The sequence below is a fragment of the Oryza glaberrima genome, chromosome 10 (assembly GCF_000147395.1).
Source record: "Oryza glaberrima chromosome 10, OglaRS2, whole genome shotgun sequence".
NCBI lineage: Eukaryota > Viridiplantae > Streptophyta > Magnoliopsida > Poales > Poaceae > Oryza > Oryza glaberrima.
The window spans coordinates 11414835-11484809 of NC_068335.1; the positions used below are offsets into that span (position 1 = coordinate 11414835).

At 42.9% G+C, this 69975-nt stretch overlaps 6 protein-coding genes, 1 long non-coding RNA gene, 1 other non-coding gene and 1 pseudogene across 11 annotated transcripts; 4 read left to right on the plus strand and 5 right to left on the minus strand.

Moving 5' to 3' along the window:
• Nucleotides 1-1573: 1573 nt before the first annotated feature.
• Nucleotides 1574-2033, minus strand: LOC127785834 (dof zinc finger protein 2-like; annotated as a pseudogene).
• A 16715-nt stretch (nt 2034-18748) lies between these two features.
• Nucleotides 18749-24760, minus strand: LOC127785835 (uncharacterized). Its single transcript, XM_052313210.1, has 4 exons — nt 23221-24760; nt 22395-22900; nt 19480-19620; nt 18749-19223 (listed from the first exon to the last, which is right to left on the minus strand). Exons 1-4 carry the CDS (start codon nt 23902-23904, stop codon nt 18749-18751), a joined length of 1806 nt encoding a protein of 601 aa, XP_052169170.1. The 5' UTR covers nt 23905-24760.
• Nucleotides 24761-28854: 4094 nt separating this feature from the next.
• On the minus strand, nt 28855-32915 carry LOC127785723 (uncharacterized). 4 transcript variants are annotated; one of them, XR_008019858.1, is made up of 5 exons: nt 32490-32915; nt 30292-32187; nt 29489-29656; nt 29250-29283; nt 28855-29155 (listed from the first exon to the last, which is right to left on the minus strand). It is a non-coding gene; the product is annotated as an uncharacterized LOC127785723 (long non-coding RNA). The 4 variants fall into 4 exon arrangements; XR_008019859.1 differs by having other exon boundaries at nt 29489-32187; nt 32511-32915; XR_008019857.1 differs by having other exon boundaries at nt 29489-32187.
• A 3256-nt stretch (nt 32916-36171) lies between these two features.
• Nucleotides 36172-37719, plus strand: LOC127785836 (AAA-ATPase At5g17760-like). Its single transcript, XM_052313211.1, has 2 exons — nt 36172-36960; nt 37081-37719. The coding sequence occupies exons 1-2, from the start codon at nt 36172-36174 to the stop codon at nt 37462-37464; spliced, it is 1173 nt and encodes a 390-aa protein (XP_052169171.1). The 3' UTR covers nt 37465-37719.
• Nucleotides 37720-39103: 1384 nt separating this feature from the next.
• TRNAD-GUC (transfer RNA aspartic acid (anticodon GUC)) lies at nt 39104-39175 on the minus strand. Its single transcript has one exon. It is a non-coding gene; the product is annotated as a tRNA-Asp (tRNA).
• A 1496-nt stretch (nt 39176-40671) lies between these two features.
• On the plus strand, nt 40672-42846 carry LOC127785837 (uncharacterized). The gene is made up of 3 exons (XM_052313212.1): nt 40672-41814; nt 41909-41977; nt 42275-42846. Exons 1-3 carry the CDS (start codon nt 40672-40674, stop codon nt 42425-42427), a joined length of 1365 nt encoding a protein of 454 aa, XP_052169172.1. The 3' UTR covers nt 42428-42846.
• Nucleotides 42847-45316: 2470 nt separating this feature from the next.
• LOC127786155 (uncharacterized) lies at nt 45317-48031 on the plus strand. Its single transcript, XM_052313485.1, has 3 exons — nt 45317-45507; nt 46446-47098; nt 47665-48031. The coding sequence occupies exons 1-3, from the start codon at nt 45476-45478 to the stop codon at nt 47769-47771; spliced, it is 792 nt and encodes a 263-aa protein (XP_052169445.1). The 5' UTR covers nt 45317-45475; the 3' UTR covers nt 47772-48031.
• A 1540-nt stretch (nt 48032-49571) lies between these two features.
• LOC127752737 (uncharacterized) lies at nt 49572-60501 on the minus strand. Its single transcript, XM_052278140.1, has 16 exons — nt 60158-60501; nt 59034-59185; nt 56604-56851; nt 56346-56504; nt 55874-55938; nt 54745-54841; nt 54550-54646; nt 54401-54481; nt 53945-53999; nt 51947-52460; nt 51811-51884; nt 51377-51419; nt 51238-51262; nt 51055-51159; nt 50219-50484; nt 49572-50145 (listed from the first exon to the last, which is right to left on the minus strand). Exons 1-16 carry the CDS (start codon nt 60166-60168, stop codon nt 49852-49854), a joined length of 2286 nt encoding a protein of 761 aa, XP_052134100.1. The 5' UTR covers nt 60169-60501; the 3' UTR covers nt 49572-49851.
• A 6312-nt stretch (nt 60502-66813) lies between these two features.
• On the plus strand, nt 66814-69741 carry LOC127785838 (uncharacterized). The gene is made up of 5 exons (XM_052313213.1): nt 66814-66885; nt 68202-68344; nt 68545-68806; nt 68884-69085; nt 69506-69741. The coding sequence occupies exons 1-5, from the start codon at nt 66814-66816 to the stop codon at nt 69739-69741; spliced, it is 915 nt and encodes a 304-aa protein (XP_052169173.1).
• Nucleotides 69742-69975: the final 234 nt, after the last annotated feature.

The following is a 69975-nucleotide window of genomic DNA, read 5'->3' on the forward strand; positions in this document are numbered from 1 at the left end:
ACAAAACACTCTGAAGTTAACTCCAAACTCTAGTCCCATACTCTTCAATCCCATCTTATCTCCAGAAGACCAGCGACAATCAGTTCGCATCGTGGCATTGTCATTGTCAACCCCTGCCATTGTGCCCCCATCGGCTCCTCTGCAGCTTGCACGGCAGCCCTGGCACCTTTGCACTCCACTCATCGGGAGCGATGGTGCACAGCAGAGCATGGCTACGTAAACCGAGCAACGGTGATGATGGAGTCAAAGCATACTAGGAATGACAACACGTGCTCCACGACTCATGTCGTCATGCTTGTTGGGCTCACTTCCCTCCCCCCCCCCCCCCCCCCCCCCCCCCAATCGTCACCCAATGCGCCGCTATCCCCCGGCGTCATCATACAATGCACTTCTCTTGTTGCTCTCGCTGGCCAGCACACTCCTCTCGTCGTGTCCATTACCGTCTCATTCCATGCCCCTATCCGTGTTCGCCTAAGAGGAGGAAGACAAGGTGGAAGAGATGAAGGAACACTGGCTCGCAAGCTAAAACAAGCTAGATTGAAAAGGGGAACGTGGGCCTCACCGCATTGACATCGGATTGGGATGGCCTTAGGCTTCGTCGAAGCGGCTGAATCAGTGAGCTAATTTGTTTGACGTAAAACGAGAATGATCATCAGCATATGATTAATTAAGTATTACTAACAATTATATATTTTAAAATAAATTTATTTGATTTTTAAAAAAAGAGAGTAAAGTACACGGCCAGTCCTTAAAGTTGGAGCGAGGTGTCACTTAGGTCCATGATCTAGGTAAATCGTCATTTAGGTCCGCGATCTTGTTTAAGTAAATCATTTAGGTCCAAAGCACCTCTGACCGGGTTGACTGGCTTACGTGGCCATCCACGGTGGCAGCATATTTGCATTTTAGCCCCCCCCCATCTTGGCTCCCCCTTGTCTCTATCTGATTTCTCTATCTCCACATGCTGCTAGCTGCTGACCACCACGCGTGCATGCATGAGCCATGCATGGCGGCGGCGGGCAAGCAGCTCACAGCACCTTACCAAGAATCGCCGCCGCCATTGCTGCTTCCGTTGCCGAGCATGCTGCTATTCCAGAACCCTTGGGTCTCATGGCCACCGATGACGCCGCCTCCGCCACCTTGGTTCTTGCCGTGGTTGTACTGATGATCGCCACTGCTGTTTGCGTCGCTAGCTGTGGCGCTCGCCACTTTAGGTCCTCGAACAGGAACAACAACCTGCCCCGCCGCGCTCTCTTGCAAGCCAGCGCTGCACGCGCTGAATACCCTGGAGCTGCCGCCTGCACCCGCCGTGCGTGTCCTGGGAGAAACCGAGCTCAGTCTGAGCTTGTTGCTGATGCTGCTATGGCGGTGGCGGCATGCGGGACTCGCCAAGATGGAACCCCACAGCTGCATACTCCGCCGGCATCCATAGCGGCCCCAGCTGAGGCAAAGGAACGTAGTAACCGATGCTCCTCAGCAACTCCATCACCGAGAACACGCGCCCACGCTGCCGCCTGCACCCGCCGTGCATGTCCTGGGAGAAACCGAGCTCAGTCTGAGCTTGTTGCTGATGCTGCTATGGCGGTGGCGGCATGCGGGACTCGCCAAGATGGAACCCCACAGCTGCATACTCCGTCGGCATCCCTAGCGGCCCCATCTGAGGCAGAGGAACGTAGTAACCGATGCTCCTCAGCAACTCCATCACCGAGAAAACGCGCCCATGCTGCCCCTGCCATCGGCGCCGTTCGCCGCCGCCAGGTTGCCTCCGGGGTTGCACATGGCGTTGCTCTTCAAGCTCAGGAATGCCGTGAACTCCGGCGACTGCAGGGCATGGCCGTGGTGACGCGGGAACGCCAGGTTGAGGTCCTGCGCGCCCTCATGCATCAGCTTCGGGTTCTTAGCCGCCAGCCCCATGGGGACTGAGCCGGACACCACCGTGGAGGTGGAGGCCTACGTGGCCGCCGACGACACCATGAGGACGACGAGCACTTGTTCTCCCGTGCTGTTGCCGCCGTACGCACCTCCCTCCTCCTCATCGTTGTCGTCCTCGGGGCCGCCGCCACGTCTCCACTGCCACCCCAATCGACGCTGCAATCGCTAACCCTAGAAATCACACAGGAGGAGGATTTTGGGGAGAATGGTTGGATCGGAAATGGGGGAGCCAAGATGTGGGGGGGCTAAAATGCAAATATGCTGCCTCCGTGGACGGCCACGTAAGCCAGTCAACCTGGTTCAGAGGTGCTTTGGACCTAAATGATTCACTTAAACAAGATCGCGGACTCGAATGACGATTTTCCTAGATCATGGATCTAAGTGAAACCTTGCTTCAACTTTAAGGACCAGCCGTGTGTTTTACTCTAAAAGGAAATTTCTATATATATATATATATATATATATATATATATATATATATATATATATATTATTTTTCACGAAAAACTCAATTTAGCAGTTTGATAAGCGTGTTCATGATAAATGAGGAAATATTCTAGCTCAATGGTTCTTTGTAACTCACCTTTATCCCATTCAGAAACAAGCATGCGTTTTTTTCATCGGATGGGTTAGGTCGAACCCATTTCTAAAGTGTTTAGTTTGAGGATATGTGAGATGGGTTGATCTCCAAAGGGGAATATTCCCCTTATATTCGTGTTAGCTTCACACCTCAAAATCTAAGGGTCCAATTCAACCCACCTCCTCTCTCTCCCTCGAAAAAATGGAACCAATCCATTCTTAATGCCAAACAGTAAAACTATCCCATTAAAAAATACGGATGATTTTAACCCATTTCACCTGATCTCTAAACTAAATGCACACAAGTGTTCTCTTTCAAGGATGGATCACGTGAAGCTATGAAGAGATAGAGCTCTAGCCAATGGATGATTTTAACCCATTTCACCTTATCTCTAAATTAAAGCATTGCTAGTTCTCTATTATTTTTGGACATATTGACGATCGAAATTGGTCTATAACGACCGTCAATAGTATGCAGGTGATTACTTGTGCCAATTGAGAGAAAACACTAGTAAGAAAGCACAACTCCAACCAATCAGAGGAGAGTAAACGAATTAAAGGGCCCACACAAGGAGAACAGCCTAAACTTGAGGACGCACCAAGCAGTGACCCTGACAGAAAACGGCGCGAACAGGATCGGCTGAACCCTGGCTGGCTCCCCTCGTCCTCAGCTTCCACGTGGCGACGATTACTGATCTTCTGAAGTAAGTGGCATAAGTCCCAAGGTAGGAAACCGCCATGTAATGTTGGTTGTGGATAGGTGGAGGTTTGAGAAGAGCTGGAGGGAGAATATTCCCTTAGCATCTCCACTCTCTCAAGTCACTTCCACACCATAAATAGGCCTCCACTCCTCACTCTCAAACACACACTAAGGTAGAAATCAATGCCACATTCCAAAGGTGAAGCTCTCTGCAATCACACAGATACCGTTGTAGCTTTCACCCAAGAGTATTCCAGGGTATCATATCCGCAGGGAACGTGTGTGAACTAGTTTTCTATCTAAATTGCCCAAGGACACAAGATAAATGGTTGGTGACGATATGAGAGGAATTCCAATGGCTTACTTATCTTAGTTTAAGTTAAAGTAAAATTCTATCAATTGCTTCGGGCACCGGCTTACCCCTGATCTGCCAAGGAGACTCTGGCCTACAACTTTATGATGTACTCGAACGTGGAGGATTACGAAGGATGGACATGGCTATCAGCACCAGTCATCTACCTCTACAACCCGTGGGGCACACAAAAAACAATGGTAATCTTTAGCCTAGACACCACATCTATGCTATTAATTACTACCTTAATCTCAGTACAAAGTTAAGATTAATGTACTCTACCGAAGCAGCGCGATGAACCCACAACGATGAGAATATATCTTACTTAAATAAGAAGAGTGAATACCATAACGAATACTTATACTAGAAAAAATGTCCGTGCGTTGCAACGGGTAAGATGTTTTTTAATCCTTTCTTTGGCCCAACCTGCAGGTGGAGCCGTGGGTCTCCATATTCTACCTCCATGAGATGGTGCCATGCACATATGATGTTTGAGCTGATTCTCCCCCATCAAATCTGGCCAAATCTTTTTCGATCTCCTAAAATTGGTTTAGGGCTTTTGATCTACTCCATCTTCTCTTTCCATTTTTCCAAAATTGGAGCGAACAAAACTCGGGATGAAAACGGTTGAGGAAGCTTGCTGGCCGGCCATCATCGACGACAGTTAAATGGAGATTAAATCCGCCCAAGCCGAATTGTAGGGGAAAATCATGGGAAAATGATGAGGGATGAGTGGAGAATCGATTTTTGTAATCAATTGGAGGAGGAAACGCATGGAGAGGCAGATCGACATGGCGACGGAGCTAGGGTTCGGCCTAGCGAAGGAAAAACACGGATAGGTGACAGCCAACGTGATTAATTTATGTAGGACTAACAATGCACTTCTTCTTGTTGCTGGGTGTAACAATTTTGTTCAGTTTTAATATTTCTAATTAATGTAATTTAAATTAGCTGGACTTATAAATTTTTTACCCATTAGTTGAAAGGGTAAGTTAACCCGAGGTAACCAAACTCTAATATATGCCACCAACCAAACAAGATTTTCCCTCATGTGCATTCATCCAACCACTATACCATTGCATCCAAGATCAACTGATCTAACCAGCCAAACAACATCAATTGTATACACTTATCCATGACATGGTAAGCCAGGATGATCCATACAGGCTATGCTAGACTAGTGCAGATAAACAAACACACCTTAGTGGTTCATTCCTTGTGTATACATAAAGGTATATAGTTTAAGGAAACATAGTAGCCAAGGGAACCTATTAGGCTGCTAACTAAGGGAAGAAAAATCTGCTAACTAAGGGAAGAAAATCTTTTATAGTTAAAGAAAAAAAATACTGCTAGCTTACCACCTAACCCTCTAGACTAACTCACAAACTATAGTAAGGATTATACTAACAAATTATTCTTTTGTGGAAAATAATATATATTTTTTTATGTAGCTAGCTAGTTAGAAATTCTCCTCGAATATTTTGTCAATGCAATCTGAAGACGCATATGGTTATGATCTTCAATCACTTTTAAGACCTACATTAATATCTTGTATTGAAGATGTCACTTCTCGCGTTGTAGATTAGCATCTAACTGAAGACATAGATTCTCAATATTGAATAAGGTCTTTCTAGGATAGGATATTTCCAACTAGAATCAAGTCCCAACTAGAATCAAGTCCCTGAGATCACCTTCAGGTATGTGCCACTTAGCATGGTAATCTCCACCACAAACACATTAGTTATATCAATATTAACATATATACCTAAAAGAGTGAATTAATTTTAAGACCAAGGACAATCATATGCAGTGATTGTACATGTACTGAGTGGATAATATAAATGGATAAAATGTTGTTTTTTAATTGTTTCGAAGAGGTGCATCTTCAATGTCATCAGAAAACTCGAGCATCCACAGTGACAAAAGGATGTAATGCTGCCTAGCTTATTATCCTCAACTATTGTCATCGACGAACTCGATGTTGATGATGCAAGACTCGTGAGCATATCTCTATTTTATAGCCCACAGATTTTTAAAATCAATAAAAAACATAAAGTACGATAGGTTGATATATTAGAAACTAAATTGCATGTAAATTCTAATACTCTACGAATACACAAAACAACATAATCTTACATGTGGATTGATTCATCTAATATAAATGTTTTGTGTGAAAAAAGAGTTAATTCAAAACCAACAATAGCCTAAATAGTAAATACATAATGCACATACTCTCGACTTTTTATAGTTGTATACACATGACCTCCACTAGGTCGGTCCCCACTTATGCTTAAGATGAAAGACATCAAGTGAAAAATGTTTTGTTGGTACATGCCACAGCAAATACTTGAAGGTTGCAAAAATGTCAGAATATTAGAAGGAGAGGATTTCATACCCATGCAAGACTTTAAATTACGAGAAAGTAAATTGCACAAAAGAACTTCAATTCATCTCAATTACAAAAGAGTGGAACATAAACACTCAAAGATGCACCTTAACTTAATTAGTTTGAATTTAAACTCTCACACAATGAGGCCCAAATGGCTCTCACACAAGGGACACCTCAAACCCAAGGTTTGGTGCACTATTTATAGGCTAAGTTGATTGAACACCCCCTCTGGAAATCTCTAAACAACCCTTGGAACATAGCCACATCAATAGCCACACTGATTCCTGAGCACCGCCACACGCCGTCACAGAAGATCCTAGGCGCAATCCCTTGTCCATGTTGTGCTGCCCAACCGGGAACAGCCACGCGTCCCGCGCCGTCTCCTAGCCTCAGAACTTATCTGCATCCTCCTACTTTGCACCAATAGCCAATTGACATGTTGTTGCCTCGATCCCTTGCGTCGTATGGCTCCAGCATGAGTGCGTCCATAGGCGAGGCGAGACGCCTCTCCCGCACCCCCACTTTGTCGTGCGCCCATCAATCTGAGGCGCTGTTGACGGTCGTTATAGACAAATTTTGACTGTCAATATACCCAGAATAAAGGAGAATTAGGAATGCTTGCATGCATATTTGTTTAAGAATAATCTATTTCCGACAATTTTCTATCGCCACAACCATCATTGGCAGCCTATTTAAGGACCTCACTCTCTCCATTCCAAAGTGCACCAAGAAGGATCAAATCCAAGAAGCTCTCTAGTTTATTTACATTGTTCTAGTGCTAGTGGAGTAGGATAGAATAGTTTCTTTAGTTCTTCAAGTCTTTAGGAGATTTTGGGTATGTCTCTAGTAGCTTTTCCTTCTTTTGTAAGACACTCATTAATGAAATATTCTTCTTTATATAGTTTCGGTCTTATACTTCACTCATATTATTATTCAGCTGCCGACGTTAATTAGTTCATATTTATCTTGTAATAATTATGTAGCTAGCTTACTTGAAATATGCAACGGTGTTGGTTTAATGTTCATTTATATGATTGCTCTGTGTCATTTGCAAAGATGTAGAGTAGTATTTAGTAATGTAAGTGCTGTGCTTTTATTATTAGATACCATTAAATGGTGTTATATGCCATGGGTCTATAGAGGTAGGCCACTGATGGGAGACTAGGACTTTCCCAAAAAGGAAAAACAATGCAGTGCCGTTTCAGGAAAAGAACGGAAACGGTCCTGCGAACTGACATGGATACAGTTCGTCATGCAAAACAAAATCGTGGACTGAGAGGGGAGTGAATTGGGCACAATTCATGACCAAAGGCAAAGGAAGAAAACTATTAGCTTGACACTTTTAACTTAGCAACATTGCCTCCGGTGATCTGATATTTAATCTCCGGTGACCTAAGTCCTGTTAGTGATTTTCGGAGCAAAGAGAATTCGAAAAAAAAATTATCCCTGACAATTCCAATTATTAAATGTATTATTAGCTAGGGTTTTCTCCTGGTTAACCAAAGCAAATTCTTGAGGCCATTTATTAGTGATTTAGAATCTAAGGAAAGGGAAAACTCCGGGCGTGACAATAGTTTAGCAATATGTCCTCTTTAGATTAATATTGTGGCCAAGGAAAATATAGAGGTGTTTTAACAAATGTTAGTGTTTCTTGAATATCTACGCTTGCTATCTACATTTTACTTCCACTAAGGCAACTATGGATGATTTTTGTTTTGGAATTATATGTGATGACCATTTCGTGCAAGTGAAATAGATTTAAACTTCGTGTTTTGCAGAGCACATGAACTTCTACTGGACACATGGAAGGAGCTAGTTGTATACACCTCATTGGTGATCATGTAAATGCTATTTTCAATTGATGGCCATGACGAGTATGTTTGAAGTATTGTTGGTGAAGACGTCGAGTCCTTTTTATACGATTACTGTAGCTAATGTGGGAAACGTGCATTGCACGTACACAAATTACTAGTATTTGTTAAGCTGGCAATATGCATGTATATGATAAGGCAAACTAATACTGGTTGGTAGGTTTCATCGCATGCTCACTTTGCAAAAGTCCGTAACTTTACGGGCCCCTTTGATTCAAAGGATTGGCAAAAGGTTTCATAGGATTCAAATTCATATGAAATGTTTCTTACAAGTCTCTTTAATTCATAGGAAAAAAAGAAGGAAACTATAAATGTATTAATATGCTTCACTTTCATAGAAAAATAGCAAGAAGTATGACCTATTTGTAAATTTCTTTTCTTTTTGTATGGAACTATATATCAAAGAGGCCATGTCCTATTTTTTGGTTATTTATAGTCCCATAGGATTAACGGAATTGCTATTCGTCTTGCGACAGATTTGTGGCTCCTGCTGATCTTTCGTTTTTTGCGAACCCGCTTCACAATATGTGCATTGCATATATGTTATGGTGATATACTGATATATAGCTCCCGCCTTCTCGTTCAAGCAACCATTTAGAAATTTCAGATAGCTTTAGTATGTCTTTTATATGTCAGATGCCAGCTTTTTGCAAAGCAAAAATGCCTCACACTCCAAATAAGATTTCGTCATCTGATGAATCTGGTGTTGACTACTGCAATTCTAATTCCAACCGTGAACCGTGCAACTACACTGTAAGTGGTCTGTAACTACCATTTAAATGATATGTAACTACATAAAAAAGTGGTATGTAACTGTTGTGTAATTGGTCTGTAACTGCACTACGGCTGTGTTCGGATGTCCACTTTTCGAACCCCTCTCCCTCGTTTTTCGCGCGCACACTTTTTAAACTGTTTAAACGGTGTGTTTTTTACAAAAAGTTTCGATACGAAAGTTGCTTAAAAAAATCAAATTAATCTATTTTTTTTAAAAAAATAGCAAATACATAATTAATCACGTGCTAATGGATCGTTCCGTTTTCCGTGCGCGGTGTTTGGGTTGGGATCTGCCTCCTGCGAACACAGCCTACAAGTGCCCCGCAACTATCCTATAGCTGTGTTCATTTGTGCCGATTGAAAGTCTATCCCTCTGGCACGGAAAACGGAATAGCTTATTATCGCATAATTAATTAAGTATTAACTAAAACTAACTTGAAAAATGAATTATGATTTTTTAAGCAATTTTTCAATAGAATTTTTTTTAAAAAAAACACATTGTTTAGTAGTTTAAAAAGCGTGCATGTAAAACGAGGGAGTGAGGTTGGGAACCTCACAGCTTATAACTAGTATTAACTACATTGTAAGTGATCTATAACTACTATATAATTGGTGTAAATATAGTGTAAGAGCACTGTAACTAGTTTATAACTTGAACTTTAACTACGGTGACCTGTGCATGGTTCTTTTTTTTTTCTTTTTTTTATGGTCGAGCAACTTGCTATCTGTGTGTTATATGGGAGGATAAGTTGCTATCCAAGTAAGTTGCGTCTTCTTCGCGAAAAAAAAAACGAAATGGAAGTAAATTATGCCTCACATTTTATACAAATTTGGAAATTCTTAGAGCAAAACATGACTCCATGGCCCAATGGACAAGGCGCTGGTCTACGGAACCAGAGGTTCTTGGTTTGATCCCAGTCGAGTCGTCTCTTTTTTTTTTATTTTTTTCTAACAAAGTAGAATTCGGCTTTGTGCCAAGTTGGCCATGTTTGTTTTCATATTGCTATATACAGTATTTTTTTTTCCTTCAAGGTGGTATTTGTGTATTCAGAAATTCTTGTCCTTGTTCAGCAACTTAACAAAAAGTTTGTACGGTCTAATCTATTTTATTTTCTTTTTAGAGGAGAATAATCAATAAAAAAATATGCAAATATTAGAGAAGAATCTAATATCAAATAATTAGAATGGTGGATGGTCTAATCTATTTTATTTTAAATATGCGAATATTAGGAAAGAATCTAATATCAAATAATTAGAAGGGTGGGGCCTTGAAACCAGGTCGTTCTCACCGCCTTGTGGAGCTAGCCAGAAGATACGTGGGCGTTTCTCGAATAATCAATCAATTATCTCACAAATCCCAACCAAGACATGAATAACCTCTTTAAAGATAAAACAAAACACGTCAAACACACTACAACGCTACAGTGGCAAATTAACTTGCAAATTACATAGAAATGCTACACCCAGCCCCATTCAAAGCTAGGCATACTCTTGAATAATAATTAATACAAACCGAGGAACTGAAATTCATCGATCAGTCGAAATCATCCCCCTCATCTCCATATGGACAATACAATACCCCATTCAAGGGAGTCCAAATGTTCTTGTAACCCGCAACGTAATCTTTAGTGTTAGGGTACAAAAGCGCATAATTAACCATGGCAAATGCCAAACTCATCGTTATCAAGTAAGATGGGGCAGCACACGCGCAAGCCACGCTCGTCCTGGATGCCGGCATCGACCTCCGTGAAGAAGATCTCAGCGACTAGCGTGGTCGGGGAGAGGACACGGAAGTTGTAGTGGTGGTAGGTTGTTGCAAACTCGTCGGTGCTTATCCTTATATATATCTCTGTCGAATCCGAAGTCTAAGTTACCATGGACACTTCTAAATTGCTAGAAAATTAGAGTCATGTGAAAACAAAAGGAATAAAAATCTTTGAGAGCGTGCATTTCTGGAAGATTCCATGTTGCATATTCCAAATACTCTTTTCCCTTTTGCACTATTTCATTTGCAACACTTTAACAATAACAACAAATTCCCATCAAGTTCCCAACTAAAGTCAACAAAAGAATATCAAAACGAAAAAAAAATAAATAGCCCTTCTGCTTCCTTTTGAATTGCTTGAGAATATGTCTAGAAAATTACTAATAACTTGGAATGATCACATCTAATAAATCACAAACATATAGTGAGAACTTTTATCCACTTCTCCATGTTTGAGAGAATGCAAGAAACAAAATGAGTCCAATACTGAATATATTTGAAAAGAAATTAGATTCTCTACCTTCTATACACCACTTATTAATCTATAGAAAATTATACTAGTTCTTTCATATGAAAAAAAATTAGAATATGTTTCATATCAAAATATTATGAATTCTGATCCTTAGGGATAATAAGAAAATATCGATATGTCATAGGTTAAATAGAAAACTAAATGGCCTTCACCAATTATTTTATATTATGCAAAATTGTTGTATTCTAAAGGAGAATATGAATTGTGGAAGAATGCCAGTAGGTCCAATAGGAATACGTAAGGTGCCGCCAATCGATCCAATCCTGAGGTTATACTCATGAGAGCTAGCCAAGGGAATTTTGTGTTTTTTCAGTTAAAGAAATATATTATTACATATTAATTTAGAAATTAATAACCCATCAAGTGGTCCTTCTAAGTATCGGTAGAAATTCAATGGGATATAAACTAACTCCATGAAAAAAGTTCTTAACTTTTGTGTATGGTAAACATGACATAAATAATATACATTGACTAATTAAAAAAGTACTTAACAAACATCTTATAAAATAAGAAATATAATAAGAAAGTACAGAAGGTATGATATTTATAGTTTGAAAGAAAAAAATAAATATAACTTTTTAAGAACAAAAAATGACACATAAGTATGAGCTATTTGCCGAAATTAAACAAAACATATATTATTTTAGAATTTTTATAAGGATGACAATAATCTATCTATCTATTATATACTAAAAGTTCACTAAGCTTCCTTAAAACGCTCTCAAGCTGCCATGTGGCTTCCTAAAAAATTCTCTCAAGTTGTCATGTGGCGCGAATAAAATCTATCCCTTGATTTTTACTTAATTCGGTGGGTCCAATATTATAAACTAGTAGGTGATTCCCAGCGCTTTATTGCGGAAATTACTAAGTAACTTCTATTTTTTTAATAATCAAGCTAAAAGTAAAAAAGTATATTAGTTATTAACAACAAATAAAACTGATTTGTCAAACTATGTTAAGAGAGAAATAATTTAGTAGACTTTGTATGAAATTGTAGATGAAATATGATGTCCCGCACTTTGATTATATAGATGAATATATGTTAAGTATTATAAAAATGATGGATATATATGTTAAAAATATTGTGAAAAAGAATGTGAAGGAAGATGATTGGATATTGATTTGTAGAATTCAATGAATTATAGATGATGTTGCATGCTTGTATAAGTTTATATGTAATTATTGCTAGTGGATGATAAGTGGCATGTTTATATATATGTTGTGTTTTAGAATTAGTGGGTTATAACTTTATATAGTAAGATAGTAAGATAGGTTTAGATTTTGATTAAATCTAAAACAAACCAGAGATACAACGTCAAAGTTTGTCTTTGTTCAATCGTATACGTCCATAGCAGCGCAACGGTTGGATTAATTACCACTACTACATGATATATTTTTCTGGACGCCGCCCACTTTTTCTATGTAGTCCATAAGTGGAACCGCACGAAAAAATAGGGGGATCGGCACCGGGTTGTCCCTCGCACGAGAAAACACATTTTCCCGTGCGGGCGTCTTAATCCGACCGCATGGGATAATCCTCATTATCCCGTGCGGTCGACTTAAGAGCACCAAACGGAAAAATCGATTTTTGCGTGCAGGCATATTAAGTAGAACGCACGCGAAAATACATCTCCTTGTTACTCACTTCAAAATTTTCACACCTCCTCTCCCTCTTACTCACTTTAAAATTTTCACACATCTCCCTTTGACTCATTTCAAAATTTTCACACCTTCTCTCCCTTCCTTTTTATTTTCACTGCTCTCTCTCTCACTTTCCTCCTCTCTATGTCTCACTTTCACTCCTCTCTCTCTCTCATTTTCTCTTCTCCTCTCCTCTCCTCAGGAGGCGCGCAGCCGGCTGGCGACGAGGCGAGGCGGCGAGCGGGCGTGGCGGCGAGCGGCAAAGCAGCAACCGGGTGGGCGGAACGATGCGGCGACCAGGCGACCGGGCGTGGCGACGGCGAGGGGTGGCTGTCCCCCTCCCGGATCCGGCGGCGGCAGCCGTCCCCCGCCCGGATATGGCGGCGGTGGCGGCTGGCGCGACTGTAGGCTGAGTTGGCGGCGGTTGCAGGGAAGATGTTGGCGGCGATGGCGGCGAACGGTCACCCCGTGGTAGCGGCGGTGTCCACGATGTTGCTCATGCCCGAAGTTGACGTCGCACCGGACGTGAGGGAGGAGGAGGAGGAGGAGGAGGAGACGGCAGTTGCAGCAGCGACTAGCGGCTGGAGCGGGAATGCGTGGCTGCGGCGCGCGTGGGGCAGGACTAGCTGCAGGTCATCGACGACGTCGCGCACCACGGCGGCGATGGCCTAGCCGCCGACCTGCCGGTGGCGAGGAAAGACTCGCCGCAGCGGCCGGTTGCGTGCGGGCGGGCGGCGATTTTCGTATTTTTTTTTGTATTTTTGTTTTTTTTTCCGTGTGGGCGGTATAATTTGACCGTACAGGATAATCGATTATCCCGTGCGGTCCACTTAACCCGAACGCACGGGAAAATGATTATCCCGTGCGGTTGGGACGGCCACACGCAAAAATATTGATTTTTCCATACGCTTGGGTATAGACGGGCAAATCCTCCGCATAGGAAAATCATTTTGACCGTACGGAAAAATGCTTTTCGTAGTAGTGTACGTTGTTCACAAAATCACCTAGAGTTCCTCTTTTTCTCTAACAGTAAATCTATTTCCTTGTCACCATAGCTGACATGGCTGGTTGCATTGTTGGGGAAATCTCATCTCTACTCATATTTTTCACGAGACTCAAACACCAGCATTAGCACCTAGCTTGTATGCGCTTTTCAAATTGATTAATCTTTGGTTGGAAGGAGACCTGCTTGGTTAGCTTCGCTGACCTTAAATATATATAATCTTCTCTCGCCTGTGAGCAATTGCTCTTTGATTTCCTAGAAAATCCCTTCTATAATCCTGAAATTTTAGCTAATCCTTTCTATGCCCCTAAATTTAATTTGCTTACTTCTTTGTATATCCCAAAATTTAATTTTGATCCCTTTCATACCCCTCCCGTCAGTTGACCGTTAGTTGACCGTTTAATTTCTATAAAGATGATCATTTTACACTTTAGATGAACATAGAAATTCATGAATTACATTATTCAAAATGTGAAAGTTTGTCGCATAAGACTATTATAGTGTCTAAGGGCGAGACTATGTGTGAGGGTGAGGTAACAGGAGAAATAAGATGAAACAAATGAAAAGCACGGTAGACAAGTTGCTAATAACAACCGCAGAAGCAAGCAAGCAGGGAAACTAAACCATGGTCAAATACAAAGGGGCTCACGTTGGAGAAGAAAGGTAGGACTATAGCAGTTATGAGTTTCTTCACATAGTATTTGTGATATATAAGCTACACTAAGGTAGCAGTGTGTAGTTGGTTTAAAAGTTATATTTGTTAATGTTAAATTCAAATTTTAGGACTCATCTTGACTAGGTATTTTAAAGAAACAATCTCTAGGATTTATATATCTATTGTCTTTATTTACTCATATGTAATAGACATCATTAACCAACTAGAAGGAGAAGTAGCTTAATGGTACAAATAAAAAATATTTATTATCAATAATAATATTTTATCAACTTAAAATGGAAAAAAAACCTTATTTTGAATTTAGAGTTAGACATGTCTTTTAAAAAAAACTAAGTTAACCCTCTTTGTACATAATGAAAAAGATTACAATTAATTTCTTATAGGAATGAATTCAATATTATATAGTTTGAAGTTAAAAAATGGCTTGAAAAAAAATTACCAAGCAACGTTGACGAAGAAAATTTGTGGAGTAGTACTTTTGAAGCTTAGCAAGTGTTATCAGTTTCATATTCATTCCTTATTAGTTTCTCAAACACAACTTACGATACATATCCGCGCAAATACACGGGCTACTTCCTAGTCTTTATAAAACTCATAATATAACAACTCTGAATAATGCAGTCACGCTAAGGCTGTGTTCTCTAGGGGAGGATTGGAACATGCAAAGTGTACACGGAAAACGGAAGAGTCCATTAGCGTGTAATTAATTAAGTATTAGCTATTTTTTTTCAAAAATGGATCAATATGATTTTTTAAACTTTCGTATAGAAACTTTTTTCAAAAAAACGCACCGTTTAGCCGTTTGAAAAGTGTGCGCGTGAAAAACAAGAAGGGAGCGTTGGGAACTTGCTCTTACAAACACAGCCTAAGAGCAAGGCTAATAATACAGTCAGCTGCTTACTGTATAGATCTTTATAGACTATCTCTCAGCTCACTCGTATAGTGGTTAGCTCTTCATTATAAATATATGGTCCACATGTCTGTCTCACATATTTTCTTGATTCTTGTGCCTAAGCCGGCTGTAAGCTTATAGCCCGCTTCTCATCTCTCTCCTCTCCTCTCTGATCCACATCAGCATTCAGCCTTCTTATAGCCCTCTATTATACTTGTTCTACGGGTGTGTTCTCTGCAGGGTGTTCCCTACCGGAACAGTGCGCACGAAAAACGGAACAGTCCATTAGCGCGTGATTAATTAAGTATTAGTTGATTTTTTTTCAAAAATGGATCAATATGATTTTGTTAAGCAACTTTCATATAGAAACTTTTTTCAAAAAACACACCATTAGTAGTTTGAAAAGCTTGTTGGGAAACTTGGGGTAAGAACACACGAGAATCCTAATTCTCGCGCGCGCACTCCTGGCCCACACGGCCCACGCGGCGCGCACGCGATTTTTTTTCGCTAACCTACCGCCATTTTCTTTTTTTTCGTTTTCTTTTTTCCGTGATTTTTTTCGCTTTCCTTTTTTTTTTGCGTTTTTTTCCTGATTACTTTTTAATCTTCCAGCAGCAAGTGTTTTCAATTTTTTTGTTGAAAGTTTTTAAATCTCGAGTTGAAAATATTTAAATCTCGAGTTGAAAGTTTTCAATCCCGAGTTGAAAGTTTTCAAATCCAAGTTGAAAGTTTTCAAAATCTCGAGTTGCTCTCAAGTTGAAAGTTTTCAAATCCAAGTTGAAAGTTTTAAAATCCCAGTTGAAACTTTTCAAAATCTTGAGTTGAATGTTTCCAAATCTCAAGTTGAAAGTTTTCAAATCTTGAGTTGAAAGCTTTCAAACCCTAGTTGAAATTTTTTCAAATTTGAGATGAGAAGTTGAAAGTTTTTAAATTTTGACTTCAAAAATTCAAATTTTGAGTTGAAAAGTTTTTAAATCTAGATTGAAAGTTTTCAAAATTTGACTTCACGTGTAGATCTATTTTCAATCTGTTACTTAAAAAAATTAGGATACGGCAAATTACCGAGAAATCAAAACTAGTTATGGTGCTAAAATTACGGTGTTAATCGTGGGCTATCGCACGAGGGTTGGGCCGCGTGCGCGTTGCCGGCGCGCACGCGCCAACTAGGAATCCGCGAGCAGCGATGGGAATGGTCGATTTGTTCCCGTGGGGAATTTACTGTCGAGTCTAAAGTTTGTCCGTAAACCGAAATATCAGGTATAATCCATCCCTCAACTTACAATACCGTGCTACTCAAGGTATCAAACAATATTATGCCAAGTTTTAGACAACTTTCAGTTGACATGACGAGTTGAGTCAACATGGGACCCACACATGCCCCACATGTTAGTGACCAAATTTTTACTTCCTTCTCTCTCCACCTCTTTTCCGCTCTTCCTATCTCCTTCAAGGCGGCTCGCAGCGAGCGGCGTCAAGAGGCGTGGTGGGAGGGCGGAGAGGGACAGCGGCCGCCGGTGAGAGGCTGTGACGTGGTGATGGCAGTTAGACTGGAGTCACGCGGCCAGCTTGGGGCGACGGAGGGGGGGTCCACAGCGACCTACTCTCGTGCCAGTCCCCACCTCTATTGCCTCTAGATCTAACACTGCAATTTTGATATCGCGCTCCTTCGTCGTCGATGTTTGTGCCCTAGAGAGAGGATCTGACAGCCGGCGGCACCCTTGTTGACCTACTCCAACCACTGATGACACCCTCGTTGACCTACTCCGACCACCGACAACACCCATGTCAATGTACTCTAGCACCGATGGAACCCTCGTCGATGTACTCCAACCATCGGCAGCCCCATCCACTGCTCCACCCCATTGCCTACCCTATCACCCAAGCTGGCTGAGCAACTCCTCTCCGACGGTCATCACCATACTATGTAGGTAGTGCAGCCTCCCGGCAGCGGCCACCGCCCTCTCCGTGCCTTTCCATGTGGGGGGTCTGAGAGAAGAGGGAGAGGAAGATAGGAGGGAGAAGAGTTGGCCGCCGACATGTGGGACCCACATGGGTCCCACTCGCAACGTTAGCGAAACCCGGCCACTATACTAGCAAGGGACCAAAGTTGACACGGTATCATGAGTTAGGGGATGGGCTATATATACTTGGTGTTTCGGTTTAGGGACGAATTTCAAAAATGTTAAATTAAGGGACCTATATAAACTGAACTTACTCCTTAGCTTAGATCCAATGGGTGCATGTATGGGAGAAGAGAAGTCCTGCAAAAAAATGCACAAGAGCTTTACACTATTACAAAAACACCCATAGGTGTCGGCCACAAAGGTGCTAGTTAGCTAAAAACCGGCACCTATAACGGTTAATTGGTGTCAGTTTTAGTTGGGATGGTCATTGATGCTGGTTTTTCATAAAAACCGGCACTAAAAATACTCCCGCCAACGGTCCGAAAATAGCATAGGTGGTGCCGTGCAAAAAAACTGGCCGGCACCTATATGAAAGGTGGCGATTATTTAACCGAGCCAACACCTACAGTGCTATATAGGTGTCGGTTCTTGACATAGAACCGGCACCTATAATATTATAGGTGCCGGTTATAACAATATAGGTGTCGGTTCTAGGTGCACAACCGGCACCTATAGTGCCATATAGGTGTCAGTTCTTGGTGTATATTATAGGTGCAACCAATGACTTTGATAATAGGTGCCGACCAAAGGGTGTCGGGCTTGAAACCGGCACCTATAGGGCCTTAAAAACCGGCAATTTTAATATAGAAACATCCTTATAAATAAAACGTTGAATCCACTGATCTGAATTCAAATAGAAATTGAATATATATTTCTTTGGTGTATAAACTTTCCATATATATAAGAAAAGAATCGGAATATCCGAATCGACATGTCTTTTAATTTTCATGAATATTGCATAAAACAGACTAATCATCCAGAACATCATCCATTCCAAATACATAACCAAATGGCAACCACCTACGCTGGATCTACAGAATCACGTACGAGGACAACTTCGTCGTGTTTTCATCGGCGAGAAGGAAAACTATAGCTCACGAAATTTGAAACTACAACATGGCCAATGACAAGGTGTTTTAAACTGCTGCAAGCTCATGACATTCGTTATCTCCATGGTAGAATAATACAAAAAAATAATCTTACTCTAAAAAGTATGAAGTTTGATAACTCATGGTATCTTGATATATTCTTTTTTACCCTCATGGCATGAGGGTAAAAAAGAATATCTCAAGATAAACAACACATCTCCATGAGGATAAAAAAGAATCTCTCAAGATAAACAACACACAAAAAACACACCACAACATGAAATTAATAAGTTACTACCTCCATATTTTAATGTATGACGCCGTTGACTTTTTATCCAACGTTTGACCATTCGTCTTATTTAAAAAATTTATGTAATTATTATTTATTTTATTGTGACTTGATTCATCATCGAATGTTCTTTAAGCAGGACATAAATATTTTCATATTTGCAAAATTTTTTGAATAAAACGAATGGTCAAACGTTGGTCGAAAAGTCAACGGCGTCATACATTAAAATACGGAGGGATACATACTTACATCACAATCTAGGGAAGTGCTACACTTTGAACTAGTTAGCTTCTACTTAGTTGAATCATTTATTTTTACACAGCTCATCAACCAATAGCTCAAATGATGAAAGCCAATCCTTCTTCTCATCGTCTTCATATGGACCATACCAAAGGTCCTTGCAACCCGAAATGTAGTCTTGAGTGTTAGGGTGCAGGAGGCCACTGTTGAAGATACTCTCATTGGCCATGTTGTAGTTGTAGGAGTTGAGGGCGATGTTTACGTTGTTGATGCGGTGGTCGTCGTCGTTGTCGTCCTTGATGGTTATTTGTTTCTCCGGTTGCGGTGCAGTGCTAGTGGCTGGCTGGTCGCCGGTAACCTGCAGGGACGGTGGCTGGTAGGCGAAGCGCCATGCGTTCGGGGTGTGGCGGTAGGCGCCACCAGCTTCTACCTTGTTGGCAAGCATGGCGTGATTCTCCTCGAAGACATTGTTCTTCTTGCCTTGACAAAGACGACACTCGTAGTACTCCGTAGATGAGGAGGGCCTAGAATTCATGGCGCTGGACGGAGGCATGCAATTACAAGCTTAGATCAGGGGATGGATGGATGGATGGATGGAACGAGGCGGCTGGCCTGGAGGGAGGTGGCCGAGTTATATGGGCGTGCGTGGTGGTGGCGCGGCGGGATCGGAGTTGGGATCCGAATCGGAATCGGAAGCCAGGAAGGAACTAATTCTTCTCTCCGATTCGGTCGCCGTCGGGCTCGAACGTACGTACGCTCGTCGGGCGCGCCGCATCCTCACGAGATCGCACGCACATGCACGCAGCTCGGGAGCCGATGGCCAGCCTCAACACCGACACGTCCACGTCCACCACGTCGAATATATATCCATGGCTCCATGGCCCATGCAAGCAGACGCGCGCGGCGGTGGCGCTGTACATGCCGCAGGAGTGCAAACTGCTGCAAAGGCAAGAGCAAGTTCGTCCTGGAGCACTAGGCCATGTGGGAGAAGTGTAGAAGATTTTAGTGATTAATGTAGGATTTTGGGGGGAGATTAGCACCAAGGCTAGGAGAGAAGAAAGAAGGAGATGGGAGATGTTGGGGAATTTCTCAGGATGGTTCTACACCCATCCCTTTCTCTATTCTATCTATATTATACTACATTTTACATTATAATCCTTGTACACATATATAATTATATCCACCAACACTCCCCCTCAAGATGGGGCATATACATTGTAAAGACCCATCTTGCTACAAAAAACTGAGAAAGATCTCTCAGGTAACCCTTTTGTAAGAATATCAGCAACTTGACTTGTTGAGCTCACATGTGGCATGCATATTATCCCTCTATCCAACTTCTCTTTGATAAAGTGACGATCAATCTCTACATGCTTAGTCCGATCATGTTGCACGGGATTATTTGCAATGTCTATGCAGCTGCTTTATTGTCACAATATAACATCAAAGGAGTATTCTTAAAGAGCCCCAACTCAGCAAGAAGAATCTGCAACCACAATACTTCACATACACCATGTGCCATGGCTCGAAATTCAGCTTCGCAAGTGGATCTTGCAACAACTGTTTGCTTCTTGCTACGCCATGAGACTAGATTACCTCCAACAAATGTGCAATACCCAGATGTTAATCGTCTATCATCTAATGAGCCAGCCCAGTCAGCATCAGTATAGCACTCAACTTGAAGACTTCCATTAGGAGTATATAAAAGACCTCTCCCAGGACATCCCTTTAAGTAGCGTAGGATCCTAGTCACAGCATCCATATGCGATGATCTTGGATCGTGCATGAACTGACTAACTACGCTCACAGCAAATGCAATGTCTGGTCTAGTATGAGATAGGTATATGAGCTTACCAACCAATCTTTGATAGCATTCACGATCAACAGGCCTTCCTGTGTTACCGACTAAACGATGGTTTTGCTCAATTGGTGTAGCTGCAGGACGGCAACCAAGCATACCCGCTTCATGAAGCAAGTCAAGGACATATTTCCTTTGGGACAGAAATATACCTTTAGGTCCTCTAGATACTTCAATGCCAAGAAAATATCTCAATCGCCCAAGATCTTTAACTTCAAATTCTTTCGCAAGATGACTCTTCAGGCGAGTGATTTCTTCGATATCATCTCCAGTGATCACGATGTCATCCATATATACTATGAGAATAGAGATTTTATTCATGCCACGCTTAAAGAACAACGTGTGGTCTGCATTGCTTTGACTATAGCCCATTTTAAGCATGGCCTGTCGAAACCTATCAAACCAAGCCCGAGGTGATTGCTTTAATCCATACAAGGAACGATGTAGGCGGAGTACCTTCCCAATAGTCTGATTTGTCTCAAAGCCTGGAGGGATTTCCATATAAACCTCCTCTTGGAGATCACCATGAAGGAAAGCATTTTTCACATCCATCTTATATATTTCCCAATCTAGATTCACGGCACAAGATATAAGTGTCCTTATAGAATTCATCTTTGCCACTGGGGCAAATGTCTCCTCATAATCAATTCCATAGGTTTGAGTATATCCTTTTGCCACAAGGCGTGCTTTATATCTATCCACCTTACCGTCAGGAGTATGTTTAATTGTGAAAACCCACTTACAACCTACAGGTTGCTTACCTGGTGGTAGATCCACAAGCTCCCAAGTCTTGTTCTTCTCCAAGGCTCTCATCTCCTCAAGCATTGCTTCCTTCCACTTAGGATCTTCCTTAGCCATTTTCCAATTAGTGGGTATGGATATAGAATCGAGAGAGGAAATAAAACTCTGGAAGGAGGGGCTACAATGTATGTAAGAAATGAAGTTGGCAATGTTATGTTTATAACCAACATAATCTTTAAGATGTGTTGGGATGTTTGAGGATCTAGTTGGTTTTCTCAAGGCAATAGGTAGATCATTTTCTTGCGGTATAGGGATAGATGGTTGGTTCGTGCTAACAGGAGCTACATGACTGAGAGTATTGGAGATGGTACCTGGATCAACATGCATGGGGGACTCTATAATTTGTGAAGGCGATGATGAATTTCCCATCACATCTTGCATGTCTCCATGACAAGAATTATTGTTATTTTCACCACAATCATTATTTGTTTGCTCCCCCTGACTAGGAACACTAGACACAGAGGAGCCACCTGAAGTAGGAACAAGAATAGAGCCCATACGGATGCCTCCATTGTTACTCTCCCCCTCTTGTTTCTCTTCAGGTGGGGCTAGAGTAATTCCAGTTTCATTGGTTGGGCTATAATAAGATTCATTTTCCCGAAACGTGACATCCATACTTACAAAGAAGCGACGCTCTAAGGGACACCAACATCTATACCCCTTTTGAGTAGGAGAGTACCCCATAAAAACACACTTGATAGCACGAGGGTCAAGTTTACCAACAGAATTCCTATAATCATGAACAAAGCACACACACCCAAAGACTTTTGGAGGAACAACAAAATCATTTGATTTTAGAAGACACTGAGCTGGAGTCTTATGATTGAGAACACGAAGTGGCATACGATTTATCAAATATGTTGCAGTTTTTACTGCTTCCCCCCAAAGAAACTTTGGAATGTTCATTGTAAACATAAGCGAACGAGCGACCTCAAGCAAATGTCTATTCTTACGTTCTGCAACACCATTTTGTGCTGGAGTGTTAACACAGGTAGTTTGATGTAAAATGCCATTGGAAGCAAGAAACTCCTCAAACTCCTGATTAACATACTCAGAACCATTGTCAGAACGTAATGTTTTAACAGTTTCCCCAAATTGCTTCCGAATAAGAGCACATAAGTCTTTAAAAACAGAAAACACATCACTTTTATGTTTGAGCAAGTAAAGCCAAGTATAGCGACTAAAACAGTCGATAAAGGTTACAAACCATCTATGACCAGAAATAGAGTGAACCTCACAAGGTCCCCAAACATCAGAATGTATTATCTCAAAAGGTTTATTACTCCTTAAACCCCTACTAGGATAGGTACCCCTTGTATGCTTAGCCAACTCACATGCATCGCATACAAGAGAATCCTTAGAACATGATTCAAAAAGTGTAGGATATATACGAGATAAAGCAGCAAAAGATAGATGACCAAGCCTGCGGTGATGTAACATTAGTTCTTGAGTAGGTGACATGCAAGTCGCAAGGGCAACTTCATCACTTCCTTCATCAAGATAATAGAGTCCATCATGCATGCTCCCAGTCCCAAGAAGCCTCCCTGTCCGTAACTCCTGAAAAGCACAGTAGGTAGGATCAAACCAAGCTCTACAATTAAGAGACTTGGTAATAGAGCTAACAGACAAAAGATTAACAGGAAAATTTGGAACATGCAGAACCGGTGACAAGGACAAGGTCTTGGTGCATCGGATGGATCCACGTCCTGTGATTGGAACTGTGGATCCATCAGCTACACGCACCTTGTCTATACCTGAGCATGGTGTATAGGAAGTGAACATATTAAAGGCTCCTGTCATGTGGTTAGTAGCTCCAGTGTCAATAATCCAAGGTTTACTTTGGGTTGTGGATATATGGGCTTGATGTTTTTCTATACCTTGAGTAGTAGCGTTAAATCCAGAACTAGCTTTGGAAGAGCCTTGAGAAGAAGCATAGCCTTCAGAGAGTTTGAGCTGGATGTAAACTCCTCAAGAGCATGCACATCTACCATTGGTACCGCACCTGTAGATGAACTGTGATTAGCACGATTCCACTTTGAGCCTTGAACTCCCCCTGTTTGTGGCCTTCCCTTTTGCCACCCATGTGGATAACCATGTAGCCTAAAACACTTCTCCTTGATATGTCCACTCATCTTGCAATGATCGCAAAATAATTTCTCTCTATCTTGATCTTTTTGAAAATTACTGATGTGACGAGTTTGCATAGATAGAGCAGCATGTTCATGGTCATTTCTTTTGCCCTCTTCCTTAGAATTTGCTAGCCTTGTTTCCTCCTCCATCACATTAGAGATAATATCCTCCAAACATGGCCACTCAGGCTTAGCAAAAATGAGTCGTCGACAAAAGTCAAAATCTGGGTGTAAGCCATCTAGAAAAAGCTTGCCTACAAATGGTTCAAACCATTTATGATGAATAGCAAGATCCTTCCCATCAACTGGTTCAAAAGGATGATAGTAGTGCAAATCCCTGTATAATTTCTTCATCTCTCCTGCATACTCATTAACAGATCTTGAGCCCTGTTTCAAATTAGTCAACTCTTGCATGATTCGAGTAGCTTGCATCTTGCTTGATTTTCCTGCAAATTAGTTCTCTAGAGCTGACCACACCTCTGCAACTGTATTCATTGTTTCAATTTGCTCTCTAACTGAGGGCTCCATGCTACTCATGAGCCAAACAAGCACTCTATCATTAGTCTGCTTATTAACATTATCACCCTTCTCCTTTTCATTCTCATCATGGACAAGCAAATTATCATACCCATGTGAGCTCAGAATTAATTTTGCATGTCGAGCCCAACTAATATAATTCCCTGGTCCAGCTAGCTTCACAGGATTTGGCTCAAGCGTAAACTTGAATATATCTGGGCTGGTCTTAATTTGTTGCTGCTCCAAAATCTTGTTAAAAATTTCACACAATGTGCCAATACTAGAATCTGTCTTTTCTGCATTATCACCCATAGTTGATTCCTCCTGTTGGCTGCCAAGTAATTAAGCACAGGGAGAGAGATTGCAATTTCTTGGGCAACCAACAGAAACACCGAAGTTGCTGGTGGCACAGTAATGCACTTTAGCAAGGGGCTTGTGAGCAGCGATCAACAACAAAACAAGATCGAGCACAGATAGCAGGCAGCAACAAAAGGGAATAGAAATGCACACGAGCTGCAGTACACACGCACCCAAGGCTGCTCAGCTCTGCTTCAAGTCGCCTGTCTGAGGAGATGCAGAAGAACACGGCCTAAACAACATAATGGCGCTCCAGCAGCGGTAAGAAATCAAATCAAATCACGGCAAGATCACACAGGATCAACCCGCTCTGATACCATGTAGAAGATTTTAGTGATTAATGTAGGATTTTGGGGGGAGATTAGCACCAAGGCTAGGAGAGAAGAAAGAAGGAGACGGGAGATGTTGGGGAATTTCTCAGGATGGTTCTACACCCATCCCTTTCTCTATTCTATCTATATTTATACTACATTTTACATTATAGTCCTTGTACACATATATAATTATATCCACCAACAAGAAGGAAGGGAGGAACAAAGGCTACGACACCATCGTGCACCGCTGGCGCTTTGCCACCGTGCCTGAAGGCAAAATCCCTGCCGGCTGGGAGAAATCGGACATCCTGCCACTATCAAAGAGGGTTTCGCTCAAATATCACTTCGCGGATTGAATTTGTTAAAAAGCCACTCTCAACCGATGCCAAACGGCTGCTTTGCCATATTCACTGTTACCTCCGTCACATATTACTCGGCCGAGGATTTTCTAGTGGCCAACGACGCGCCAAGCCTGCAGCACCTCGGCTGCGACGGACGGGGTCTTGCCGTCTTGGTATGCCTCACGGACGACGAGCTGAAAGTCCAAGAAAAGGTGTGCTATGATGGGTTGTTGGAGAGCAGGTGGGCAGAGGACGCTGGCTCATCCTATGCTCCAAGGACGGCGGCGGTGGCGGGCTCCGTCACTGGACGACGGCATGACCCGCGTGGACAAGGGCACGATGGCGGTGATGAGGAGCACAACGGCGGTAAGGTGCCACAGGGCCAGGACAGTGGCGAAGCTAGGATTTGAGGTTAGGGGGGTGTGGGGGAGAAAGTCATAAGACCGATTAACCAATATGGATAGTAAATGAGCCAAATAGTCACTACCGACAATAATCAATGTGTATATAAATATAGCTTCATTGTAGCTAGATTATAAAACCATCATATGTTATGTTTTTTAAAAAAAAGCGGTTCAAATGTTCAATATAACAAGACATCATATGTTTTGCCTAAAAAACTTGAATTCAGTTCTTTCATAATATCATTGAAAGTTTGGAACCAGTCCTTGTTGCTAAATTCTTTCAATGTAAACTACCAAATAGTCTCATAAAAAGCATTTTCTGTTTTACTTTGAAAAGATGAAAATCATAAGACTAAGTACGGAGAGTCTGCCTATAATCTAACGTGCTAATGCCCTAACAGTGGATGCTGCCTAATTGCCTAACCCTGTAATATACTACTAGCAGCCAGGGGATTCGGGATAGGGGGGTGCTGGCCCCCTCCGGCACCCCCGGTAGCTTCGCCACTGGGCCAGGAGCTCCCATCGCTGTGGCTGACGATGGCCGCGGGCGGGGAGATGCCGGCGGCGGCCTTGGTGGTTAGGGCAGATGACTCCTCGGATGACTTGGCGGAAATGGCGGTACCATTTTTGCACTTTGGACTAGCTAGGGTTCATAATTTGGGTATTCATCCTTACTTCAGCCATGCATCGTGCAAGTTTTTCTTGTGAAGCTGAGCATCATGAGAGCAGAAAAATCGGTAGGGCAGCAACCAAAAACACAAAAGTACAAAGATTTGTTCTTGCACCTGGGTGTTTCACAAATTGTGAGTTAAAAAAAGAATATATAGTTTGATTTTCGGTATTAAGTGACAAGGGCTTTGGTTGTGGTGGAATCCCTCAAATCAATTCATATGACTTATGCCGAGTGTTTGAAATATCGAGCTAAGACATCTAGCGATTGGCCTTCTCAAATAGTAGTAGCTATAGTGGGCTAAATGGATCTATAGCGGCTAAATTCTACATGAGATTAAATAGCTAGATCCTTCTCAAACAGCTAGCCAGAGATAGCAGCAACTATATATGATATTAAGTGAAAAGATAGACTTGTTTCTAATTCATTGTAAAACTTTGGTTAATAAAGATGGATCCGATGTGAAATTTACTCTTGTTACAAGCAACTAGCCACATTTAGGAAATGAGCACTACGACATGCCCGTAAAAAATACTTATGAAAGTCTTACAAATAATTATCTTAACCATTTAACTTAAAGAGATACAAGCTATAGGAAATCTAAATATACTAGCAGGATGGCAACATCAGTGTTGGTAAGAGTATCAGTGTTAGTATGAGTGAAATAAGAAAAAAAATTAGTAGTGAATAGGTAAATTTTGCTACAGGACATCGCAATTGTGTGGTTTTAGCTCAGAGACACTGTGAAAGTGAAGTTTTGGGGGAAGACATCCCATAATCATGGATATTTGCTGATGGACACCACGCCGTCTGCCGTGCTGACGTGGCGGACGGGAGGCCTTTTTTTATGCGGTCGGACGTAAATACCCCTGCACAAGAGATAATAAGGTTATGTGGGGCCCACTTGACAGTGTCCCCCCTCCTCTTCTTTTTCTTCTCTCTCGGTTTCTTCTCCTCTCGATCTCTCCTCCTCATCTCTCTCCCTCTCGTTTCCCTTTCTCCTCACGCGCGTGCGCGCCTGAGCGGGATGCGGCAGGCGTGCGACGGCGCGGCAAGCGAACGGCCGCAGCGGCGCAGGCCGAGGCAACGGCGGCAGCCTGAAGGCGGCCCGACGGCGTCGGGTGGATGGGGAGGCAGCGTGGCGGACGGTGACAGCGTCGGGCGACGCCGGCGGCGAACGAGCTGCCGAGCAAGGCCATGGGCGATGCCGCCGTGATGAAGGTAGACACGGGCGGCACGTCGCGGAGTGCGCGCCAGACGGCGCTGTTGCACTTGAAGCCTGAGCCGAAGCCGATCTGCCATACACGGTGGCCGCGGCGGACGCGCCCCTTGGCCTCGGCGTAGGCAAGCTCGTACCAGAGCGAGCCGTTGCTGGTGTTAATTGCACATTAGGCTCGACATCCCATGGTTAATAGGCACATTAGGCTCTCTCTTTGATTTCCTGCATCAATCAAGCTAAGCTTGGTTAATTAATCAACTAGCAGATTATTGTATATCACTCATCATTGTTTGTACTAGATCAATCACTTTTGTGCGTGTGGTTACCTCGATGGCGGGAGCAAGAGCAATGGCAGGCGGCGGCGGTCGCGGTGGCGATTCGTCCGGGCAGAGATGGAGGTTGGAGGTGCTGACAGTCATGGTGGCGAAGCGGCAGTGGCGCGCGGGAGATGTGGCCGCGCGCGGCGGCAGCGGCCGAGCGTGGCAACGGCTTTGGCGCGGCGGCGGAGAGGTGAAAGAGGTAGCTGGGCGGCGGTGGGGAGTGGCCTGACGGGAGGCCCTTTTTTTTTCCTGACGTGGCATAGGGGTATTTACGTCCGACAGCGTCAAAAAATGGACTTTCGTCCGCCGCGTCAGCACGGCAAGTATCCTTAAGATGGTGCGGTGTCCATCGGTAAATATCCACGATTATGGGATGTCTTCCCCTAAAACTTAACTTTCGCGGTATCCCTAAGCTAAAACCACACAATTGCGATGTCCTGTAGCAAAAATTGCCTAGTGAATATGGGCTAGATTATTTCAGTTGTGGCCCCAATGTGCTCCATATTGACCCGGGATTGCTTCGGGTCGGAGAATAAGTTCGTTGGGAGTTTGTTACCTGATGCAAGCGATGCGGCGATCAGGGGATGGAGATCGCGTCAGTAGCGTGGGCGTGAGTTTAGCGTAGGTGCGCGTGTAAGTGAATTCAAAGATTTGTGGATCGTGGGGTGGTGGCACGATTTAGCCTCAGATTCTTTGTTTGTGTTGAGTATAAGTAGGAGATTAGCTCAACTTCTAATTTGTATGTTTTCCAATTCATTTGAACGAAATCCCCAGAAAATCGCTCCACAAATTTCTTCACAATCTTCAGTTTTTTTCTGAAACTTCTCTCGTTCCTATGTTCTTCAGTTTCGTCAGTCGAAACTGTTTTCGTCTGTTGCCATACAAGACAGGAGCAGTATGCGCACAAGGTGTTCGACGAGCGTTCTTCTCCAACATGCCCAACGTACACCGTGGCGGATTTAGGATATAAGATATGGGTGGTCCAACCTAAATTTTCTTTTTAAAACATAGTAAATCTAATGATGCTAATATATGCAATGCAAATATAGATAGTAAAATAGACCAAATCACCAAAAGTGTACCATGATATACTAGTAATATACCCGTGCTAACGCTACGTCTATGTTTAGTAATAGAAATAACAGCACATGGTTCGGTATCCAAGTATCTAATAAGATAAATTTAATATTTAGGAAAAAAACTACAGAGAGAATTATTATATTGTTGCTAATTATATAGCCTCCAAAATATAAAATCACAACTTTTGTATCTTAGGAATGCAAACAAAACTTATTACCTACAAATAATACAAACCAAACTTCATATTACAAGGAGAAGCGTTTTGATTATTTTATAATATATTAATCACCGGAGACAAATTTGACCTAAATGGAAGGATATAATTATACAGAAAAGACCTACCAAAGTTTCAGGAGTCATTGTCTAGCTCAAGTATGATCATAAGTAACAAGAACCCTATCTGGACCAGTCCTCATGCCTTCGCAAAGCATGTTAAATAGTGCAAAAGCATTTTTTGTCATTCTGCATAATAAATTGAAATTTGTCATTTATGAATTAGTTTATAGAACATGCTGTAAATTTGAACCGCAAATGTATAGAATATATAAGGATATACCAACTATCCTGAATTCTTTCAAGTGCATGCAATCCTATAATAAACCAGATATTAAGAGAGTTAGTATTTCATCAAGTATTCGCTACTATAATTATCTTTAAAAATAAATTGTTATAAAATGGCAGCAAACCACCAGCAGTACTACTTCATGCTTTGTAAAATTAGAATATACTTGAATAAATTCAGGTGCATCAAAATTCTACTTACTTTCGGTTATGAAGAATATAGATAGCACTTACCATCACCAACTGGCTTGCCATCCCATTTGACGATGGGCAGAAAAGGATCTGACTGCTGCATCCCAGCACACTTCCTTGCAGTTGGTGATATAGTCAAACCTTCTCCCCATGCTTATTAGTTTTGCACCTTCCACTGTTCTCCACCAATATTATTGGCAAGGGAAAATCCTAAAAGAGTAAAATATTATTAAATTTAACATTCAAAGAGGAAAATGGCAAGAGATTTTACAAGCACAACTGTTTGTGAACACCTAAAAAAAGGGTACAGTTTATGAACAAATCAACAGTCCAAATGAAATATATTGGCTATGAAATCAACAGAGTCTGTAGTATATAGAGAATGGTTAATTACAGAAATCATTTGCTATGAAAGAGCATGTCAAAAAGCAAAACATTGGGTCTAAATGAAATATATTGGCATAACTTAAGATGACTGACGCACTACACACATTTGGCTATGGATGAGAAAAATGTGGAGTTCAAGTCCATCTACATAATTGCATCTTGTCATATTTACAACATGCAGCTGTCGGGTCTTTCCATGGACCTACAGTGCATATGAACATGGAGATATAAAAAAAATACAACAAAAATACAAGACCAAGAAGTTACCATTAGAGTAATGTGGTTATAGTGCACATGAAAACAGTTTAATAGAAATATAGGATCAAGACTCGTTGCATGACAGCCTAAATTCCATGTGTAAGATTTAGATTCCAATTGATTTAAGACAAGTATCGCCATAACTCAAGATGAATACCTATTTATGACATTGACAGCCTGCTCATTAATTATCCACTTACAATGAGGCGGGGAAGACAGGATCACAGGAAGGAGTACTGCATCCGAGCAACAACTGTAATGGTGGAGGAATTTCCTAATGCCCAATGATACTACACATGAATTCTTTTTTCCAATTTCAATAATTAATTGACTAATACCATGAACCTGCAGCCATATGAATGGAGGGAAAAATAATAGGAGAAATTCAAGCATTAGGCAAGCCCCAAAAATATTTCAGGAAACCAATTTTTTTGGAAACTTGGGTATTGCGAGAACTGAAAAAACAGAGACACTAAGAAATGTGTTCCCTTGCCTTTTAGTCATAACAACAAACATGCATAGTGGCACTATGACTGGACTAAAAAAGAGAGAAAGTACATTATGTGTTTTTTCAACCCTGTATTCCAACAGAATAGAAGATGAGCCTATTATGTGCAGTCATGTATCTCTACAAATTATCCTTATGAAAGCCAAATCAATTCTAGTACCATAATCTAAGGAGAAGCAAGAAAGATACTGTAATGTGAGATCAAATCATACACCCTAAAGCTCTGTTCATCTTTTATGTGCTTACTAAAGCAAGCTAATATATCACCCAAAATTGGATATTTGGGCACATGGTATAATATATCACATGATAATAGAAATATTCTCTTAAATAGTTAGTATAATGTATAGCTTTGTATTAACTGAAAATGGAAAACAAACCTTTCCATTGTTTGTGTATTTAAAAAAATCACTATATACCCCTATAGGAAATAAAGCAGCATATACCCTCTCCAAGGAAACATGCAGTATATACGATTTTTGCACTGCACTGAATATCACTAAAGCAAAATATTGTTAAAAAGGAAGCTTAACATAAACTTGTACTTACGTACATACCAACAAAAATAAGGGAGAACCAGATGTGCATTCAGTGATGGTGGCAGTGTAGGAGTCTAGTTCTAATTGTATAAGTTGCCTATAGGAATAATAGTAAACATGAACATCACAAGAAAAATTACCTGCTTGGTGGTCAATACAATCACCATCACCAAGTCCGTTTTGATCTTTGTACTGTATGAATAAACTCTACATATACTATCATGACACACTGAATGAGAACATGAAAAGGAAGAAAGGAAATTCGTTGTACCTTGTAGGGGGTGGAACAGAGAGGATGGGGGCCAGCTTACCCCAACCGCCAAAGAAGATGCAACCCAACTGCCAATGCTGCATATGTCTATGCAATTAACCCTTTTCTCCCTAGGATCTATGAGGTTTAGTTAAAATTCAGTGACAACCAGTGATTTTTAAGTCTCCTGTATACTTGCATCAGCTATCCTACTATTCCTAAAAAGCTTATATACATGTGTTAGGTTATAAAAGCAAGTCGGAAATTCTTAACTATGCATCACTAAAAGTCTTCTATTGTTCAAGAATCAAGATAAGAAGAGGCATAACTGGATCCAAACTGACCTTGGCCAAAGATCTTGGTCACAAATTTTCTTAACCAAAACAGGGGACTGAGTTAAGCGGAATTCTCACGGTTAGCAACATCGTGTTTTCCTACAATACAAACATGCTAGGAAAACACAAAAGCAATCTCTGTGGTAAACAATTTGGCAGATCTGCAATATGTATATAGTGAAATCACAATCTGAGAATGTACTGAAGATAGAAATCTGCACCATGTAAATTGCTAAAATATATTAGCCAAACAAATGAAGCACAAAAAACTTAATTTTGAAAGAAATATAACATAACATAACCTTTACCCCCAGAACCTCAGTAGTGTACCTGCTCAATCACACTTAAGGATGGAGCTTTATCCCTGCAGCTTGATTCCGGTTCTTTGCACATATTCTGTTGCCGGCGTTTGCGGCCATAGAAACGGACAAAGTGTTGATCTCCCCAACTTTGGTCCATATCACCTGCATAGTTTATGGTCAGTATAACATTTTTCGCTTTTAGCGTAAGCCCACGAGAAAAGGTCTAAAAAATCATCTCATAATAAACTTTTTGAAAATTACTACAATATTAAATGATTGGCATTCTAACATCTATGATTGGGCTAAAAACGGCATAACTGTAGAAGGAAGCAACAACTGACAAACAAATGGTCAATATCTGAATTGGCAAATGTGTTTAGTCAGCATATCAGTGCTGCATTGCAGGAATGAAAATGTTACTTCCAAAAAGCAAATAATTTCACTGTCAAATATGCACATGGTACCATGATCTTATTAGAGAACACCTGCCATTGCAGGCCCAGCACCATCTGCCACTGCTTCCGAGTTCCGACCTGGTCGCCTCTGGCCGGGATCGATTCGTAACCGCCAGGGAGAGATCGGAGAGGCGATGCGGCGTGCGACGGCGGTGGAGGTGGTCTAACTTCTAAGGGGGAGAGAGCGGAGCGGAGATGCGGAGGGAGGCGTCTGCCTGCTGCCAAGGTCTCCTCCTCCCGCCGCCACCCGGAGTCGTGCGACGGCCAGCGGAGGGGAGAGCGGAGCAGATCACGGGCGCGCATGGTGGATGGCGCGACGGGGCTGCACAGGAGAGGGAGACGAAGGGAGACGGCGGCGGCGGGGGAGGGGTCACGGGCTGGCTAAGAGAGAGGAGAGGAGAGGGGGAGGAGATGGCGTCGGTAGGCCGCGTCGGCGGCAGAAATTACGGGCGGAGCGTTTCGGTCTTTTGGGAGGGAGAGGAGAGGTGGGAGCGATTTGGGACGTAGGATCTGAGAGAGATAATCTGGACCGTTGAGTGATGAATAAAAGAATGAGTGAAACTATTTGTTGGACTATAGGCTAGACTAGATAGACTAGATAGAATTATTTAATAAAGCATATTGAAACATATAAAATTAGTTATTATGTAAAAATTTAGCTTCAAAAACTTATACGGTTATAGAAGTTTAAAGAAGACTACCATACTATTTTTCTTTTTATCAGGTCTACGCCTTCTAATGGCCAGAAAAGTATTCATTATATCTTCTTTACCCACTTTAAAGAAAACATCTTTGTTGTGTACTTTTGAAGAAGAGATGCAATATCTTCATCTTTTTTCGTGATTCAACAATCTATAATATAGTACTACAATTTAATATCACAATGCACAAGAGTTCAAAAATTTTAAATCTAGAAATTAAAAAAGGTACACAAGTAGAAAACCTAAAATTGTTGGTGCAGGTGGCCAGATGTCGGCGGCAGCGCACTGCACACAAGGAGGCAGTTTTCCGTGAGTATGTGACTCTATTTTTCAGTTTTACTCGGCTCGACGACGGCTCCTCGCGGCGGGAGCACACACAGCAGCAGTGCGGCGCAGTGGCAGCCAAGGCGGCAGACTCGCGTGCGGCGCAGTGTGGGCGTGGGAGGCGCGTCGTGCGTGGGCCGGCGACGGCACGGCGCGGCGCTCGCTCTAATCGCGTGATCAGATGAGATTGCATTGACGCGTCGTGTTGCGAGGCTAGGGCGAGGAGGAGAGAGTCGCACGACGCTTCTGTTCTGATCAATACACGCGCGTGTGGGCGGCGGGCGCCATGAATCAGGAAGAAATAAGGATCGCTATTTTCCTTTTTTAAAAAAAATAGTCACTATTTTCTTTCTTTTTTTTAATAGTGGGGTCGATCGTCGTTTGTTTGCCCCGGACCACCCTATGGTCCGCTATTGAGGATTCAATCTATAGTCAATCGAAGTAAAGAGTCTTCCTGGTGATAAATTACTTACTTAACTCAATGGTGCTTTTATACGCGGGAGTCGTTGATTCAAATCCAATAGTAGGTAGGTAGGTAGAAAAATTACTAGATAGCATTGGCCCTACTTCGTTTCGCTATCTAATAACTTTTTCTACCCCTCTTCTCTTTTTCTTTGTATCAACTAAACTGTTGGGTTGTCTTCAATTAGATGGGGAATTCAATTAATAGTCTTGACTCGTATCCTAGCTCGTAAGAGAGCTAGCTTCGCTTTAACCAATTTTTTCGTAGCCTCAGCTCTACTCACGTTAACTTCGGCTATTCCAGGAATACGGAACCTATTTTACTGCTGATTATGTGTAAACTGCTTCTGGCGACGGACGGTACTATCTATTCTGTCAAAAAAGTTCAATAGTAGTTTTTTAAGCAAATCATGCAATGGTTTTTCATTTCATCCATTGACGTGTTGATCACTTAAAAGTTAGTTCTCGGAAGGAGATGGACTAATCACCTTATCTCTTCTTTCTATAAAGTTAATGCCCACTAAACACCTAAAATTTATCATATAAACATACTCCCTCCGTTTTTTAATAGATGACGCCGTTGACTTTTAAACATATGTTTGACCATTCGTCTTATTTAAAAAAATTTATATAAATGTATAGATATAAATCATGCTTAAAATACTTTGAGTGATAAAACAACTTACAACAAAATAAATTATAATTACGTAAATTTTTTGAATAAGACGAATGATCAAACGTGTGATAAAAAGTCAACAGCGTCATCTATTAAAAAACAGAGGTAGTAGTATTTATTAGTACTCCTAAGGCTGTGTTCGGGAGACAAGGTTCCCAATCTTGCCTTCCAACACGGAAAACAAAGCCCACGCGAGATTAATTAAGTATTAGCTAAAAAAACTTTAAAAATATATTAATATGATTTTCTAAAGCAACTTTCATATAAAAAACTTTTTAAAAAAAGCATGTTCATGTAAGCATAGAGTAAAACAAGGGAAGTGAATTAGGAAAGTACAAGGTATCATCTAATATTTTATTATTTGTGTGGTATTTGTGCGAACTTTACGAGTCTCGGGGTCTGCCTTGTGCACCCAAGCAGCGACAAGTATATCCTCTAATTAGAGAGCAGGTACAATAGAAGACTATAAACTAGCTATACACATATATCGATAAGATAAAATATGAGAGAGAAGCAGCGGGCTATAGATCTATAGCCAGCTACAGCACGGGCTTCAAGACATAACGTGTGTATAACAGATGAGACCATGTATTAATAATATAGTATATATTTATAGGTAACTATTGTATGAATTGGCTATTAAATTAGATATAGATGATTTGAAGTTAGTAGTTGGCTATACTATTAAACTTGCTCTTAACTAATGCAAAATTTTCATGTAGTCTTCATAAGCTGCTAGGTTTTGTTGATAGGATTATTTGTAGTATCTTCTGATATTGTGTAGGTAATGCCGATTGAAAAAAAAAAAGATGAAGTTGTATCCATAGCTAATATCTATATGTTCCTTTAGTGGCATGTTGGGATCGTTGGAAAATTGCATGAGAAAATGCATAGTACGGCAATCACTGCTACTCCCTCTGGTTTAAAATTTTTTACGTTTTAAACAATGTTAATATTTTCTAACGTTTCAAACAAAGGCACTAGTCTCCAAAGGATATATTTAGCTACAATTTTCTATTATAACCTATACAATAAATAAAAAATATTTATTTTTATTGTAGTACTTTTCAAAACTAATTAATCTATATATGTTGTTCTAGTGCCTTTAACTAAATTAAATAAATAGTTTTATATAGTTTTATAGTAATTGATAGTCAAAGTTCAAAATATTCGACCTCAAGCTTTTCCAGAGCGTCCAGAGAATATTGAAAACGTAAGTAGGACATGCCACTTGGATCTCACCATAGAATGAAGCGTGTCTGTCAGGTTGGCTTCACCACTACATACTTTTTAAGTAGTAAAGATAAAGATGCTAAGATTTGTGCACTGTGAAAGTTTTGTATGTAGTTTTGGGTTTTTTTGATTGTTTGCCGAGATAAAAATATTGTTTCTTTCCTTGTAACCGAAAATCCCTTTTATAAATGTAATCTATTTCCATATATTTCACCCATGTACGGCTCGGTCCCCACCACCGTAAAAAGCTAGATCGTGTAGTCGTCGTCGTCGTCTCGTCGAAAGGTTGGTGGGCATGGACCTCTCCTCGTCGTTGGCGGCGGCGGCGTCGGCGTCGGCGGCGTCACTGTCGTTGGCCAAGGCGGTGGACACCTACAGAAAGGCGGTCGGCACGGCGGCCACGCTGACGGCCTACACCGTGCTGGCGCGTGGCATGGCGAGGGAGCTCGTGCCGCACGACCTGCGCGCGGCGGTGGCATGGGCGGCGTCGCTCGTCCGCGCCCGCTTCGAGCCCCGCCCCGCGGAGCGCCGCACCGTCATCATCCGGCGCCGCGACGGCCGCGACGGCGACCCGTACGGCCGCGGCCACGAGAACCGCGTCTTCGCTGACGCCCACTCGTACCTCGCCACCAAGATCAACCACCGGTCCATGACCCGGTTCTGCCTCAGCGGCGGCGCCTCAGGCGGCGAGCGACGCGCGCGGAGCAGCGTCGTGATCTCCATGGTTCCCGGCGACTCGATGACCGACGTGTTCGAGGGCGTGGAGTTCACGTGGACCTCCGTTCCCGGCGAGGGCGGGGGCGGCGGCGGGAGATCGAACGGCGGCGGCACGGCGGCGGAGTCGGACTCGAGGGAGCTCAGCTTCGACGCGGAGCACACGGACACGGCGCTCGACAGGTACGTGCCCTTCATCAGGGACGAGGTGGAGCGGGCGCGGCGGCGCGACCGCGAGCTGGAGATCAGCATGAACGAGGGCTCGTCGTGGAACGGCATCGTGCACCACCACCCGGCCACGTTCGACACGGTCGCCATGGATCCGGCCCTCAAGAAGCAGTTCGATTTTAATAAAAGTCAAAACATCTTATAACCTTAAACGAGGAAGTACCTTATAAATGACATGTGAAAACGGAAAGATATCCACTTGAGGGATGAATAGTGTTTCCCATGCCAATGAGGCAACGACGTTTGTTGTTTGTGAGTCCAGGAGAAGGAGAAGCTGACGCTGTCCGGGCTGCTCAACTTCATCGACGGGCTGTGGTCGACGAGCGGCGAGGAGAGGGTCATCGTCTTCACCACCAACTACAGGGAGCGCCTCGACCCGGCGCTGCTCCGGCCGGGGCGGATGGACAAGCACGTCTACATGGGCCACTGCGGCTGGGACGCCTTCACGACGCTCGCCCGCAACTACTTCCTCGTCGACGACCACCCGCTGTTCCCGGAGATCCGGCGGCTCATCTCCCAGGCCGAGGTGACGCCGGCGGAGGTGTCCGAGATGCTGCTGCGCAGCGAGGACGCCGGCGCCGCGCTCGCCGGCCTCGCGGAGTTCCTCGAGGTGAAGAAGAAGAAGATGAATCAGGCCGCCGTGTGAATGTGAAGGCGAGTAGCGTCGTCGTTGCATCAAGAACAGTCGGATGATTCAGTTCTTTTGCTCCTAATTTCATGTGAACCGTCACTGCTTTCTGAATCTCTGATTGTTCTGGTTCTCTCCTAGCTAGTTAGGAACTAATTTGGGATGATTGATTTTTGTTTCAAACAAATTTCGGTTAGTTGATTGGTTTCACAATTTTTTTGGGTGATTATTGTATTCGTGATTGGATAATCTGTCCTCCACTTGGGTTATGCAGAGTGCACAAACTGATTCAGATTTAAGTATGTTATCCATTATGCAGAGGAACAAGTTAGCTAAGAACACCAATTGGTCCTAGCTTGTTTCCTCTTCTGTTCTTTCACTTGAGAGCATCATGTTTCAATTATGATCATTTTTAGTGGTGATATTCTTCAGGGACAAGTATTATAATCTCGTAGTTCGTATTCGTTGTATCTTAGGTTCAGGGTAGGTAAGTGTAGATGTTTGGTGGGTAGATGAATTGGGGTGCTCGATGGGAGAGTGAGGCCTGCCGCCCCGCTTTCTTGATTACCTTCAAATGACTGTCCCAATGCTAGTAACAACCCTACGTAATACTCCTTCCGTCTCAAAATATAACAACTTCTAGCGTTTAAAATTTATCCTAGAATATAATAACTTCTTCACATATATTCTCTTCTCAACCAATCACAATCTTCCACCTTTCAAATTCTCCATCAACTTTTTTTCCCAATCAGTCACAACTTTCTTCCATTTCATTCTACTTACTTTCTTAATTATTAATACCCGTGTATAAACCTAAAACTCTAGTTGGCGTGTGCGTGGCTCCGGCGCACGTTTTCCGGGACTAAAAGTTAGTTAACTAATCAATTAGTCTTAGATAATTACAGTATGACATAATGACATTAGTAATTAGGATTTTTCTTTTTTCCACGAGATTTTTTTACCTAACAAATTGAAAAGAAATCTATATCTAAAGTCTAATTTTCAAATTTAAAATCCAGATTTAAAATTTTAACTCAAAATTTGAATTTTTTAAGTCAAATTTTGAAAACTTTCAACTTTCCATCTCAACTTTGAAAACTTTCAACCCAGATTTGAAAACTTTCAACTCGAGATTTGAACACTTTCAACTTAGATTTAAAAACTTTTCAACTCGAGATTTGAAAATGTTCAAATCGAGATTTGAAAACTTTCAAATCAGATTTGAAAATTTTTAAGTCAAGATTTAAAATCTTTCAACTCAGGATTTGAAACTTTCAACTCGAATTTGAAAACTTTCATATCAAAATTCAAAACATTTCTCTTACATTTAAAAAACATTCAAACTAAAAATTTAAAACTTCTAACTACAATTTTAAAAACTTTTGACTCCAAATTTGAGTTGAATCATGTGCCTAGATTACAAAAGTTCACCAAAAAATCACTAAAAAGATGTCGGGAAAAGAGAAAATCATGCGCATATGGAAAAAATCGTAAAAAAAAAAAAGCCTAAAAGTCGCAAGTGGGCAACGCACGCGAGATAGCCAACTAACGCGTCTCTGCGCGAATTAGTTTTTTCGGCTTGGAGTAATGGAGCTGGATGCATATGCTGCAGATGCACTACAGTGGGAATGCAAAACCGCAAGCAAAAAAAAATGAACGCCGTTGCCGGGGATCGAACCCGGGTCACCCGCGTGACAGGCGGGAATACTCACCACTATACTACAACGACTTGCGTGTCCCCTGGTTATACAGTACTTTACTTCGCCGCAGTCCACACGAAGACGATGGTTCGATTGTTGTAGCCATTCCAGGCAATCCTAACATGGTTGCTGCTAAAACGTTTCAGCAAAATAACCTCCATTTTTTTTTTGTCATCACAAATGGCGACAAACATATGCTCTCCACTTTTTTTTCGCAGGTAGAACTACAATTGATCTTCAATGGACATCTTAAACACTTGTTGATCATTTTATAAATAAATTGATTAACTAGGCCATTAATTGAGGGTTTTCGTTAGTTGGCCACGGACATAGCAAAAGCATTTTCTATTTTTTTTAAACAAACAAAACTCAAATTACTATATGTATATTTACAATTAAATTTATTATTTTTGTTACAACTTATAGAAGTTGAATTTGAACTAGCATGTTTGTAGAGTGATATATTACATATTAATCTATCTTGTCATTTTTTAAAAAAAAATTTCGTAATCATCTAATTGATATGCAATAAGCGAATGAACGTTCACTCGAGCTATTAGAATCCATCTCCAGATTTTAAAGGATGTTTGCACGACTTGAACTAAATCTTGTGAACACGCTATAAAATACTTGTATAATAGCCTAATAAAAAATCATACATATATAAACTTTACACACACATATATATATTACATATGCGATATGGATTTTGTACATATTAACTTCAAACAAATTTAAAAACAATTGAAAAAAGCAGGGCAAAAAACATACTCGTGGGTTGATATAAAACTGTCATGCTAAAGAAAAGAAATGTCTAATTCAACCTGTGCAAAACAAATATGCTCAACCTGCGAAAATAAGGTAAACTAGATGACAGTAAGCCTATGAAATAATTCGAACAAAAAAGAATCGTCAAAACCTGTGTAGCAGAATTTAAATGGATTGACCAATCAGGATAGTGCGGATGGATCACCTATTAACATTTTCGACTTCTTTCGAACAAATCCATCGTTTTTTACCCTCGTACCATAAAAACGCACGGCGATCAAGACTTGTCCCCTTCATCATCAACCTGCCAGATGTGCCTTCGCTCCTTCAGCTTCATCAGGGTACCAATTGGCTTCATCCCCAGCGATCGTTTTGCTGGCACGAATCTTACAGAAAACCCACGCTGCAAACCTGAAAACTTGAAAACTACCGTTGGATCGAGAAATGGACGTCCGAGAATCGTCCACGTCACCATAAGTTAAAATTTAACTCGCAGATTCACTCATGAGTTAAAATTTTACTAGAAGTTAATTTTTAACTCATGGTGACGTGGACGAATCTCGGACGTCCATTTCTCGATCCAACGATAGTTTCTAAGTTTCCATTACATATATAGTTTGCACTGCATATTTTCCCTTTTAAACCTCACCATCCCTGTAACTAACCAACCAACCGCCTCTGGGACCCACCACCACCACCCAGCTCAACCCAAGAATCCAAGAACTCGTGCGCTGCACGCGCGCGCCACGCCACGGCCATGGCGACGGAGGCGGCGCCGCTCCCCCACCTGCTCCCCTCCTTCGGCTCGCCGGCGCCGACGCCGACGACGCCGCGCCACCACCTCGCCGAGCTCCGCATCGAGCGCGCGCACTCCGCGGTCGCCTTCTCCGCGCCCTGCGACGCCGGCAAGAAGCGGCGGTGCCTCCTCCCGCCCTCGTCCCCGGGCAAGAAGGTGCTGCTCGAGCTCCACCCCTTCGGCTCCCCGACCCCGACGCCCTCCCCGGCCACCGCTCCGCCTCTGCTTTCCTCGCGCGCGGGGACGCGGGGTTCTTGCCCCGACAGCGACTTCTCCTTCCCGTTGGCGGTGGGCGGGACAGGGGGCGGCGGCGGCGGCGGCGGGGGTGGGAACATGTTCGCGTTCTTGGAGGACGCGCCGAGGGCGCCGACGACGCCGACGGGGTCCAGCGGCAGCAGCGCATTGTCGTTCTTGGTGTCTCCGGCCGCGCCGGAGACGCCCACGGGCTCCACCGCGAGCGGCGGGTTCGCGTTCGTGGCCTCGCCGAAGGAGCCCACGGCGCCCCCCGGGGCCTTCTCGTTCTTCGCCTCGCCGAAGCAAGCGGCGGCGACCACAGGCCCCACGGCCAATGGCGGTTTCACGTTCTTGGGTGCACCGGAGCAACCGCTGACGCCGACAGGCTCCAATGCCAGCGGAGGCTGCGGTTCCTTGTCGCCGAAGGAGTTGCACGGCGGCAGCGCCATCGCGCCCTTGCCTTCCCCGACGCCGGCGAGCACGGACTCCACCGGCAGCGGCGGCTTCTCCTTCTTCCCTTCGCCTGGGCCGGCGTTCGGAACCGCGGCTTCTCCGGGGCTCGCGGCGGCCAATCAGTCGTCTCCCACAGGCGGCACCTCCCCCTCGCCGCCGTTCGTCTTCACGGCCTGGCCAGCGCACAAGTCCGGCGGCCGAAGCAGCAGCAACAGAAGATCGCGGCGAAACCTCCGCGTCGCGACCCCGCGCCGCGGTACCCCGCGACCGCGGGACGAGCAGCAGCCGGCCACCCCGCGGCCGCGGAAGGCCGCCAAGACGGCCGCCGGCGAGGCCTCCCGCTCCTCCATCCTGTCCGGGTCGGCGGGCACGCCGTGCTGCGCGTTCTACGCTTCGCCGGCCAAGGCGGCCAAGCAGGTACTCCTCCATTGCTTCCTCCTTCCTCTTCTTGATTTCTGTCTGCTCGTCGCCATTTCTTGCGCATCTCATTGCTCCGATTTGATCGCAGCAGGAATCCAAGAATTCCTCCAGTGAGGCATCTCGCTCCGGGGCTACATCGCCGGAGAAGACGATCACGCCGGTAAAGCCTCCCATTTCTTCCTTCACATAATCTGAAATCGTACAGAAGCAAGAACAAATTCATATGCCCTGCTTGCACATTTTGACCTGTCAAAAATGTCTGCATTGTTTACACCCAAATGTTAGCAAAATTCGTTTTCAAATCAATCCCAAATTTCAAATTCGGCGTATGAATCACATCTCTGCAATTGCCTGGACTCCTCTGTTACTGGCGATTGCTGTTGTATTCATCTTCTTTTCATGTCATTGTCATTCGGCAATCTGTCATTCTGAAACCTGAACATTTTGTACCTTTCAGGAGCGAGAGGTTGAGGTGTCGAGCGCGGAGAGAGAGGCACCCAGGCCGAGCTCGCCGGCGGCGGCGGCGGCCTGCACCGTCGGCGAGCTGGTGGTGCGCGTGACCTGCAAGTGCGGTGTGCACAAGGAGTTCAGCTTCGACCATTCCCACTGATCAGTTCAGTCGGTCCCCTTAGTCCATCCTCACCGTCAGTTTTGCCACATCAACGGATCAGATCGCTCCTCAACTGTGTTCTTGATCCTCTAGTGACCAGAAACTTACTGGCAAATCTTACTAGTTATAGTAGAGCTGCTCTGAGCCTGATAGAGCTGTAGGATTGTAGGAGTCTGCATTCTGTAATTTCTCGTATCATCTTCTCTCTGTTATTTTTTTGTCTGAACTGGAAGGACAGTTTGCACGTATGTTTCTTATAGATATCTGTTTTTACTGTCTTGATGTAATGCTTTGGTGTGCGTGTGAGCTGTGAATACTGCACCAAATGTAGTGGTTATTAAGCGGCGATCCATTCTCGTGTGATCGAAATTCGAAACTGTAATTTTGGTTATTTCTGACTGAAACCGCTGAATAGTGAATACCTGCAGGTTTTTATTCGGTGCTACATTTTTTTTGTGCATTATCAGAAGATAACGTTTACATGCAGATGAAGTCTACGATTTATACTCAATGCTGCATTTGTTATTTTGGCATGCGGCGATATTAGCAGAAACATGTTAGTGGTGGTTTTGTGTTGTTTTTGACATGTTGGTTTTTTGTTGTTAATTTGTGTTTGAGAGATTTCGTATTCGGTGGCTGACAGTCACTAAGAAATGGGTTCAGATTTGTGAGGTATACATATTTCACTATATTTTGGATCAGGATAGAGTGCTGTGATACATGAGAAATTCTCATCGAAAATTCGTTGACCTGGAAGCAAACTGCGTTCCAGAGGTAATTAAGATGTGTGTTGTGGGATGAAATTAATCTGAAAGTATGCTGTGTGATAAAGATGGGTGTGTCGTACTCGTACGATATGTTGCACGTGGAATCTTCTTCTTCAATTTTGCTATATATTTGTCGACAAATTTTCTCTTAAAAATTTAACAGATGTAATTACAGTACAATCATAGTGTAATTACACTGTAACTTGCATGTAATTACACTGTAACTATAATATAACTTATATATAACTTTCAAAAATCTCTCCATAATATGTTGTTTCGGTAAAATGGAGGTCGTGGGAACAAATTCTATCACACGTGTATGCTGTGATTTTTTTCTTCGTCACCAAAACTAATCTTGGAATAGATCTAACGATTCAAAATTATGTGAGATTTACATACAAGTTACACTGTAGTTACATGTAAGTTACACTATAGTATCATGTAAGTTACAGTGTAATTACATATAAGTTACAGTGTAACTACACTATGATTATACTATAATTACATCTGTCAAATTTTTAGGAGAAAATTTGTTGACAAATGTATAGGTGGTCCCGAACGACTCCCCGAAGTATTGAAACCGGTGCAATTTGTCTCCTCCAGTGGTTTTGGATGGCGGTTTTGTTGATGTGGCCTGACGTGGCGGTGTTGACCGGGTCTTCATCCCACGTGGCGCTTAGGTGGCATTAGAATTAAAAATATTTGGGACCCATCCATCATTTACACAAAAAATATATATTGTAAGGCCCACATGTCATCCTCTCACTCTAACTCTTCTTCCTCCTTCCTCTCTCCCTTATCTCTCTCTCTCTCTCTTTTCATTTCCCCCTCAGCCATGGCGGCGGCAGGCGAGACAACAGGTGCTGGAGTGGCGGCGGCGGCGAGCGGGCGAGGGCCGGAGCGACAACGGCCTCAAGTGCGGGAGCGCGGCGTGGCTTAGCCCAAATAGTGACGACCCAATCGATTCTAGGAGCGTCGAGTGAGCACTGCCGCTGCGCCTCCCCCTACCCACCGTTGCCGCCGCTCCCGCTCCTTGGCCTTGCACCTGCCTCCACCTCCCTAGTCCTTCTCCTTGCCCTTACCGCCTGCTCCATTCCTTCTCTCTTTCTTTCTCTTCCCCTTCCTCTCCTCCTTCGTCGTCGGCCGTTGCAGGCCCGGCCTCAAGCAGAGCGGCGGCGAAGCGAGCGCCGGCCCGGCCTAGAGGGGGTGCGGTGGCGGGCCGGCTTGGAGACGAGAGGTGGCGTGGCATGCCCAGACGTCGAAGCGGCTCCAGTGCCTACCGCCGCTATCGCTCTGGCCCTGCCCGCCCGCCCCCGCTCCAGCCCTCGCCCGCACGTCGCCGTCGCCACTCCAGCTCCCACTCCTTACGTGCGTCGGAAGGGGAAGAGAAAAGGGAGAGAGAGAAGAGAGAGAAGTGAGAGAGAGGGAGGAGGAAGAAGGGAAGGAGAAAGGATGACATGTGGGCCCCATAATATATTTTTGTGTGTGAATGACAAATGGGTCTCACATATATTTTTTTAATTCTAATGTCACATAAACGCCACGTGAGATGAAGACTGGGTCAACAGTGCCACATTAGCAAAACCGCCCTCCAAAATCGTTGGAGGAGTCAAATTGCACTGGCATCAATAGTTCAGGGAGTCGTCATATCCGGTTTTTGGGTTGAGGGATACGAATTAGATTCGGCCTACTTTTTTAAGGGAGTCAAAGTGGACTTTTTGCTTTGTTATTTGATCCAAACGGGTTGCTTAGCAGCTAATGGGCTAGGCTAAAGTGATTTGTAGCCCCAAATTCGTCTTAACGGGTCGACTTATCAACATTAGTGTGTTGCGGGCCCGTTAACAAACAACGTGGATGCTACATCCAGTGACTGCAAAATCTGCAAGATTTCAATCTACAAAAATCTGTCAACTGTTCAATAGGCAAGTCCCTCGTTTGTTTCCACAAATATTTAGAAACTATATCTATTTGTCCTAAAGAAAACTGAATTTTAGAAGTGGGCGATCATCTAAGATTAATGAATGCAATTTTAGGCACAACACACGGTTCAATAAAAAAAAATTTATGGGCCGGCTAGAAATAGATGATAAGACGTGATGGGCTATATAGGCCGCACCGATTGTGCATTCTAGTCCGTTTCGTACTCCGCCCCGAACCCTTCTCCGACTCCAACTCCGGCTCCGGCTCGCCGTCGGTCAGCCACCCATTAAAACCCTCGCGCGCCGCCGCCGGAGTCCGGACCACGCACGCACGCAGCTCCGCGAAAAGCACACGCCGAGCGATGGCGTCGCCGTCCGCCGCGCCCAATCCACGGTAAGCCCCCCCGCCCTCGTTTGCTTTCTCCTTTTATTTATTTATTATTTGCAAGCTAAGCAGCGGAGGTGGAGCGCATTAAATTTTTAAAATTTTTGGCTCAATTGATCAGTACCAAATTCTTGGCCAGATGGATACATGACCTAATAAGCTATGAATGCCATACTCTGAATCTCAATCTCTGATGTATGCCTAATTCTGCCTATGCGCCTTTTGTTTTGTTTTGTTTTTTTTTTAAGAAAGGCGAAAGCTTTGCCACATTATATTCATAGAGAAGAAGTAAAAACTTTACTGAAAAATATATACTGGCCTATCTACCGAAGAGACTCAAAAATAGGACTACTCTCCATGGAGGATAATCTCCGCAATTTTGGAAGCTCCTGCTCTGATGCCTATGCGCCTATGGGAGTTAAGTATTTGATTAGATGGAAAATTAGAGGTGTCGGGCTGTCGGGCTGCCATCGAATCCCGGTTTGGATGCATTAGAGCAAGTGCTATAATAGATGTGACTGCTACCTTCAATTTATCCATGCCGTTCACTCATAAATTAAGAGTCAACATATATAATATGTCATCCCTAATACACAAATATCAATACCTTTAACACTCTCAGACTCTTCTTAGTGTTTGTGTGGAGGTTGTTTCTTAATTTACGGGTAGCTTATCATTTATCTCCTCCACCTCATCACCGAATCCTATATGCCACTTTTTAGGGGCATTATATTACTTGTTGTTATGCTTATATGTATTGGGATTAGAATTAGTTCATGACAAGATTGCAGGTAGTGTACACACGCTGTCTCAATTCCCCATGCTCAAGGCCTAGTCAAATCTAAGAGCTAGGATTAATGCGTAACAATGCTAATTATACCTCACAAAAAAAAGGTTTTTTTGGTTCAACTAGTGCTAACAAGTTGTGTTGTTGTGGTGATTGCCAGGATCCATGCCCGTGCAAGCACAAGAGGCGCAGTCAAGGAGTGCCAAGGCAAGAGCAAGTTCTTCCTCGAGCACCAAACCAAGTGGGAGAAGGAAGGGAACAAAGGCTACGACACCAACGCGCACGGCTGGCGCTTCGCCTACGAGCTCACCTTCCCGGAAGGCGAAATCCCTTCTGACTGGGGGTACAGCAAGCCCCTGTGGGACGAGCACGCCAAGGACGAGGCTCGTCGCCGCCACCGAGAGGCGAAGCAGCACAAGAACGAGGCGCTGCAACGCCAGCAGCGCATAGAGCAAGTACGAACACGCTGGCGGGAGAAATATGGCGCCGGGAAGGCACCGCGTAAAGAGCAGCTGCAGAAGGAGGCTATGGATGATATGTTTGACTGGCAAGTTCTGGCTGAGAAGAGGCACACCAAGAATGTGCAAATGGCCTTGAACATCATCAACAGGAAGCATCCGGGCAGAAACTACGAGCTCTGGGAGATCTCTGCAAAGAGCACGATCGTTGAGATGGAACTATCCTATTGCCACTACAACTTCACTGCGTACTCCCCAAGCAGTGGATTTGGGTTCTTCTTCGCCGAGACGAGCGACGATGTTAAATGTGAGGACCAAGTTCACTCGTGGTGTTCAATCGAAACAGGCGAAATAGGTATGGCAATTATTTATTCTGTTTACTTTTGTGGCATTTCGCTTAGACATTTATAAAGTAATGACCATTTTCTTATCTCATTTGACATGGGACACAACTTCATTTCACATGATGTCAGTGGGGTGATTATTACTGTAAAATTAGCATTTGGTTAAATCACTTTGCCTATCCTTTTGGATACACAATAATCGAGCAAAAACATAAGAGGACTCCACAACTTAACGGTGTATGGGATTGCTTATTATTTTTAATTCATTGCTGCATTTTTTTATTTACTTGTGTAGCACTCTCCAGAAGACCACAGTTTTACCTGATTTTATATATTACAAGCAACTGTTCTGTTTTAGGAAAACTAGTGAGTGAATATGTGCTACTAGCATATTTGACTGCCGATTGTTTGCAAATTGTTTCTGATACCAAGTCTACGCTACTGCACTACTATCTATTCTGTCCAAATATTTCCAATAATAGTTTTCCAACAAATCTTGTAATGATTTTTCATTCCTTCTAGTAGTGATATTCTCTGAAGGAGATAAACTGATCCTTTATATTTATTTTTTTTACAGGGTGTTGTGTGCGATGCATGAGTTATGAGATTTACCTTGTACACCCAAGCAGCGACAAGTTCTTGTTCGGGGATGAAAGCTTACATTGCTGCTGTGCTGACCACTGATGGCCATATTAGTAAATGTATTCTTGTAATCTTGAAAAGCTGCCAGTGTTATCAGTAGGATTTATCTATTGATAATATGTAATACAAGAAGAATGTTTGCTTGAGAAATTTGTACGCACTAGATTTTAAATTATACCATTATGTAGTCAATGTCTTTAATAACTTCAATCAAGAATATACACTGGGGAAATTATTTTTAGATAATATATTATATTAACCCGGCCTCTACACCTTAGAAAGGTGTACACAGCCCAAATACACTGGAGAAGTTATATATATAGCTGTAGCAAATATCTCTATTCACTCGTTCAAACTTCAAAGTTGGTCCAGTGTGAACTGGGCATTGGACTTCACGAAGCTAGCTTTTCCCATCAGTGATTTCTGAAATTTTGATTTATTTGAACTGTGGGAGTGAGAGACTCATGAATCAAAATATATTCTTTGTTTCACTTGCTCAGTTACTCTTATTCTGTTTGGTTCTATGCCAATGCTAGCCATATCAACATTTTGTAATTTTTCACAAGATTGATTAGCCTTTTAACTCGTTTTGCAATGCCATTCTTTTTCCAAACCAAATGAGTGATAATTTTTGTAATTCTGACAAGATTTGATTAGCCTTTTACTTGTTTTGCAATGCCATTCTTTTTACGAACTAAATGGGTGATGATTTTTCGGCGTAGCGAAATGGTTGTTATGTTGGGAAACAAACCAAACATGCCTGAACTTCGGTGGCCTGGCTGCTCTGTTTGCAAGAGCTGTTACCAACTCCCTATACTCGTTTTTCCACGCTTACACTTTTCAAACTGCTAAACGATGTGTTCCGTTTTCGTGCGTACTATTTGGGTTGGGAACCTGTTCTTGCGAACAGAGCTTGGGGACTAGGGAACTGAAGATGTATGAATAGTAATCCTCCTGTACCATGCCATATTAGAAACATACTCCCTCCATCCATTTTTTGACGGAGTATATGGTTGGTATTCTCTGATGTGGACGCCATCAAGCTTTGATGGACATCTTTCTCACTGCCTTCCTGCTTTTCTGATCTCTCTTTTTTTTTCCCGTTTGGATATGCTCACTAACAAAGATCAAGATCTTTATACTCACATAATATAAAATCAAGATATGTACACTAATTGAATTCCATGCATTTATGAGCATATATTAGTTGGAGTTTATTTAGCGTTTATTCAATTCCGCATTGGATAAAAGAAGACTAGTCAGTTGTTGCCGATGACAGCGCAAGACTTTTCTGAGATACGACCACAGAGAGTCGTTGAGTCAAGCACCCCGTGAGCATTTTGATCTACATGCTGTGAATGTTTCATAATACATACCTTGTTATCAGTATTCCTTTCTACATGCTGTGAATGTTTCATAAGGATATGGATTAGATACTGCCAGGTATATTCAACCTAATGTTATTTAGCCACGTTGAATAAAATTTATATAGGAGTAACAAGTACTTTTACAATTTGGGCTATTTTAGAATATTGGATAGAGGATTACCATGTTTATTGAGAAAATCAAAACTCAGAAAAACTTGATTTAGACAGTAACAGGCAAATGAGATTCAAACGCCATCAAGCACAAGCACAAGCACTTGCATGCGCTCCTTGACCACAACAGCACGCAAATCCCTCACAATGCAGTTGAAGCTCGGAAGGCGCCACAGACAACAGAGCAGTAGTACGTGCATCAGTCAGAAGGACAGATACCTCATGTTTGACATTAGGACAGATTTATCCTTGCAATAAAAGTAACTTTTTCACAAAAAAAGCTCAAATATCTCACATTAATCAATGCATAGGAAAGAAATATAGATAACCAAATCAAGAAATATTATTCAATAACATTTCAGTTTACAATTTCACTGTTTTACACGCAAAGTTTAGACCTGAGCTAAAAAAAGCTTCCTGACACTATCAAGGTATATTCTACCAAATCCGTCATGTCCCCAGGAAGTCCCATATGAATTTAGATAGATCAGATAACATTCACCGTCCCGAATCCCAAAACCAACAACAACGACACAATGAGAACAGGGATTACCTTTTTTATTCAATTCATATTGGGGATCTTCTTATGGAATTTTGTAGATTTGATGAGGTAGCAACCTGAAGTAACCAGTTGTTACCCGGAAACTAGCAATGAGCACCTTTCCATCCATTATATGGCTCTCAATAACTTTCTTTATCTTCGTCAGAAATATGTGCTCCTTCATTCTCATCTTTTTTCTGAACCTCCTTTTTTTCTTCTTTCCTATACACTTCTTGTCAACAATGCTTACTTCTTCCTTATCACGTTCCCTCATCGCAATCTCAAGATTGAGCTCTTCGTATTGTTTGATTTTGTATCTTTCTGTGGACTGCACAAACTAACAGTAATTGCAACATGAGAACTTTATAAATACAATACAATAAAAAGAATAAAATTGATTTGGTGAATACCTGAGCCTGAGGATTCATATATGATTCTTCCGAAATAACGCCTTCATTTTTCATCTTATCTAAACAAACATTCAACCTTTTCGAACCCTTGACTTTATGCCTGGTATAAAAATCTTCTACTATATCTTCCAACTGAGCTCTTGACAGATTAACCAGAAATTCATCAGGCTGTCCAATCTTATCTTTTAAGATAGTAGGGTATGATGCATATTCTCTTTTATACAAGGACTCAACTGATGATAGTGTTGCGTAATATGAACACGTCCCTATCCATTACAATATAACAGTTTCAAAGACAAAATCAAGCAAGGTATGACTGTATAGTTGTATGTATGCCACCTTTTTCTATAAACCCCTTCAAAAGAACTGCAAATGCATTAATGCAAAAAGGGAAGTTTATAGAAGCCATTTACAAGTACTATTTTCTTTTCTTTTCTTACCTGACAAAGAATTACTATACTTGCATATAAGTTCCAATCAAGAAGAAAGACCAAGAATACCAGTAACTCGAACAAGGCGCTAACCGAACAAAAATAAACTGTGTCGAGGTGGGCCCTAGTAGACAAATCAACCATGATCAAATGACTAGAAAGAGGTGTGAGGGGAAGTACTTGAGGCCATCAGAAGCAGGACATAAAAAGGGTGAGCCAGCAGAGTAAAATATCAACATGTATGTAAAATATCAGTCTAGGAAGTAAACTATTAGGTAAAACTGATTGCGACAGGAAAAGGTGCAATTTTTGCTGATCGTTCAATTATTTTCATGGCATCATAACGACATATTTTATTCTTATGACATACATAAAGTTTTCATCAAGAAGTCATTTATTTCATACCAGAAGTTTGTTGCCTCACTGGAGGGAGAATTAATCTGTTATGAAACTTCCTTGTTCTCCAACTAAAACAGAGATCGGTGCTGTGCTCTTTCAAACTCTCAAAAGCTGTGCATAAGAAAGGAGATTGATCAAAACTGAAACAAGATGTGAATTAACAAATGCTATCAATATCACTAGACTAACCATATGCATCGGCATTGAAGCTCCCCTAGAAATACATGCAGTACACCATGTCAGATTTGATTGGAATCAACAATAGAATGCATAACAAAGATACAGTTCCAAAAGTGATTAAATGAAGGCTGGTCAGTTTGCAACACACCTCTATAAACTGGTTTGAGTCAATGGGCACAACTTCAGATAGACCATACATTTGGGCAACATATCCTATGCACACAGGCCCTCACGTGTACACACGTGCACACCAACTAAAAAATGTCACCAAAAAATCTAGAAAAAATCATACACATACTTTCAATTGTATTACACCTAGGGTTAAAATCTTAACGTCAAATTCATTATATTTTAGCCGTAACAAAAAAAACAAAAAATCTGACAGTTTTAAGGTTGCAATTTTGTCAGAATTTTATCTTTTTTGTTATTCTCTATGTAGAATGAATTTGAAGATGCGACTTTGCACGTAGATGTAATACTATTGAAAGTATATGTATGAATTTTCCTAGAATTTTTTGTGATAATTTTTAGTTGGTGTACACGGTGTGTACATGTGAGGGCCTGTGTGCATAGGATACGCTCCCATACATTTGAGTCATTTTGTCAACTTTAGCACGGATGTCACCAAGGAAATTGATTATCTGGAACAAATTTATCTGTCAAATGAGTAAGTGATCCAGAACTTGTCATAACACTTAAAAAGTAAGTTAGAGCAAACCTGTGTAGACTTCTCCATAATAGTTTGTTGATATCTAGCAAAGCGAACAAGGCATCTCACTTTGCCATTAAAGATACTTCCAAACTCTCTCATTTCAGAATTAATTCCATCGATAAGTTTCAAATGTCTGGTGGAATTATTCATGAACAGTTCAACAATTTGAAGTGTCTTGATCATTTCATATACTGCACAACTGGTTACTTCACCTGGAGCAAACTCAGCTATATCGACCTTCAGCTGCAAAACTTCATCTTCTAATTTTCCTATTTCTGAGGAGGTATCCATGATTTTTCTGAATGAAGCCTGCAAATTTGAGCCTAACTGTGACACCCAGACTTCTTCATCTTGTACTCTTAAATTTAACTTCTGAAGCATCTGGTGCAAAATGGATGATAAATCCATCGCAGACGTGTTCTCCTTATCGAGTTTCTTGACTTGTGAATCCAGACGAACATAGGCAATTGAACTAAACCGTGGTTCCTCAATCATCAACTCCAAATAATTATTAAGACGCCTGATAGAATAGGAAATTTTAAATTTTAAATATCCATTTATCTAGGGAGTTAAAGAGAACAAAGAACATCACAGTTAAAAAAAAAAAACAGAGAACAAAGGACATATTCCAACTATGCAAGAAACAACTCTGACAATCAAGAATGAGCATGATGCTATATTGGGGCTCGTTTGTAAAACAGAAATGCAACCTAATCAAACTGAGAAACTAGTCCGGCAAGATTTCAACCAGCCAACTGAGAGTGCATTTGGATTATCCCAAGCTTTTCCCAACCACATTCCCAGGAAAAGAACAATAACAGTAACAATTTCCACATGTCTAATTGTTTCCTTCTTAATGCTGTCTGCATCTCCCAATGGGCATGGAAAGCAGAACTCTTCCGCAGTTTCTGTTGCCACTTGCCACCTCTGGGGACAACTATGAGCTTTTCAATGGTTTATGATTCTGGTAAATAGGATACAAAAAATTATGCAACTCAACAAAAATGGTGAATTCATTTCTCAAATCTCAATCAGTTCTCATCCTTTAAACACTTCTCTAAAGTCAGTTGAGACATATAAATAAGCTCATCAGCTAGCGAATTTGGCACAAAAATTTCTAATGTTGCATCACCAAAAATATGTTCGATATGTGATTGGAGATTAGCAAATCAGGTACGGTTAGCACAGCTAATAATGGCATCTTCAGAAATACTATACAAAATTTATCATGGCTAGCCATAAGTGAGATTTGGGAAAAAAGATCAATGGCCTGGTTACCAGCTCCTAGGACCAGCTTGGGAGCCCACTCAATTAGCTAGAGCTGCTAGCCATTTTTTTTCAAGATAAAGGTCTGAGATGTCAAATTAGGGTTTGAAATTACCATATGGTCATAGCAAGACCTTTGTCTCTCGAAAATGCAGTACCATCGTATGATGTTTAGTGTTTAACCAAACTTGCAGACAATTCAAAATGTCTTGCAGGGAGTTTTAAATGTCACTGCAGATCACTATCTATTTTCATTTCAGATATCAGTAAATCAGTCTAGTATGGATCCATTTACGGCAAGAAGGTAAGCATGCTCATGTATATTTATAAATGGCCCACTGCTGCATACAACAGTGTAGAATTAACTATGTGCATATGTTTGCTCAATAACCTTAAGGATGGAGCTCCTTCACCATTATGAACCTACTACATGACATATTCGCCAACAGTTCCTATCACCTAACAAAATGTGAATGTTTTAAGATTGAATTGCTACTTTGGTTTGTAAAATTGTGAAATGCTGAAAAAATCATCGAGTGTTATGAATATGGCCTTAATCCATTATGTTATTTTGGCCAGAATTAAAGGTGACCAAGGTGACCACAATTTATGTTCAACCCAGGTGTCCTGAAGAGATAGATGGCTATGTGCATCGCCTAGTGGATGGCTAATAGATTCAATAACTAAGAAATACTACATTCACATTATTCAGTATGAAATAAATATTTGTGGCAATACCTCAAAGCACAGTTATTATGTTCAGCAGTTTCAACTGATTGTCGAATAGATGGTCCTGCAAAGAGGAAAAAACATGATATTATTATACACACGAGTTCTAAAAAGTAAACTAAACATAATCTGCAGCTATTTTTCACTCCAACACCAAAGTTAGACCCTGACATTTGCAAAAAGGTGAAAAATCTCCTTTGGCCGACATTATTTTGGACAAAATACTACTTCAGTATGTCCCTTTGTTCGAAATTCTCCTGCACCCTAACATGTGAGGAAACTACAAATCTACAATGTTCTGCCCTATAGAGGAGTCAGGAAGTAACTGGCATAAAGCTTTCTGCTAAACTTTTTTTCAGTTCTCAGATAAAATTTGTTAATTTGCACTGGGATTTTATACATCAATGGGTCAGGATTCAGAGGATCCTACTTGATCCTGGCAATGCAATTCACTCGTGCTTTTACCATATTTGTTGTTGAAGTCTGTCAGATGTTGAATCTGAGCCTTTTCCAATTTGCCTTCCATCTTCCAAATTCGTTTTTTACCTATTGATGGAAGAAATAAGTTATAATACGCTTAAGCTTAACAACTCCAAGATTATCGTGTAACTTACCTTTGTTTATTTTTTGTCTCACAGTGGTCAAATCAAGTAATACTGACTCAAGCAATATTGCCAACTTATCAATAACTCTGAACATTGATTCGTAGTGCTGCATATCAATTCCAAGGTACAAAACTTAAGTTAGCAAAAATATTGCTTATCGCAGATAGCATATATGATAATATAAAAGTAAAAGGTCTAACTTACACGAAACCATTTCCTAGACACACTGTGACGTAGACACCAAATATGAGGAATCTTTTGTCGGTAGAGCCTTGTGCTTGACCTGGTTATCTTGGTGGAACTACAGGCGGGAATGAAACATGCATTAGCATGAACATGTGTAGCTAATTCTCTCATAAACAAGAATGTCTAATATCCATATATGTTTAAAAAGCATCATACATTGCTAACATTTAATAACATTCTTCTAGTATTGATGACTAGCTCAAGTTGGTTTTGTACTTCCGTTTTGCAACTACTTATCATTTTTGTTCTTTTAAGAAACAGTATTTATAAAATGGCCCTATTTGTAGGCCATTAGTAACAATGTTAGAGAGTTCAATATAATTATTGGTCCACTGTGTGTGTAAAGTGTGAACCGTACTTTCTTAAGGAGACCAAAGGTAAAGACGGCTATCATGGTTAGGCCACATAATTAACAAATAAGACGCCTAATATATGTGCTCCTTAAAAATGCAATCTCTCATGTTAAGTTCTATCCAAGGGTCACATGTTGAAAGAGGTTTCCCCTCAAACACTCCAGATGACTGCTCTACTAGATTATTAGTCCACCAGCCCCCGAATGTACTCTTTACCAAGGCCATATTCTAGCATAAGCGCAAACTAACTTGCCACTTCATGTGCTTTCTAATCACCAATCACCACTGAAAAACTACTGTCAATAACAACATAGTGACCATCATCATAAAAACTCATAAGTAGATCGAACTAAAATTTCTGCAACCCACATTGTATTGATTGGATTATCTCAACTGATATTTGGAAGGGATGAATGAGGGAAGTGATAACTAGCAAGCAACAAACAACAATAGCATTAAACACCTCATGTTTGATGTCTGCACACAGAACCAAGATATGCATGTGCCTTACCGAAAAGTAAGTTCACAATCAGTTTTCAAGCTTAGTTTAGAGCCAGGATTTTGTTTATTTAAAGAAACATTAGGAAATGAGATCAATTCTAGGTTACAATGTAATGCAGGTGGGCAGTGAGAGCAACCTCACAGCTTGCCAACTTAACATTAGAATCATTAGGACAGCCATGCAAAGTTATCCTACACGTTAACAATGCAAGGTACTGAACTGCAAAACTTACCATTTCTTGCTTTTTCGTTCATCCAATTCTCTGATGAAGATACTTTTTTTGTCTGAAGACACAGCCTAGCATATTCAGATTGAAAATATTTATTGAAAATACAAGGAAAAAAAAAGCTTGCATATCTTTATTTTGAGAGAAAAAAAAACTTGCATATCTGCTATTCTGCTCACATTGTCAAATCTTATTGTTGAGAAAGAATAATAAGCAGTAAAAGCAATCAGTAAGAGCAAGCAGCACATAGCTGTAATATTCTCCTTGGGTATAGTTTCTAAATGACTTCAAGAAACAAAAACCTTCACAATTTAAAGAGGTAAATTAATAAAACAAGAGCCAGAGGAACTATTTGACTATCTATTATGGATTTTAAATCATAATTTACATTGAAATGAGAAACGGAGGATGATAGACATAGAAGTTTCGAGGATAAACTAACAAAGGGATTTTATTATAAGAAAGAAAATGTGCAAACCTGGGAATTCATTACCATATTTTGCCTTTGTATTTCTGCAAGATATTGAGAGTAGGATCCCAGAAAATTATGATGAACACCTAAATTCAAGGAGATATGTTCATCTTCAACAATCTTTCTGTCTTCCTGAAGGAACATTCTACATAGAGACTTGTAGGCCTGTCAGAAATGCAGAGCATCAACCTTCAACCCTGGAGAAAAGCTTTACATCTATGCACAGAATCTAGTTGTATTGCTTGGAAAATAAGTATTGCCAACCTGTGGTAAATTCAGTTCATCATTCTGTTCTATCAAATATTCATACATCATCAACCCACTTCTTGTACCGCATGGTGTTTGGCCTTCATGAAACTCTAAACAGAGTTTCACGCCCAAGATAGATGTGCCTGTCTGTATTCTGCAAGCATCAACGCACTTCCAATATCCATTCTTTGCCTTTCTGAAAACATTGTTCTCGTCATCATAGCATAGCTGGTTATCAGGCCAATTCAAGAACCAAAGGGTTCCTGCAGATGAGTACTGCATAAGCAAACTACTTGTCCCATTTAGCAAAGATTATAAGCCTCAAGTCATTATAACCGACTAAAAGCATGATTACGTACATCTCACACAAAACTTGCAGTCATATCCTTAAACTGCATGTTAACAAATTGGCCACCAGTGCTAATTAGTAAATAAATATATGCAAGATATTTTATTCATCTGAGGTCCACATAATTGTATAGTGAGAATGGCTAACATAATAATACCAATACTCTATAATGTGGATATAGCACAAAAACTTAGGTGCAAATTTTAACGCAGTAAATAAATTCAAGTGCTCTATCTTATCCATGATCTGGTTAAATTGAACTACAGTTTAGGAGGTCGTTTCCAACTAATGGAAGAAATTAAACAGATAAGTACCACTGTCTAGTGATTCTATTAGTACTAGAAAGTAGTGTTAAGGATGTGGTATATATATATGTAGTAGTCAAGGGTTAGAGTATTATGGTTTTTTCCCATGTTAGGATGGAACGCCTGATCCATAGAGTTAGGCCCATAAATTGAGTAAAAGAGGTATTCCTAACATGGGAAAAGACCATGATACCTTAACCCTTGACTAGTAGTACATATATACACATTGACGCATTATTATATCCTTAACATTTGCATGCATGAAGATAAATCCAAAGATAAATGCAATATATACACATTGATGCATTATTATATCCTTAACCCTTGACTAGTACATATATACACATTGACGCTCAAATGCAATATATATGCAAGAACATTTGCATTTGGAAAGTACTCCCTCTGTTTCATAATGTAAGTCATTCTAGCATTTCCCACATTCATATTGATGTTAATGTATGTCTAGATTCATTAACATCAATATGAATGTGGGAAATGCCAGAATGACTTACATTGTGAAACGGAGGAAGTAAACACTAAGATAAATTCAAAGTCCATGCATGAAGATGTTGTCGAAGTGTGCAAGCAACCAAACTGAATTACCAATTTTACCATTCATACATGAAAAGACCATAATACCCTAACCCTTGACACATATATAAATTGACACATATATCCTTAACAACTAGGACTCGCACTTATTAATTAATCTGTCTGGATAGCAGATTTCAAAAGTTCAAGCTGAGCAATATATCAATGAGAAAACAGAACTATTTAACCATGGACAAGGATAATCACACTCTCCCAACGAGAGTGGGCGAGCAGTTTGTGTACAAGACTACAAGATAGAAGCCAACATACAAGTTGATGAATAAATGCCAAGGATATCATACAACATCCCACTATTATTTCTGAACAGTATGCTTTAGACTGCAACAATCCCCAATGATGAGCAACATGTTTGCATAGATAAATTCATTTTGCTTTCTCCAGAGGCTCAGGTGCCAGGATAATACCCACAGCGTACCTTCTATACTCAAGTATTTGGTAGAGTAGATTAAATCTTCCCTTTCATTTTGAGCGGTATTCTAAAGTATTTGTCATATCCCTATATTCTTTACTGGTAGGAAACTTGCAATAAACGATGAAGAAGACTTGCCTTTTGGGAGGGGAAACAATCGACAGGAGACACATATCTAATAGTATAGTGAACCAACCATTTGAAGAAAAGAAATAACGGAAATGTTGAATAGAGAAATCAATGGAAGATCAATCTATTATGTATTTCCTGTTCGTCAAATCATACCGAGGCAGCAAGTTTGAGGCAACTAAGAGCCTAGTCTTCCACAAGCATGATCTAAGTTAATGGCACCCCAAGATCTAAAAATAGAAGTGAATTGATTTATCCTTAATCTGATTGTTGGTACTATCTGGTAGAAAAATCCAATACTGACCAAAATATTCTGATCAATTGACAAAATTGGGCGACACAAAACTTGTAGATACCATAAGAGCTCTTCCACAGAAAACCATTTTATGCAAGTAATCATTAGAAATCATCAGTTCTGTGCACCAGTGACCTGTTCTGAATAGAACTATTGACCCATTACTTGTGTGTTGTTATTTTTGTACTGCCAAACAATAAGTTAATTAAACTAAAATAACAGCTCAAAGGACAATTAGACCCAGCTCCAGATCAATAAGTGAATTATAAAAATAAATCATAAAAATATCATAATCAGAATGCGAGAATGACTACAACAACAGGAACAAAAATGTGATTACACTAACCAGGGGAGTCCCGTGGATCAATCATAGTAAGGTCAACCCCCACCAGTATGTTCTGTGGAAGAGGATCCCATGTTTTTCTCTCAGCCAAGAACATGATGATTTCAGTATCAGACCAAGAGTCCCCCATAGCAATGCCAAGTGGTGGTAGTACCCTAGAAAATAACTCCATTTTCAGCAATGCACTGCGATAAGATGCAATGGTGTTTCTGGTCCAAGAAAAACTACATACATGCTATGTTCCTCAAAAAAATATCTCTGATTGAACACACTTCTCCACTTAAAGATTCAAGAACTTGCAATCCCACCAAGTAGAATAAACATATAGCTAAACAAATAATAAGCAGGGTTCTCTTGTCAGACTAATGGAAGATCAAGAAAGTACACATACATAAACATGAAGAAAGAAAAAAGGCACTTGAAGTTTTGTAATGACAAGGGCCATGCAGCAGATTCACAGTTGGACAGTAAGGTGATGACATCAATTCCAGCCAGAGTTAGGCAGAACTGGGGGCAATGGAGGCAGCATTGACATTCTCGTGTTGGAGGATGGAACAAATAGCTAGCTGAGGTAATCGTTTGCCAATATCATCTAAATCCAAAAAAAAAAAAAGAAGAAGCAGCTAATGGCTAGATGGAGAACAGCAAACCCTGTGAACAAAACACTCATGGCATGAATAGACAAGATTAAAACCCAGCCTAACTAACAACAAAACGAGGACCACCTAATTAACAGTGATCAAACTTCACCATAATAACTAAGTGAACAAGAAGCTGGCTAACAATTCACTATGAACTGACCAGCTGACAGGGATGACAAACACAAATATCTCAATAACAAATCAGGATTCAAACCAACAGTCTCTGCCTAAAAACAATACCAGATGGATAATCAACACAATCTCCAGTTTCTCCACACATGTCACCACAATGCAGGAGCACAAATACACAATCTACATAAGTAAAGGACTACTACTAACATGTCACAATTATCACAATTCACAGGTTATACTCACCAACTCACGTCCACACAGATATGAGATATTAGTAGATTAACAAGTAGTAAACAACAATATCCATGAGCATGAAAGGTAAAAGGAGTGAGTGCGAAGGGCATGGGGGTGAACCGGAGAGGCATAATCTGCGAAGAAGCCGAGGCTCGATGTCGACGACGAAACTGACGAACACCCTGGGGTCGCCGTCGGAGCAGAGGAAGGAGGTGCAGTAGGGTAACCAAGCACAGAAATCCACGTACTCTACGGCGGCGGTGATCCTTCGCCCTAGGGAGGCCAGAAATGGAGGAGCGGCGCGGTGCCGGCGGCGGTGCCCGGATGCAGAGGATCGAGTGGATTGGGAAGGTCGCGGGTCGCCGGTGGCCTCCGGCGAGGGGAGCCCGGCCTCGCCGGCGCCGACGATGACTTCCCGCGGCCTCCTCGCCGCGCCTTGGCTGAGAAGGGAGAGGAGGGGACACAAACTTTGGGCTCAATTTGGCGCTTGCGGCGCGATGGGTATTTCTAGGGCTTAGCGGTCGTCGTATATTTTCATTTTACTCCCTTTATCTCTTCAAAAATACGAATACGGCCTTCCAAATTAGATTTCTTCGCCCGCAGCTCTGAGAATCCGACCTGATCAGAATACAAGATTAAAATCGAGCCCCAATAGCGGTCGATTTATCAGATTAAAATCGTGCATTAAAATCGAGCTCTGAGTTGCGCCTAGGAATGCAACGAGGCAGAAATATCAGGTGGAGTGCGCATGCTCTTCATTTTGTATGCGTATCGAAAAAAAAACACTTTTCTATCTACTTTCTTCATTTTAAAAATGTATAACATCATTTACTTTTTCGCATAATATTTAACCATTTATTTTATTAGAAATATATATATATATATATAATTTATTTTTTGACTTGTTTTATCATTAAATAAAATATAATCCTAACTTATACTTTTACATATTTATACTAAACTTTTGAATAAGATGAATGGTCAAATGTTGTAAAAATATTAACAATTTCATATATTTTGAAAAGGATGGAGTATTTTGCAAAAAGAAAAAAATAGTAGAAAAGAATGGATGGAAAGCTAGAGGAATAAGTTCACTGGAGGTCCCTCAACTTAACAGCGATATTTCTTAAAGTCCCTTAACCACAAAACCAGAAATATGTACCCCTAAACTCACACAAACCGTGCATTCAAGGTCCTAGGGCAATATATATGGGTGGTTTCGTTGATGTGGCATCCTAGTCAGAAAAAAAAAATTAAAAAGTACGTGGGGCACACATGTCAGCCACCCTCTCCTCTTTTCTTCTCCTTCTCTTCTCTCTTCTCTATTCTCTTCTTCAGTGAGGGAGGCCGGCGGCTGGCGGGCAGAGCGGCGGCGAGCGAGTGCAGCGGCCAGAGCGGCACCGGGCTACAGGCGAAGCGGAGGTGGGCGAGCGCGGTGGGTGGAACGGCCAGGGAGTCGGGAGAGGCAAAGCGAGACCGGAGACGGGACGCGAGACCGGAGGAGGGAGAGAGAGAGGAGGACGACTGGTGCTGGTGCCGACGTCATTGCTCGGTGGCGCGACGACAATCCTGGCCAGGTCGAGGTGCGGGTAGCAGTGGAGCACGGCGTATCACACACCTCACGTCCTCCCTGCCGCGCTTGTACACCTCCTGCGCCTTCTCTGCTAGCGCGCCACTGCCTTTGTCTTGGCGAGCTCGAGCTCGGCCTTCACGCTCCATAGCTCCTCCCGCAACGCGTCCGCCTCCGCGCCAGCATCGCGCTCTCGCGCCCTCATGTAGTAGGTTGAGGCGATCACGTCCACCTCCACCCCGCTGTCGTGCTTGCCCGTCGCTGCTCTGCCGCTGCCCTCTACCTGCTTCGCCTTCCGCTCGCTTCTGACGAAGGGGAGGAGTAAGACGAGGACGGGGTTGCTCTGCCCACCGCCACATGTGGGTGGCGGCAAATGTAGGAGCTGGCAGGGGGCACGACGGCGAACCCGGCGCCGCTCCGCCCCCCGCGCTCGCTTAGAGTCCACCATCTCCGACTACCGCCACATCGACGACATCAAAAATCGCGCACGGCGGCTGCACCGTTGTCACGCTCTTCCTCTCGCCCGCCGCCACCCACCGCCGCTCCGCCCACCACCGCCTATCATCGCTCCGCCCGTAGCCCGGCGCCGCTCCACGCACTGCGCTCGCTCGCCGTTGCCCATCGCCGCTCCGCCCGCCGCCGCGCTCGGCCACCGCTGCCCATCGCCGCTCCACCCTCCGCCACTCTGCTGCCGTGCGGGCCTGCCGCCCGCCCATTACAGTTCTGTCACGCCCTGAAGTTCCCCTTTTTAGCTTTAAAATTTGTTAAATAAATCGCCTAAAGAAATTGTTGAATTAACCTAGAGTTGAATCCTTAATTAATAAATGCAAATAATAATCAGAATCGGCATGTGGAATTTTTCTTGGATTCTACATGTCAAAATATGCTAACAGGATTTTTAGTGGAATTTTCAGAGCCTTGGAAATAATTTTAACCAATTAAAATGAGCAAAGGACAATATTAAATCCCTGGGAAAATCCTTTTTCCTTTTTATCTTTTCTTTTCCCTCCTTTTTCCTTTCTATCTTGTCTTTTCCCTCCTTTTTCCTTTTCTTGGGCCGCCGGCCCATTTCTTCCCGCGCCGGCCCGCTCCTCCCTCCCACTCCCGAAGTTCACCCGGCCTCCCTCTCCCTCTCGGGCGCTGACAGGTGGGGCCACCTGTCAGCCCTTTCCCTAACCTCCGACCGCCCACGCCCGCGCCAACCGCCGCCGAAATCACCGCCCACGCCGCCGCGTATCCCGCTGCTCCCGCGCCCACTCCGCGCCCGCGCCCATGTCACCGCCACGCCGCCCACGCCCTCGCCTTCCCGCCCGCGCCATGAGCCCACAAGGGGTGGATTCAAATTTTGAATCCCCTTCTACTCTCTCTCTCCACCTCGCACGTCGCCGGCGAAATCGGGAGCACCCCGGCCACGTCTGTCTCTCCCGAGCCCCAATAAAGCTTCCCCGCACTCCCCTCCACCTTTTTCCTCTTTCCGCCGCTCTCTCCCGTGCCCTCCATCACTCCCGCGCCGCTACACCCATCGCCGCCGCCCTCCTGCCGCGCTCCGGCCGCCGCTAGCCGTCGCGCCGAGCCTCACCGTTGACGCCGCCGCGTTCACCATCCCATGAGCCGTCGCGTCCGCCATCCGTCCGGCCAAATCCACCGTTGGGGCCCGCTTCTCCCCGCGCGTTGGTGAGTACCACCATCGCCGCCGCCTTCGGCCATGGTTTCCGCCCGCCGTAGACCACCCCTCTCCCTTTAATCCTTCCCATTTTGTTCCCTAGGAGGTCCCGGAGATCGTCCGCCTGTTGCCGTCGTCCTCCCGTCGCTCGTCGTCGTCGTTCGCCGTCGTCTCCACTCGCGCCGGCCAACCTCGGTGAGAAACTCCCCCTCCTCCCTCTTTCCCTCTCTCCCGTGTGCGCCGCCGTCCTCCGCGCGCGCACCGTCATCTTCGGCCGCCGCCGCCGCTTTTCGCGCCGTCTGCCGTCGCCGTCTGCGCCGCTGGTTGCCATCGCCAGTGACCGCGCGTGCCGCCGTCGCTCGCCATGCTTGGCCTGCCGGCTTTGAAGCCGAGCCGAGCCACCAGCCACACCCCTCCTGTCTTGTGCCACTGCCAGTGGGGCCCACGTGCCGGCGCCCCTCCCTCTCCCTCTCTTGAGCCGCTGACCCATGGGGCCCACGTGCCGGCGCCCCCTCTATCTCTCTTGAGCCGCTGACAAGCGGGGCCCACCTGTCGGCGCAGCCGCCCCCCCTTGGATGACGCCAGCCCTGGGATTTATTGCGCAATAAATAATTAAGGACTTTTTCTTTATTAGTAAAAACACAGTTTATCTTCTAAAATTCATAAGTAAATCATCCGAGCTCCGTTTAAGTCTATTCAAGTCTCAGTAAATTCATAAAAACCCCTAGAATCCATTAAAAATGGTTTTGTTTCCTGTTTCAGTAGTCTTATAGCATGCTTTGCTTGTGTGCTTTGTTTGTCGCGTAGATTTCGGCCGTTTCGTCGATCCGCGGTTTCTTGAAGAAGTTGTTGTGGTCTCATTAGTGCGAGAGCAAGGCAAGTCATGCTTTACATTTGATCATATTGTACCCAATTTACAAACACCCTGCATTTCTATCAAATGTTGCACTCTTTTACAATGTCATGTGGGATGGGTCCTATTACTCAGCCATACATTGTTTACCTTATGCCATTGATAACTTGGGTATCAAAATGATTAGATGTTGGTTTAGGAAATGCTTAGCCATGTTTAGTTCTACTAGTACACAAAAAGGGAATCTCATTAAAGCATAGACTTTGATGATTGGCAATAGCTTTGGATTAGTGCCACCGTAATGGTGTTGGCTTATTAAAATACACTACACGGTGGGCTGTGGGTGCATGGTTTTGCTAGTTGTGCCCATGGCGATTAAGGACCGGTTCACGGGAAACCCTGGAAGAATTTACCGTGCTTACCACAAGCCAGCGTGGGCAACGGCTGGGCTTGTAGTGTAGCTTTTCTCTAGCCGACGTACCCGGGCGAGGGTGGGCGTGATGGAGTTGGGTCGGCCGAGGTGTCCGGTTGATCGGCTTTCGGATTCATTGCGGCACGAAAGGGGGGCTGCCCGTTGCCTGCTGGGGACGGGGGCGAACCCTAAGGTATGGTGCGATCGGTTAGAGGGGGTTATGCGAAGGGTCCTGTCACGGCCTCTTTCCGGTATGTCGTGGTGGCATGTCGGCGCACGGGAACGTGTCGTGAGGCTGTGTCTTGTGGGTACAGTTGTACACCTCTGATCAGAGTAAAACTATTCGAATAGCCGTGCCCGCGGTTATGGGCGGTCGACCAGATTCACCGTGATTAGTCTCACCCCTAGTTTAGCTTAATGAACTGGTGTAGTTCAAGTGGTTGGTTGGGCCTGTTGCAACGTGGTGTAGCGTTGGACAGTGACTGGTTAATATTGCTTAATTACTGCAACTGTTTTTACTGTTTTCAACTACTGGTTTTAAATGCCTGTTTTATGCAAATGAACCCCGTAGCCTCCTGTGGTTATATCCTGCATCATACCTCCTCTTCCGGTATGACTTGCTGAGTACAGTAGGTAGTACTCAGTCTTGCTCTCTTTTCTCCCACACCAGAGTTGAAGTTCTTCTCAGTTGGAGCCGTCTCAGAGAGGTTGGTTCCGTCGCTGCCGTCAAGGATTACCTGTGGAATGGAGTCGCCCCGCTGCTGAAGTCAAGCCTCCCAGTTTAGCTCGCTTTTATCTTTTCCGCTGCATTTGTAATCTTTTATATTTTTGTAAGACGTGGATCTGTATGTCAACAATTGTCGTTTGTATACCCTGGCTGGTCCTGGACAGGGGTTTAATACACATTCAGCTTAGAAATTCTGGTTCGTGAATTTCTGGGCGTGACACGTTCCGCCTGCCGGCCGCCGGCCTCCCTCACTGAAGAGGAAGAGAAGAGAGAAAAGAGAAGAGAAGGAGAAGAAAAGAGGAGAGGGTGGCTGACATGTGGGCCTACACACTTTTTTTTATTTTTTTTTACTGACTAGGATGCCACGTCAGCGAAACCACCCATATATACTGCATAGGACCTTGAGTAATTGGTTTGTGTGAGTTTATGAGTACACATTTCTGGTTTTGTGGTTAAGGGATCTTAAAAAAAAATCTCGCTGTTAAGTCTTGAACCTCCGATGAACTTATTCCAAAGCTAGAGGAGAGGAGCAGGCGGCCCAAAAAGAGACACGAACTTGGCAAATCTCAAAAGTCCGGCCCAAGCGTACTGGCATATCACACCGACCACCGGCGCGGCACGGCGCGGCGGGGGCGGAAGGGCGGGAAAAAGCGCGCCTCGCCGCTCACCTGACCGGAAAAGGCGGCGGCGGTCCGAGGGCCCCCGACCCCAGGGCAGGGGCCACTGCGCTGCTCGCGCGCTTCAAGGTGCGGCCCCGAGCAACCGCCGACGGCGAATCGGCTTCTCCGGGAGCTTGCCTGCCTCGCCGGCCTCCCCGTCTCCCCGACGACCTCGCTAGCTACGACCGCAGCTTCGGCGACCTCCTCCGCCGCCCTTCCCGACGTCCTCCGGCCGGCGCCCTCCCGCGCAACACCACTGGATCGACGTCGTCCTCCGGCCGTCGCCCTCGCCGGCATCCCCTGACCCCTGCAGGCTGCAGTAGAGATCGGTGGTGTGTACTAGACGTCATTCGCTCGCTGTCCTCGTTCAGATCGACTGCGAGGTGGAGAAGCCCTGGTGCCGTCATCCTCAAGAACGGAGAACCACCACAGTACACCGGTCATCGTCCCCAGCCGTCGCCACCGGCCCACCGCCGCCGCCAACTCCAGTAATTCTTTGTGTCCACTGTCTACTACTCCCTACTTTCATATTTCATATTATAAGTCGTTTAACTTTTTTACTAGTCAAGTTCTATCAAATTTATAGAAAAATATATTAGTATTTTTAACACAAAACAAACATATTAGTAATATATATTCAATGTGGAGTATCTGTCGCGTCACGAGTGGCCCGTTGGAAAGCCGGCTGGCAGCAAGGACGGTGGCGGCGGGGCTTCTTCCTCCCCAAGCGGCGCTGCGGAGGGGGCATCCCGGCGTCCATGGTTGGAGGTAGTCGATTGCGGGCCACCCGGCCGGAACCGGCGAAGGCACGCCGATAGCCATCTAGCCGCCGTGAGGAGTCAGGAGAGGCCACGAGGACAGTGGACGACATCGAGGAGGTCGCGGGCGACAGATGGCCGACGGCGGCGTGGACAGTGACAGCTCTTTGGCAGCGGTGGTGGAGGACGCCCGGATCTTGCCGCAAGTGGCACGAAAGCGACGATGTCAGTGTTTGAAGCGGGAGGCCGGCGTCGGTGGCTGGATGGCAATGTCACTACAGTGGGTAGCGACGAGAAGGCCGTGGGCGATGGCGGTCACTGATGGCCGCCGGCGGACGACAGGCTAGCAGGGATAGAGTCAGTGGTCGCCGGTGGATGGGAGGCTGGCACGAAGGAGCTGGTGGTCGTCGGTGGACGGGAGGCCCGCGCGGTGGACACGGGCAGCAACACGAGGGTGGTGCGGTTGGTGTCAGTGGTGAGCTTGCCTTGGTCCGAGCACGGCACGACTTGGCGGTGTGGCGGTGAGGCTAACGCAGTGGGAGGACGGAGGCGACAGCGAGGTGACAAGGCGGCCCGTTGTGAACACGAGCAAGGTGGGTGTTGAAGGCTGCGGCGAGCTCCTCTCCAGGCATCAATCCTTTCGCGACGATGGCTTGCCGCAACAAGATAGCCATGTTGGATGGACTAGTGCGGCGGAGAGGGGATCCATTCTTCTTTCTCACCCTCTCCCTCTCCAACCCACCCACGTAGATGGATTTGGAGCGCTCCGGAGGTCGAGATCCTGCTTTGATGGTTGGCCAGCGGCGAGGCGTCAGCGCGGTAGCTACGCGTTGAAGGGGATTAGCTGGTGGTTATTGCTGAATCTGACATGCACTCAATGACGTGGGAGAGTATGAAACTACGGGTGAAAGCCTAGTGTTCGGGCTGGCAACTGTGACGCTTGCGGGCGCCTCTTTCCTCCTGGGGCGTTGTTGCATTTTTCTCTATTCTCCCAATGGTTTCTTCAAGTGAAAACCACGTTCTTGTTCTCTAGGAGGGGCGGCGGCGGTGCTCTTGGCGTCATTTCCTCCTTGGAGGCGTCATTTAGAAGAACCATTCCGGGTGTTGAGTGCATGTTTTTGTTTTTCAGCAGCAGGATCAGACGTAGACACGTGGTGTGACTGTCTTTTTCTTTTTCCGACTATAGTCTGCCAGGACTATAGACTTGTATTTTTTTTCTGCTATATCAATAGAAACATCGCACCATCTTTGCGGGTTGTTTCAGAAAAAAATATATTCAATGTTAGATTTTATGAAACTAGTTTAGTATTTTAGATGTTGCTAAATTTGTCTATAAATTTGACCAAACTTGATTAAAAAAAATCAAACGACTTATAATATGAAACGGAGGGGGGTAATTCCTTGTGGTGATAGAAATTCTTTGTTTGAAGGGGCTAATGATCTTAAGTGCTGTTGCTTGTACATATAAACATATAATTTCCAATTAAGATGCTATCCTAAAGTAATTTATTTCTTGTTGCAGGGAAGCATTGCATCATCTGCATCAAGTTCATCTCTCACGGCTCTTTTTGACCCATCTTCTGATTCGCCGCTTCCCTCGCCCCCAGGTTCACCTCCACGTGATGTTTCGACTACTCCAAGCTTCGTACTTTCCACACAGTACAGGTGATATATATTATTGTTTGCTTATTTAGGTGCTTATGATCTTTTTTGTTAGGCATATATGTAGCTGGTATTAGACAGAATATTGAGGCTTTAGGTCTGGACTTCAGCAGCAATAGAGAGGTTTTTGGGCTGCAATTATTTATAGTTGAAAGAGAAACATATATAACATTTTTTTATTCTACCGAACTTTCATGTGACAGCGGTGACTATCGGGCAGATTGGCACCAACGTGATGTACAAGTTCAAGGATTAGACAAGAGTTGGATGGATCCCACCCCTACACCGTCCATTTTTGGTGTGGATGATCTGTGTACAATTTTTGCTGCTAACCTTGATTGCCAGATGGTTAAATCCCGGTCTAGAGTGCCTCCTCGTGAAGAGCTTCGTAGAATCAGTGATGAGCGGGACTACAATAGTCTTCGTATTGCATTGAAGGCATACATCACTCGAAGCAGTGAAAAGGTATATAAATGTGCATGAATTGTTAACTTATGCTTTGATTTAAAACGACTTCTGACATGTTGTGTCCTATGTATCAGACTCCAGAACTACGGGTTGTTAGTGTACTTGAGCGGAACCTTATCGTGGAGCATGGTCAAGGATTTCTGCACTTCAATTTCTTGGTGCAACCGGTTGATTTAGAATCTTCAACACTCAAGATGTTCTTTGCAGAAGTTCACCCGGACTGCAAAGGAGACGAAGATGTGTATGTTTGCTGCCCTTTGCATGTCCACGACAATGGTATATCTTTTGCTTATCTTGCTTCTGTTTCGTGCGTACTGTTTTGAGAATTGGAGTTTTAGTACCCAGACATAGATCTTTATTCACAAGTTTATAGTTAGATCCTTTAGCATCTTCTAAACTATACTTCATCCGTCCTAAACTGTAATACATCCTTATTTTAAAAAAGTCAACATTTACAACTTTTAACTAGCTAGTAATTAAATTTCCAATATGTGTTTAGTTTCAGGCATATGACATCATTAAATTTGTATTTGAAAGTACTCAATTATTATGGGAGAAATTAATTATCAAAGTTCTACATTGGAGACCATATAAAAAAACTCGCACGCCTTATAATTTGGGATGGAGGGAGTATTTAACAATGTGCAATTTGCTATACAGACTGAAAATGTAACACATTGATTGGTGTGATTTCAGGCCACTGTTTCGGATGCAGTGTTCGAGCTAAGTTTCTTAGGCACCCCAGTAGTCATGTTTTTCTTGGTGGCCACAAAGATGTAGATTTCCCATTTACCGACTCATCCTCAAATGACCATTCCAATGGAACTGAAGATAGCCTTCGGGATGAAGAAAGTGAGAATTCAAAGATCGAAACAGATGATAAAGATTCAAACAGTGATACAGAAGAGGAGACAGAAAGCAAGGATGATTGATAGATAAAAGGTATGAAGATTGTAGGGATGAGGATAGGCCCTCTTTTCTTGGCATAGCAGTGCTACAAAACTGTAGGTTAGTTTCGCACTTGAAGGTATGCTTAATTACACTTGGGCAGTCAGTTAACTGTATTACATATCTTGTTGATTTGCTTTGCATTAGAAGGTATGCTTGACCGGTTGACTGTATTACATATTTGCTCAGTAATTCAGTAGCATCTTAATTAGCAGTCT

What these genes read in the sequence shown, in the direction of transcription:
- LOC127785835 (XM_052313210.1), bottom strand. Translation starts at nt 23,904, where the DNA reads ATGCAAGCTACTCGAATCATGCAAGAGTTGACTAATTTGAAACAGGGC. An exon ending in ATTTAACGCTACTACTCAAG is followed by an intron (nt 22,901 to 23,220) that starts GTATAGAAAAAC and finishes TGTGCTTTTCAG; the next exon opens with GAGTTACGGACAGGGAGGCT. An exon ending in CGTTCTGACAATGGTTCTGA is followed by an intron (nt 19,621 to 22,394) that starts GTATGTTAATCA and finishes CCTTTGCAGCAG; the next exon opens with TTTGCACTCCTGCGGCATGT.
- LOC127785836 (XM_052313211.1), top strand. Translation starts at nt 36,172, where the DNA reads ATGGACCTCTCCTCGTCGTTGGCGGCGGCGGCGTCGGCGTCGGCGGCG. An exon ending in ATAAAAGTCAAAACATCTTA is followed by an intron (nt 36,961 to 37,080) that starts TAACCTTAAACG and finishes TTGTGAGTCCAG; the next exon opens with GAGAAGGAGAAGCTGACGCT.
- LOC127785837 (XM_052313212.1), top strand. Translation starts at nt 40,672, where the DNA reads ATGGCGACGGAGGCGGCGCCGCTCCCCCACCTGCTCCCCTCCTTCGGC. An exon ending in CGGCCAAGGCGGCCAAGCAG is followed by an intron (nt 41,815 to 41,908) that starts GTACTCCTCCAT and finishes TGATCGCAGCAG; the next exon opens with GAATCCAAGAATTCCTCCAG. An exon ending in CGGAGAAGACGATCACGCCG is followed by an intron (nt 41,978 to 42,274) that starts GTAAAGCCTCCC and finishes TGTACCTTTCAG; the next exon opens with GAGCGAGAGGTTGAGGTGTC.
- LOC127786155 (XM_052313485.1), top strand. Translation starts at nt 45,476, where the DNA reads ATGGCGTCGCCGTCCGCCGCGCCCAATCCACG. An exon ending in TCCGCCGCGCCCAATCCACG is followed by an intron (nt 45,508 to 46,445) that starts GTAAGCCCCCCC and finishes GGTGATTGCCAG; the next exon opens with GATCCATGCCCGTGCAAGCA. An exon ending in AATCGAAACAGGCGAAATAG is followed by an intron (nt 47,099 to 47,664) that starts GTATGGCAATTA and finishes TTTTTTTTACAG; the next exon opens with GGTGTTGTGTGCGATGCATG.
- LOC127752737 (XM_052278140.1), bottom strand. An exon ending in TGTCTAGGAAATGGTTTCGT is followed by an intron (nt 54,647 to 54,744) that starts GTAAGTTAGACC and finishes ATTGATATGCAG; the next exon opens with CACTACGAATCAATGTTCAG. An exon ending in AAAATGACTCAAATGTATGG is followed by an intron (nt 51,420 to 51,810) that starts GAGCGTATCCTA and finishes CCAAATGTATGG; the next exon opens with TCTATCTGAAGTTGTGCCCA.
- LOC127785838 (XM_052313213.1), top strand. Translation starts at nt 66,814, where the DNA reads ATGGCCGACGGCGGCGTGGACAGTGACAGCTCTTTGGCAGCGGTGGTG. An exon ending in ACGCCCGGATCTTGCCGCAA is followed by an intron (nt 66,886 to 68,201) that starts GTGGCACGAAAG and finishes TTCTTGTTGCAG; the next exon opens with GGAAGCATTGCATCATCTGC. An exon ending in TTTGCATGTCCACGACAATG is followed by an intron (nt 69,086 to 69,505) that starts GTATATCTTTTG and finishes GTGTGATTTCAG; the next exon opens with GCCACTGTTTCGGATGCAGT.